Genomic DNA, 72,089 nt, shown 5'->3' on the forward strand with positions numbered 1-72,089 from the left:
GGGTGGAGCGGCATCGTGAGCACAATCCTACTCTCACGGGAGCTGCTGCCAAGAGGGCTCCCTGAAACCCGCCCCTTTCTCCTTAAAATGTAAATCTTTCTCCTAAAGTCATCCATTAAAGTCTCATTTGGTTCCTACTCTTAGAACACTCAACAAGAGGCCCAGTGACCATTTTATAGACACATGCAAGTTTAAAGCCGTAGGGCTCGGCGGCCTTCTCTGCCCTGGCTGCCTTCTGTGGGCGGACTGCCCTGCGACAGCCCAGCCACGCCTCAGCCCTCCCCACGACACTGCATGTCAGTGCCCGGAAGACGGACGTAGCTGTGCCCACGTGCAGAGAGTCCACAGCTCAGCTGTCACTTCGTGGAAGGCACTCATGGCGATCATGAGATGTGCTATTGTGAACAGCAGGTTACAGCTGTGGTTGCTTCAGAATGCTCTCCTCCGAAAGTCTGAGTAGACAATATCGAAGGACAGCTTCCCATCTGAAAGCTTCGGGCCGCCTGCAACGCCCGCTCAGCTGAGGCAGCCCACAGGCCGGGCCTTGCAGGAGGCGCTCTGACGGGCACTGAGGTGCTTGGAAAACATGGGATGCTGAGATGATCGAACGCTATGCAAAACTGGGTTGTTTCCTACTGAGGGCGGGGGGGGAATTTTCAGGCATAAATAATATAAAAGGGCACACATTTTGAGATACATTCATATGACATTACTGCTACAAAAATAAATAATGCTTTTTCTCTGATTTGAATTAATGTCCTTCACACAGCCCATTCCCAGGCCTGCTCTGTCAGTGACTGGCTGGATGGGAACCGGAGTCCCGGGCACATCCTCAGGTCTCCTGGGGCTGCTGAAGGACCCCCGCGGGGCTGTCTAAAGGAATGCCAGGAGGAGACCATGTTGTCTTTCCAGTACAGTCCTTGGAAGCAGGTGGCAAGATCAGAGGATTCCAACTTAAAACTGTGTTCTCTGTTTCTGAATGGACACAGCTGTCTCCTGAAAAACACCAAGATTTGGGAGCACCGTGAAATCATAAAGGCTGGTTTTCACAAAGCAGTCTCAACACGTTACTTTGAGCAATAAAGAAAGAATAATGAGCAAAAGCAGAGCCCAGGTATGTTTAGTTTGAATGTGAGGGAGACAAAAGGTATAAAAGGTTTAAAATTAGGTTGAGCTCTGACGAGCAGTCATACAGTTCACCTCAGGGTTAAAGCAAAAACCCTTAAAAGCCCCAAAATAACCACTGTACATAAAAGCTACAACTCCAGGATCAACTCAAATGAACCAGAGGTGCATGGCCACAAAAGGCATCCTTTGGTCCAGGTGCAAACAGAATCAAAGCCTATTTGGGTTTCTTTTCCAAGATGTAATGGGACTGACAGCCTGAGCTGAAGGAGGTGAATAATAACAAAACTTCAAAATCTACCTCGTCAGCTTTTTCTGGAAGTATCCAACACCCCCACCCAGTCTTTTAAGGAAGTTGTGAGTGATCACAGAGAGAACACATCTGCGTCACCTTCCCGTATCCATAGCTACATGAAGACCATCAGAAGCTTAGGTTGTATGCCTCCCTGTACCTCTGTGGCATCCCGCTGCATCCTCTGTGGACTCAGAGGTGACCTCGCTGCTGCTGTCCTGACAGCACGTCTGTGGAGCAGGTCTTGCTGCCACCTCGTCCCCGATGCTCCCTCCAGGTGACGGGCCACCATCGGGGGGTGTGGAAGCCTGACAGGCAGGCGTCTTCGTGTGACTGAGGGGCTTCATTTCCAAACCGTCCTGAGCACAAGGCGCTGCCACTGGGACCACAGAAAGGGGGCTGCTGCTGAAAGTGCCGTTCGTTTTGGTGAAACACCTACAAGGTATAAACCAAAAGGAACAATTTTGTCTGGAGGAATTGACAATTAAAATACATGGATTTTGAAATATCATGTGTATCCCAGATTCTTAAGAGGCTGGTGCTTAAAAATAACTAAAGTCTTTACTATGATCTGATACATCAAAAACTCAGAAATACAGTGAAAGTGGAATACAACAGGAGAATAAATCAAGAGGCAGACAAACCACTCAGGAATGGAACCTCATCTGATGCCTCCTGGGCCTCAGTCCAGTCAGAAGTTGCTTCCTAATTCATAACTGGCTCCTGAACACAGGGCACAGCAGGAAAAGGCCAGGAGCCACTGGGAGAATGGGGGGAGGGGACTTAAAGCTAAGCAACTGATGTCCCCATAAGAGAAATGACCTTATGCAAACCAAGGAAAATAGACTTCTTTAAAGTCTGGTAACAGGTTCCCTCTCACCCTTGGAAGAAACACTACTGAATCAAAGCCTATAAGGATTAGATATTCAAAATCTAGATTTTGTTTCTTTTTCAATTTTTTTCTTTGCAGAATTCACTTCAATTCTGCCACACTTTTATTTCTGGTCTTCATCTAAGACACATGTTTTGTGTTTCTTTCCATTCTTCAGACCGCCTAGTTTCTATTGATCTTCTAGTTCATGACTCTTTCTTCTGTTGTTTCTAATCTGATGACAAGCCCATTCCAGTTATTGTAGTTTTCTGCTTTGGAATTTCCATTTGGCCTTCTTTTTTACAGTTTCTATTTCACAGACAAAAATTCCCCATATGTGAATTCATGTGTGTACATCTTCCTTTAAATCCTCGGATGCATTTTTGATAGCTGCTTTAAAGTCACTGTCTGCTTATTGCGACATCTGAGTTACCTCAGGGTCTGTTTCTGTTGACATAAGATAATGAAGACTCGGCCATGTAGAGCTTGTACTTTTTTCCCAGATGGGATATATACATTTTTCCAAGCTGATCTTTACTTGGCTACTTCCTGTCCATTTCTAATCTCTCTAGGGCCCTTAATTTCTTGTTCCTTCCTGATGGGACCTCTCAGTTCATTCATCTGTGAATTTCATCAGTGTCCTCTCCCTACCAATTATCAAGACTGATGATAAACAGACCAGATTTAATGCCAATTCCTTCCCATTAAACTCGCCAAGCAGCTGACAAACCCCATTTGATTACATATCCAGAACTGCACTGATGCCATTCGAACTGAGGAGAGGAGAGAAGAAGGGTAGAAAGTTCTTATTTGACTGAAATCTGTTTAACTCTTGAAATGCCCATTTGCACAGGGTTTCTAACCAAGTCTTTAGTGTAGGGGACTGGAGCCTGGAAAAGCTTATTGGGTATGCTATTAGACAACATAGTAAACTACTTATTATATATGACTCTGAACACTGAAAAGGGTTCAAATGAACTGGACACAGTGAGGTAGTCATTCACAATGTGCCCCAAGCCCTAGAATCAAACTAAACTCCACAGATGGCTCCGCACACCCCCTCCTACCTGTTCTGGAAATTTCAAGTCAACACTCCAGTTTAGACAGTAAGGGCAGCATTTCCTAAGTTTATTATTCAAACAGAGGGATGATCAAGGGTCTGTGGGTGACAATGACTTTTTCTTACAAGTCCGCTCCAAGAATGCATTTAAGTGTCACCCTAAGAAGGCAGAGATGAGAGTATAGAGGGGCCGGTACAGAGCAGGAAAGACTCTGCATGGAAAAGGCCCACAGCGGGACCCCTCCAGACCTTAGGAGAGCTGCCCGGCTAACATGAGTGTGATGAGGCCTGACAGGCGTCTGACAGGATGATTCCCAAGTTATGCCGAGGGGCAAGCAGTCTCTCTCCATCTCCTACAGCGATTCCCAGCTCAGTGACGGCACCGCCACCTGGACACCATCCCTGACACCTCCTTCTCAGACTGCCACATCAACCAATTACTCATGTCTTTGTTTTCTCTAATCCTCACCCGGGGATATGCTTTTTTATTGATTTTTTTTTTTTTTTTTTTTTTTTTTTAGAGACGAGGGAGAGAGATAAAGAGAAACATCAATTTCAGTAATATAACTACGAAAAAGCATTACTATACACACAGCGGTTTTCCCTAATAATCAAGCATACTCTCATCATAACATAGAATAGAAACACCCCATAACACAGAGTTGAAAATAACAGGTGAGAAAAGATAAAGTCTGTACAAAGAGAATGACTCTAATTTAAAGATTTCAAAAACCTCAAACCTTTTAATACCTTAGAAACAAAGTCTTTAATATTGTCAGCATTGCTAAAGAAACCAAAGCACTGAAAGATAAAAATTGTAAAACAGGGGTAAAAAAAATTGTAACAGCCTCCCTTATGCAGAGTTTTATATCTTAGGTAAAATTTGAAGAACTCGTTTGCTAAAGGGAAAAAATAAAAGGAGTCATACGCCCACTCACAACAACCTGTGCAAATACATATCAACATACCTATTGTTATTCCAGCAATTTCGACAGGTGACGCACTCCACCGGCTCAGTCTGAGGAACTGCTGTGTACATTCCACCACCCTGGTCAGGACCAAGTACAGGGAAAAGAAAAGAAGAAACAGGGCTGAAGGAGCCACCGACCACTACCTCAGTCCTCACAAATACAAAAGCCAGGCCAGCAGTCCATGGATGCAGGGCCTATATTTTAACCGACTCCCTAAGCAATGCTACGCTTACCACTGCTCGCCTATATTCACAAAAGAGTTCTGCACAATATTAAAGCCACTCCGAAAACTTAGCTGCCATGCTTCCCATGTATTTTTGTACTGGAAGGAGGCAAATAAATGGAGGTTAGTCACTTCCCCTCAGCGTTTCAAACCTAATGAGCCCACAACGCACTGTACGTTCTAACCTTCGAGTCATTTTCACGTCCAGCAGCCGCGGAAGAGCTGCACGTGCTGCGAGCTGGAGAAACGGGGAAACGCCTGGGTGATGTCATAAGATAACCCATCCTCATTTTCCTGTAATTATTCTGAGTGGGTCTGTTCACTTGACTACACTACGGCTTAGAACATGTTATGTTTTTCCAGATGGAGCAGATTCTCAGCCAGCAATGACTTGGAGGGGACTATTAATATTTTGATGTTGCTTTTGGCCCAAACTGCCCAGCAATTAAGAAAAATGCCCAGATTAACACATACCTCATTGTCAAATGTTCACTTGACATGTACAATGGCAAGAGTTCCTAAAAACTGAGTTAAGAACTGAAGCAGCCTCACGGTCAGAGTCAGAATTCTGCTCGCAGAGGAGCAACAGCAGGAGGGAACTTGATAAGGGTGGGCGAGGCTGTTGCGGCACCAGGGCTCGGAGCAGGCCTTCAAGGTTAGGAAAAGTTCAGGCAATTGTTTTTCCCAGAATACTTTCCATTTCCACTCAGCTCATACCAACAGCCAGAATCCGAGCAAACCAAAAACACTGAAAATTTCTCTCAATATTCTTGATCCAACTAGCTACAGGAACTTTTAAGAAAACATTGAGAGAAAGAATGTTCCAAGGCCGTATTCAGCCCCTGGGCTTAAATTTAAAAGCTTCAGACAATCAAGTCAGCAATCTACAGGGGAAGGTGCTTAGTTGAATCACTGACCATATTAAAGTGAATTAATGATTTTATGATGACCATCATTTTTTAAATTTCCAGACTGCCTCCCACCCAGAAGAGCAGAACAAGAAAACAAATGAGTTAAAATCACAAGTGATAACCTCTAGTGGGGTGACAATTATTTAAATAGCAATTCATTGTTCAAAAAACCAAATGACTATGTTCAAATACTATGAAAACATCAGACTTATTTTTCCTCCTATGGAAATAGCATGTGCTGTTCAGACTTCAATGTTCTCTCCTTCGGTTTCTTGGACAATGTTCATAGTTTGGATTAGGAATGGTGACAAAAAAAGTTTAGGGAGTCTGAATATAGGCCATGTCTTTCCACACGAAATAATGAGATCATTGTTCTCTTTTGGTAATGAGATGCAGTAAAGCAAATAAAGTATTTTTTCTACAACATACTAAAACTAGGTCACACGACAGCCATGAGATTTCTAGCTTTAAGATAAAAATATATGTCATTGCTTTATCCTCCAAATATTTAATAAATCTTTATAAAAGTCGATGATAAAAAAAAATTCTTCAAATTTTAGCACATTGTGGGTTATGGCAAACTTATCTGTAATCAGAACAGTGACAAAAGCTTAAATTTGATAAACTAAAATTATCTATTTGGTTGAAAAATAATATGGATGCGTATCCAAACCATGTAGTAAGTCAACCGTCCTGGTGCAGAGACCCTCTGTAACCAAAATACATCTAAGATATTCTCTACTCATTCTGTTCCCATTTCAAAAGGTGAACTGTATCAGCTAGTTATTCCTGAATCACAGTGGTTTTAAAGCTTTATCCCCTCTTGTGGCTCAGAAGATTAACACTGTGAAATGCAGGCCTCAAGACTACCACACATTGGGCAAAAGAAACGAAGGAATCACAATGTGTTAGCAATCGGTCTGGTGGCCCTTAGACATGTTCCGCGTGGCCATGCAATGACTTTAAAAACTGGAATGAATTTCCAACATGTAAAAAGTCTGGCAATTATGCCCAACTGACGTGGCTCAGTGGTTGAGCATCAACTCATGAACCAAGAGTTTGCAGTTCGCTTCCCCATCAGGGTTGCAGCTCAATCCCCTATAAGGGACGTGCAGGAGGCAGCTGATCAATGATTCTCTTTAGTCACCGATGTTTCTGTCTCTCTCTCCCTCTTCCCTCCTCTCTCAGAAATCAATAAAAACATTTAAAAAACACCTGGCCATTTCACCTGTACTTACAGGTGCTTTGCAAAAGCAGGAAATCTGGCCACACTGGGTCCTGCGTGCCAACAGGAGGGGAGCTGCCGTGCCTCTAAGACAGCGCGTGTGCTGTGCCTTTGCTGGTGCCCGCAATGCCTGCCCCGCCCTGAACGTGCTTCACTCAGTGTCATGATCGGCCAGACTCCTCCAGGGATAGGAGTTCTCAGGCTTTGCTTTGAGTCAAATTTAAAGGGTCAGGACCAGCCTTCACCCAATGATTTTTCCATTTCATCTCAAGAATAACTTCCATTTATTTGCTACATGTTCTAGTTTCAGTGTGAAATCATTTAAAAATATAAACCAAATTGGCGAATATATCTATTACCTGATAATAGAAATCTTACAACAATTACGCTGTATTGAGGGGTTGCCAGGGATACATACTAGTTCCATTCCAAGGAACCAGTGAGGTTCCCACAGTGAAAAGAGCCAGCATGCCCACCCTGCTCTTGTACCTGGGCACCGGGGTGGGGGGAACAGGGACAGTGTCATTTCTAATTGGGTCTCTTACATTCACTAGATGACGAGGATGTTCAAAGTCCACACGTGTCCTGGCTAGAGAGCTCGTGTGCCCAGGGTAATGCCCTCCGTTTAAGCTCCCATTCACGAGCCCATGGACCCCGTTAGGGACCTTGTGGTGAAGATGGGAGCAGCCGTTGCTGAGACCCCCGCTGCTTAGGAAGCTCCCGTGCACATTTCCATTTATCCGGGTGGTGCCGGGCAGGGGGGCGTATTCCACCATCTGCCCATTGATGTCCGAGCCTTGGTACAGATATCCTGGTGGGTCGTATTCTGTCAAGAAAGAACAAAAAAGAAGAAAAAAAGATACTGAAAAGGATGACCTTCTTGCTTAGGAAGGTGTATTCACAAAACCATCAAGAAACTGCAGCCACACGAAAAGAAGACACTCTGCAAGTGCTCAGCGAGAGCCTGCTTGTGAGCTGTGCTCCAGTGAAGTCACTGCTGCCGGCCCCTTTACCTGTGCAAGGATCTAGGAACTGAGCTAATTATGACTCTGTTAATGAGAAGAGGAATTAACCAGGGAGCAGTTACACAAAAGAATAAAATAAGGAAGGAAAGAGGGAAGGAAGGAAGGGAGGGAGGGTGTGTACAGCCTGGAGGCGCTCCTGCAGCCACCACAGAGCTCCTGCTTCAAGCACTCGTCCCCTCTGCTGGTCTGACAAAGCCAGTGTCTCCCAGCGCAGAGTCAGCTCTTTGCTCAGAGCCCAGCTTAGCTTTGGCTTTGCTGTTGTATCTACCAGGCAATTTAATCTGATGCTCCACTTACTCTGTTGACAACTAACAGTTTTAAAGTCACCTCTGACTGAAGAGGAGCTAGTGGATTTTATGCCACGACACTAATACACAGAACTGTGAGAAGTCAGTATTCATTCTGACTGTATTCCCCCCCCCCCCCCCCATCTTCTTCAAACAAAGAGAAGAAACTACTGGATGCCTTACTCTGCGTGGTGTTCTGCTGGCGGTTCTTCCACAGGCACATGGCGATGAAGACCATGAGGATGAGGACCATGACGCCCAGCACACAGCCCACCACCAGGTACAGCATGTCGCTGCTCCTGGCGGGGCTGGCTGCAGGCCCCACGTTGCCTCCGCCTCCTAAGGAACTGGGAGGGGTGCTCAGGTCTCTGCCAGGATCCTCCGAAGCTCCGGGAACACGTTTCACTGGGTGAGATAGAAGGAAAACATGATGTCAGGGTGAATACAGACTATGACGGTTTACTCTCTGCAGGAGGTCTGGCTAGGAACGTAGCCAGTCTGTTTATACTTGTTACTGAGATGATCTGACCACCAATGAGTTATAAAGAGGACTTAAAAGTTTCAAAAATCTGGTGTGCCAAAGATTTAGTCCACACATTCTAGAGAAAACAGACATCAGAAAAACATACGCGCTTGGTCTAACCCAAACTCCTGGTTATCTGCCCAATTTACACTTTCAGAAGACTCCCGAAGAGTTGAAATAAAAGTATTTCAACTATGGATGGGATAACAACTCCTTTCTATCGGGTATACTTTGGGCTGAATTACATGTTTTATGCCTCTGCCATGTGATGAGTATTAGAAGATATGACTTTGGACTATAAGAACAATTACATACAATCCCAACAACCTCACACATAAATATAACACATTCCACACCAAAACCGTTTGGAGTCCACGTCAGTACAGTACTTTTACCTAGTTCACTGGTATAACCGTGAGAACGAAAGCTAACCACAGGTGGGACTCAAACCCCATTTTTCTGTCCCCAAACAACATGCTCTTAATGCCTTAAAGGTCGTGGAAAGGCAGTGGGCTCAGTGACTGGCAGTCGACTGGCTAGGTCTAGATCCCGCCCACCACTTGCCCTCAGCTGTCTGGCTTTAACCTCCTGCACGTGGAAAAAGGGGATAAGAAGAGCAGCTCCATCACCGGCTCTAATGGAGAGTGAGCGCGTCAGCCCACGTAAAGCACTTAGAACAGAGCCTTCCAGGTGGCACATGGTGCTCAATTCTGTATGAGTATTACTTATGGCACCACATGTCATGTTATGCCACCTAATGGCCCATATGAGCAGAGTGGTCTTTTAAAAAATTAACTTCCACCTTATATCAGAGTTCAATATTCTAGCAACGTTAACAGACAGAACAGAGCGGGGGATGGTAAAGGAGAGGCTCTTACGAAGGGGAGAGCTCTCCATCGCCGAGAGCTAGCTGAATGATTGGCAGAGACTCGAAAGGAAAATGGTATGTTGGATCAAACAATACTCAGGTCCCTGCAGATTCTAAAGAAAACAAACAAGTTTCTGAGGCAGAATGGATGTTACAGACTCTACAATAAAGATCAGGATTACTCATAGGGAAGTCCTTCCGGTTTATTCACTCTTTATTTGCCCTTAATTTATTCATAATTCTACCAAGCTTGATGATCTGGTTGCCAACCTCTTGTTAAAGTTAAAAACTTTGGCGGCAGAGGGTGAGTCAGACAGACCCACGGACATCACTAAGAGGCAGCTCAGAATGTGAAATAAGAAAGGCGGCATGAAACACATGAAGATCCTGGGACACAGTCACACACCAAAAACAGAGAGAAGCAAAGAGCCATGGACGAATCCTGCCAGCCGATGATCTCTGAGGGTGGGGAATGGGGGCCTTCAAGCACCTGTCATTCCTGAAAACCTTCCTGAATTACTGAGGATAAGACGACCAGTGTTCAGAACTTTGAGTCATTTCTTTAAAGGGTGCATTTGTATAGAACATGTTCTATTTAAACAGGCTAGGAACTGCAATACATTGTAGACAGTCATTCAACACGAACAGTTAACATTTTAAAGATGTTTTTTCAGCCCAGCCAGAGTGACTTGGTTGGTTAAAGTGCCATCCTGTGCACCAAAAGGCTGCCCAGTCAGGGCACATAAATGGGTTTGCGGGTTCGATTCCCAGTCAAGGAGTATGCAGAAGACAACCAATGTCTCTCTCTCTCTCTCTCTCTCTCTGTCTCTCTCTCTCTCTCTCTCTGTCTCTCTCTCTGTCTCAGCATGTCCTTAGGTGAGGATTAAAAAACAGCAACTTCACTTTAAAAAGAATTCTTTCATTTTGCAGTGATCTGAAAGTCTGCAGGGAGGACCTTTTACTCCCCAGTGAAGTCAATGACTGCGAGATGCTATTGCAGACACAGCTATACTATCATCCTATTTAAACAACAGTTATTACATTGCTGGCTATGTATTATGTTTTGTGTGGCTAGCTTCCTAAATGTCTGGGGGACTGAAATGATAAATTTCATTTTTAGGTAACTTCCCTCTGAGCATTACAGCATTTTGGAGGGGGATAAGAAGTGCCCAATAACACATCAGAGTGCCTCATACAAGAAGGCACTTAAATCTGTGCTCACCAAATAAAATTCAAGGTAAACCTAAAGGTCTATGCATATATATATGTTTAAACGTTGATTCAATATATGCGTTTTGCAGCAGGAAGATGTGATTTAGAATTAAAAGATGGAACTGAGTCAGTCTTTTTGACCCCTTTTATTATCTTCGTTTAAATTGGGGTAATAACATCACCTGTACAGATGCTAACGGCTGCCTAGCCTCCTGCTCCCATGGAGGCAGGCCCCCAACTCTGTTTAGGTGTCTGCTGAACACCCCAGAACTCTGGATGGAGTAGGTTCTGATCCATCAACCACCCCAGGAATGATAGGGGCATGTGACTGAGTTCTGGCCAATGAGACGTGAGGGGGAAGAATCAACTAGTTCAGTGGTTCTCAACCTTGGCTGCACATTAGAATCACCTGAGAATCTTTTTAAAATCCTGATTTCTGGGCCTCATCCTCCAGAAATTCTGTTTCTTTGTTACTAATGTTGTGGCCCCACCCCATAACAAAGAAACAGGATTTCTGGAGGATGAGGCCCAGAAATCAGGTTTTTAAAAAGATTCCCAGGTGATTCTAATGTGCAGCCAAGGTTGAGAACCACTGAACTAGAGGATTCTGGGAAGTTTCCCCTGGTTCTTAAAAATAGCACCAAGTCCTAGCTTGTTTGGCTCAGTGGATAGAGTGTTGGCTTATGGACTGAAGGGTCCTGGGTTTGATTCTGGTCAAGGGCACTTGCCCAGGTTCTGGGCTTGATCCCAAGTAGGGGGCGTGCAGGAGGCAACTGATCAATGATTCTCTCTCATTGATGTTTCTATCCCTCTCTCCCTAACTCTCTGAAATCAATAAAAATACATTGAAAAAAATAAAAATTGCACAAAGATGCCGGGAGGGTGGTTCAGTTGGTTGAGCACCATCCGGCACACCAAAAAGGTCTCGGGTTTGATTCTGGTCAGGGTACATACCTAGGCTGTGGGTTTGATCCTCAGTTGGGGCATGTCTGGAAGGCAACCCATTGATGTTTTTCTCTCCCCCCCCCCCTTTCCTCTTTCTCTAAAATCAATAGAAAATATCCTTGGGTGAGGATTGAAAAAAAAAATAGACAAGGAAAAATGTTTCTTTTTCTGTCAAATTGAGACTGAACACAAGTGTTTTTGATCTATAAATACCCACATTAACTGTTTCTATTATATCTTCCTTTTTAAAAGATGGTAATATTTCAGTTAATCTAGGTATGTAGGCATATTGAAGATTTCAATTTAGAATTAGTGACTGCTAATTCTGAAGTTAACTTCTATACTTAATTAAACAAGTATTGTTATGAACATCTGTCATTCCAGAAACTACTTTAAACATATGTTGCACTTAACCTTTAAATTCTTATACGTTCTGTTTAGTATTCTAGTTCTCACAGCAATCAGTAATAGTCAGCAAATATTTCTGTTCTCTTGATGGAGAAGAGAAAAGAAGTGGCTTAGAGTGACAGAGAAATTAATAAATGTGATGGATACTTACGTGAATTGTTTTTTAGACAAGTGCTCTAGCCAACATAGTATACCTTCTGTTTGGACAGTCTAACTGTATGCACCGAGAAAAAGGCCCAAAGCAGAAGCTTCCTTCCGTAAACATATCAATAGTCAGAAGGAATAACCCAGAGTTTGGAAAAAGCACAAATCCTCACCCCTCCCTTACCTTTGGTCTCACAGATCATCACATTACTAAACTCGCTTTCTCCTCCTTCGTTGAAGCACTGCATTTTAATATCATAGGAGGTTTCTGGCTGCAGATGCCCAATTGTGTGCCATTGCTTTGAACCTAGAAAGAAAGATAAGAGATAAGCTTTACATGTCATACAACCTCAGTGATACTGTCAACATAATTACTTAATAATTTCAAAATGAGGTGGGAGCAGCATCCATTACCATATAGTCAGTCTGTACGATAAAAGTGTACATGATATAAGTATTTTGGTAATATACCACAAATAAATTGTGTTTCTATTCCATGCATGGAGAAAAATGATAAAGAGATAAACTGAATTAAAGCTATACCTGTGTGTTGGTGGTAATACTTCATTTCATCACAAATAATTACTGGAGAGTCTTTGTAAAATACATGTGAATTTCACACACAGGTGGAAAACACCCTCAGCCCTTTGATCCACCTGTTGAGCCCAGCAAGTCAATCCACTCTGCCCACCCGTTAGGGAGCAACACTGCATGTGAGATCACAAGTGGTGCCTTTCCCAGAACAAGTGATCATTTACAAGACAGGCTTAGTTAGCAAAGCTCTCAACTCCACTGCAAGGAACTCAACATACACTGACATATAAACAGACGCCTGAATAAAAGGCTGAGGATAATCCGAAAGCAAACCCACCACGGGAAACCCTTGCCTACTGCTCCACTGTTTCTCCTCTTTTGGGGCAGGGTCTCCAAAACACATAAGTATCTCTAATAGACTGGTTCTGTTACCCGTGGCACACAGCCAGCACTTCCCTCAGGAACACTCCTAAACTGAACATTCCAGCATAAATCACTCTCCATTTTTACTTCCATGGACCTGTGACAAACTTTAATAAACAGGACGCTTCTACCAAAGTTAATTAACTCTTCAAGCACCTTTAATCCCTCTTCAAACTGGTGCCACTATTTCTGAGAAACTCAACTATACCACCAACTGATTTAAGAATTAATCGAAGGTGGAGGAAAAAACCAAACAAACCGTACAAGTCAGAGTGATTTGGCTGACAGACCGATAGCGCCAGGTTCCTCTCTAATTCAACACAGACAAAAATATTGCAATCTGAAAGCACAACCCCTCCCCCAGGACACTAATACAAAACCCCTCATTTATAAAGAACCCTGTTTTATAAGATGAAGAACCTGTTTGTTCTAGGATCAAGGGACCCTGAAGGGCTCAATAAGTGAGGAAATCTGTGACCTGATTATAAATGTAAAGAGAACCTTAAAAGAAACCAAATTCAAAATCTGGTTGAGATTAGATCAGACCTATTTCTAAATTCCAAAATCTTTCTCGTTTTAAAATCCTCGCCCAAGGATATGTTTTAATGATTTTAGAGAGAGGAGAAGGACGGGGGGGGGGGGGGGGGGGGGAAGGAGGGGGGGCCGACATGGAGAGGGAAAAGGCGAGGGAGAGGGAGAGAGAAACATCAATGCGAGATCAGTTGCCTCCCATACTCCCCAATCTGGGATCGAACCCGAAACCCAGACAAGGGCCCTGACCAGGAATCAAACCCACAACCTTTCAGTGCATGGGAAGATGCTCCAATCATACCAGCCAGGGTAAAATTCCAAAATCTTTCTAGAAAAATGTCTATTTTTTCTCTCTACCCTTAGGCCTTTCCTAGCCCAGCCCTGCACTCACCTAACTATACACATTCTCATGACTGTTTACTACACTAGATCTGAAGTTTTCCTTTCACAGCAGTAGCAAAAATGGAATTAAATTAAGCTCCTGATATGTTACTAATAAGAGGAAACCATTAAAATAACAGATTCATATCCCATTGTTACGGTAATTATCCCAATGGCTAAAATTACAGGAAACATCAGCAGAGAGAATGAGTTTTTACTGATCCCTGATGAATAAGACAACCAAGTGCATTATTAGGTTTAAAGTCAACGTGCAATTTTTTTTTTTCCTGAAAAGATATTTTACAAAAGATGAGAAACCAAAAGCACAGACTTAAAGATCAAATGACCAATTACTCTGATTTACTTGGAATGCAACTTAACCTGGTAAGATAAAAATATCCAGCAAAAAAGCAATGGTATGCTAGAAACGTTCATGGTTTATCTAAACGTGGAACTAATTCAGAAATAGGATCACTTAATATAACTGTCCTCGTACTGTATTCTTTAACAATGCGAGTTTCCATTTTTTCCCCAAAAGCCGGAATGACCTGAGTCGCTATGCATAAGTAACCTAAAACTTCACTTTGAAGACCGCTTTACGCACAGCGGGTAAACACTTGTGCTCCTCGGCTTGCCAGAGCTGGCCACTAGTTAACTGCCACAAAAGGAATTTCAAATGCATAAACTTGAAAATAAGAAATAAGCAAATTACACAGCACAGTGCAGCCCACTTAAACATCTAGCTGCTTCGTCTACCACGTTTATAAACACACTCTCTGTGAACCGTGAGGCAAAACGCACACTCACAGACTCTACTACTGGATACGAAAGCTCCTTTAAAGCGATTTCCCAGTTCCACACTCAATATTCACATCACACAAACTGGCAAGAGTTCAAAGATGTAACTACAGAATATAGTTTAAAACTGTTTTCCAGTAGATATTTCTAGAGAGGAGAACTAGGAAGGGGGGGGGGGTGGGGGGAGAGGGAGAGAGAGAGAGAGAGAGAGAGAGAGAGAGAGAGAGAGAGAAGAGGGACAGAGACAAAGAGACAGGGTGGGATGTTCATTTTATTTACATTTGCCTTGTTTAAAACTACTTTATAACAAATGTTTAACCTCTGTCAAAAGATTTTAAAAATAAATATCTGACAGCCTCACTCTCCTAACCCAGCTAACGTAAAATGAAGACCTAGCTAGGACTGAAATGTAGAACAGGCACTAATAATTCTTTCCATTTCTTTTTTAGTAGTCTTTTAATGTGTAAGGAACAGTGCCCATAACTGTGCAGCTCACTATGTTCATACCCTGAACAAGGTCAAGAGAGAATATTCCTGCCACGCAAAGGCCCTCCTCTGCTTTTCCCAGTCATTTCTCCCGCAAAGCTGCTACTACCTGGACTTCACAGGGCTGTTTCGCTACTCACAATTATCTTTCGACATTTCCCCAATTCTTTATTCTTAAAGCAAATTTTAGGAACTAATTTCTTTCCAGATTAAGAAAAGAGAAACAATTTCATTCAACAAATATTTACTGAGCACCTACTATGTGCCAGGTTTTAAAACTCAGATGATAAATTTTCCATTATATTATAAAAGTAATTCCATTGGACAACCATTAAGAGAAATGTTACAATATTTAAAGAAATGTGATTTCATAGCATATTTAAAGTATTTTATTGTAAGACTACATATAACAAAAACTATATGCAGTATTAGATGTCAAGAAGTCATATGAAAATAATCTTGGCGTAGGGCAATTTTCTGACATGGTCCATTAGGACATTAATATTTCAAAGAGTCAGAATCTTGGAGTGAAAAAAGACCCGAAAGAAGCCTTGCTCTCAAAGCAAGAATCCCTTCCAAGATATTACTGAGAGCACCTATGTTAGAAATGCTACGATAATGCTGACAGCACCTATGTTAGGAATGCTATGATAGTGCTGAGAGCACCTGTTAGAAATGCTACGATAGTGCTGAGAGCACCTATGTTAGGAATGCTATGATAGTGCTGAGAGCACCTGTTAGAAATGCTACGATAGTGCTGAGAGCACCTGTTAGGAATGCTATGATAGTGCTGAGAGCACCTATGTTAGGAATGCTATGATAGTGCTGAGAGCACCTGTTAGAAATGCTATGATAGTGCTGAGAGCACCTATGTTAGGAATGCTATGATAGTGCTGAGAGCACCTGTTAGAAATGCTACGATAGTGCTGAGAGCACCTGTTAGGAATGCTATGATAGTGCTGAGAGCACCTATGTTAGGAATGCTATGATAGTGCTGAGAGCACCTATGTTAGAAATGCTACGATAGTGCTGAGAGCACCTGTTAGGAATGCTATGATAGTGCTGAGAGCACCTATGTTAGAAATGCTATGATAGTGCTGAGAGCACCTATGTTAGAAATGCTATGATAGTGCTGAGAGCACCTATGTTAGGAATGCTATGATAGTGCTGAGAGCACCTATGTTAGGAATGCTATGATAGTGCTGAGAGCACCTATGTTAGGAATGCTATGATAGTGCTGAGAGCACCTATGTTAGGAATGCTATGATAGTGCTGAGAGCACCTATGTTAGAAATGCTATGATAGTGCTGAGAGCACCTATGTTAGGAATGCTATGATAGTGCTGAGAGCACCTATGTTAGGAATGCTATGATAGTGCTGAGAGCACCTATGTTAGGAATGCTATGATAGTGCTGAGAGCACCTATGTTAGAAATGCTACGATAGTGCTGAGAGCACCTGTTAGGAATGCTATGATAGTGCTGAGAGCACCTATGTTAGAAATGCTACGATAGTGCTGAGAGCACCTGTTAGGAATGCTATGATAGTGCTGAGAGCACCTATGTTAGAAATGCTATGATAGTGCTGAGAGCACCTATGTTAGAAATGCTATGATAGTACTGAGAGCACCTATGTTAGAAATGCTATGATAGTGCTGAGAGCACCTATGTTAGGAATGCTATGATAGTGCTGAGAGCACCTATGTTAGGAATGCTATGATAGTGCTGAGAGCACCTATGTTAGGAATGCTATGATAGTGCTGAGAGCACCTGTTAGAAATGCTACGATAGTGCTGACAACACCTATGTTAGGAATGCCATGTTAGAGAATGCTTCCTTTATGCTACTTCCTTTTAACTGCCCCTCCCCCAAATGACTGGGCTCTCTTCCACACAATCGTCTTTAATATCTGAAGACAACTATCATGTTGCTTGCTAGGCATTTTTTTCTCCTGTTAGTTGTGAAACAATTCTGTGATCATCCTAGACATTCTACTATTCTTTCTGGACTTCATTCATTCAATATGTAAATACTAGACACTTCACCATTGTATGGATGGACTGGGGAAACCGTATTGGAAAAAGGTCCCTTCTCCACAGGTGGTTAACATTTAGCGAGGGGACAAACTTAAAGCAAATAATTTCATGTATGTGCACACACACATACACCTATGATGAATTTCTATGAAATATACATAAAGGGTGTGATTATAAATTAAGGGGGAGGAGTTTATCTGAGGAAGACATACTTAAGCCCACAACAGAGAAGAGCACCTAGACAAAGCCTTTGGGAGGGGAGCACACAGGGGGCAGGAACTGGGCCGTGCCAAGGTCCTGAGGCAAGGAAGGGCTTGCTGCACACAAGGAAGCTGAAGGAAGGCCCGGGTGGGACAGAGGACACAGTGAGACAGCAAGAGGTGCCTGAGACATGGCTGCAGGTGCAGGCAGGGCCGGCTGATCCTGTGGTGCCTCCAGACCAGATGCGAAGTTCTGAGTTGTATTATAAATGCAGGAGAAAGGCAGTTTCAACACCCTTCACTATATATATATATATATATATATATATATATATATATATATTCACACATACATACATATATACACACATATATATATACATATATATATATATATTTTTTTTATTGATTTTAGAGAGGAGGGGAGAGGGAGAGAGATAGAAACATCAATGATGAGAGATAATCATTGATTGGCTGTCTCCTGCACATCCCCTACTGGGGATCGAGCCTGCAACCTGGGCATGCGCCCTTGGCCAAATCGAACCTGGGACCTTTCAGTCCGCAGGCCTACGCTCTATCCACTGAGCCAAACCGGTTAGGGCACCCTTCACCATCTTGGCTATTTGTTGTTGTTTTTTCTCTCTACGTATATTCCAATTTTTCAGCATCTCTAAAGTGGATAACATGCTCAAGATGTGATCTTTCTAGTGACATTATTTTTTAAAATATAGCTAGAAGTTGCAGTGTTTTATACACAGGCTACTATTCATTTAAATAAAACAGGAAACAAAAATTATTTTCAGATGAACTACTGATAAATCAGACCTCCCCCAAACTTTTGTAACTGACAGTTTTTACGACCAAAATGTAAGCTACGATATATATTAAGTTAAAAAAATTATCCTTCTCTGGGAAAAATTCAGAGTAATAGCACATATACCATTTCAATTTTTTACACTCTCTTAACCTGGGATTATGTTTTTTATAACATCCCTTCCAAAACTCTTTACTGGGACCCCCGCTTGCCATGGATCTTACCTTCTACGATGTCCCTCTTGTAATCGCTGTCATTGTCACTGTCAGTTGGCCGGTAATAGATATAAAATCCTTGAATGGGAGTGTTATTGTTAATTGATGGGATGTACTAAAAAACAGAAGCAGAAAACTTGTCAAAAACAAATTTAACTTCCAAATCCATTAAGACTTATTTATCTGCATAGCAGTATTTCTCTGGATTCATTTTGCAAGCATCCTTGACAACCATTTTAAATTTAATTCAAAGGTATTCAAAGGTATTAAGAGCGCTTAGCTTACTGCAGGGCTAACCAAAATTAAAGCAATATATTTCACAAGGTTCAAAGGCATAAAAGTACATTTGGTTCAAAATGAATAAATCATGAAATGGCAATTAAGTCAACACTTGGATTAGAGCTGAGGCAACAATAATTTTATTTTTAACCCTACCTCATTTATAATATGTGCTTTTAGACAAATACCTGTGCCCTTCAATTTCCTCACTTAAAAGTTCAGAAATCTGCCCGGCTGGCATGGCTCAGTGGTTGAGCATTGACCTATGAAAAGGTTCGATTCCCGGTTAGGGCACAGGAACTGGGATGTGCCATGGTCCTGAGGCAAGGAAGGTCTTGGGTTGCAGGCTCGATCCCAGTATCGGGCGTGCAGGAGGCAGCCAATCAATGATTCTCTCTCACCATTGATGTTTCTATCTCTCTCTCCCTCTCCCTTCCTCTCTGAAATCAATAAATAGATATTTTTTTAAAAGTTCAAACATTTACTGTTCACTGTATCACGTCATGAGGACATTAAACTATTAACATGGCCAAACCAGACAACCTCCTCATTAAAGAAGACGTGTTACTTACCGTCCACTTTAGCATGATCTGCGTATCGCTGACGGCTTCTGTGTACACAATGTGAGGCCCGGCTACTGGACGGTTAGAATAACGATTGGGGAACCCAGCCACCTGATAAGGACGAGACGCTGAACTCCGAAAACTCTCACCATGATGGTTGATAGCAATGACCCTAAATTTGTATGTTGAACCTTTTGAGGAGAGAGAAAAAAAACCCAGAATTTTTAAAAAGCTGTAATACGACAACTGAAGGTACAATACTCACACTATGACAACTGTGCTATAACAACAACACACTCTGGAGCCTGTGTGGTAAATAGATTTCTACCCACGTGACAATTTCTAGCAACTGGTAGTAGCTGCTCAGTGCAGTGTGTTCACAATCCCAAGATGTAAACACCCCGAGAGAGGAATGATCTGTCCCCGAAGGGGGCGGACTGAGAACAGGGAAGAGCACATGTGCTCCTTGCACCATCCAGTTCCAAAGTCACACCCATCACAGACAGTATTAGTGGGGGGGTCTGTGCTCAAGACCAGGTTCTTCTCCCTTGGAAAGAACAACTGAAGAGTTAGTATGGTGAATGCATTTATGAAGAGGCGCTGTGGGTTATGTCACTCTGATTCCACCTGTAACGGGGTAAGAGGGAGCAGATTTAGACTACAACAGAAGATACTCATTTGTATTAGATTTAAGAACTTAAAAAACAACAACACGAAGGGTGTGAGTTTCTGAAAATCTGGAATCTAAAGAATAAATTAGACCCCTAAAGCAAGGTTTCTACTAGCTCAAAAGTGCCCAGGGGGTTTCCGCAGACAGTGTTTTCCATCTGAAAAATGTCACGGAGCTTTACACACATTTACAACTGCCACCTTCTCAGTGGGCTTCCAGTCAAATGGCGGAGTAGGTAAGTGTGGTACTGGTATCTCCCACGACCACATCGAAATGACAGAAAAACAATCCCTGAGAGCCGACTGAAATCTAGCTGAACACAATGAAGGATGCGCAGAAGCCACACTGAGACCCATAGGAGGGGCAGACACAGAATGGGTGTGGCCGTTAAAAATCAGGATGGCTATCTCAGCTGCTGAGGTCCCCCGAGGAGGGAGGGGTCCCCTCCCAGGCCCCCAGCCCAGGTTTCCAGTGCAGGGAAGAGAAGTCCCCAGAGCTCCTGGCTGTAAAAACCAGCAGGAATGGTGGCAGACTGACACAAAGGGCTGCTGGAGTCCCAGGAGTCCCTCTTAAAGGGCCGGTGCACAGATTACTCGGACTCACTCACTCTTAGCTCCAGCATGAAAGGAACCAGGGACGTAGGAGGAGGAGCTCCATTGTCTGGCTCTGGGGAGAAGGGTAGAGGGGCAGCTTTCTTTCAAACGGAAGTGCTGGCAGAAGCCACTTTCCTTTGCTGAGCCCTCCCCTTGCAGGCACAGGCACCATATCTGAGTCTCCATCAACCCGGCTACCATGGTGATCCCTCAAGACCCCACCCAGCCAACTTGTAGGCCCTCCCAAGCTGCTTTCAGTGACTTTTCCATCCAAAGGCCTGTCTTGGCTCATGCAGCGAACTTTCCTAAAATCCCTCAAAGGTTCACAAACCCAAACAAACAGCATCTGGCCTTGGTGCGCCTGTACCTCTTGCTAAGCGGCCCCAGGCCTGGCGCTGGAGGCAGCTGGACTCAGTACACAGCTCGACCTCTTCTGGGCACCTCTAAGCCCATCACCCTGCAGCTCATGCCAGGTGGATCCAGGCAGGGCACAGGCAGTGGCTAACCTTGGCCTGCACCTCTCAGGAAGCCTCAGAGCCGACGCACCTGATGGCCAGCTGCAGACCGTGCTGGAGCACCACTCCACCACTTCCATGAGCGATACACTCAGAGGGCTCACTCGGCGCTCGCTGGAGCCCCTCTGAAGTCCGCTATGCTCCACGGGGAAAGGCCCCTGCACGGCAGCTCTTTCACTGCAGTCGTAGCCTCTTCTTGATTTTCACATTTTCATGCACTAAGCTTGCAATACTCTAATTCTAACTATATGGTTAATGAAACTATGCACCTATGGTTGGTCAGCATGGATGGCATAGAAAGGAAATGTTGGAATATTAATACCTGGCTCTAAACTACGAACTTCCACCGAGAGTCTGGAAGGAGGGATATCTTCAGCTGCCACCAGCCAATCACTACTCCTCATCCGTTTATATTCGACCTTGAAGGCAGTGATTGGAGAACCCCCATTGGCCCGAGGAATCCAAGTGACGTAGACGGATGTCTCTGATGCAGTGGAGATGGTGGGCCGATCGGGGGCCTCTGGAACTGAAAACGGAAACATTCGCTTCAGTAACCCTCAGTGTTAGAGACAAGAATAACTCAAACCAACTAAAAGGGATAACTGCCAAATATTTAATGAAAGATTCTTCCACCTTTGCCAGAGTTAATAATATATCTTCCTATTAAAAGGCAATGAAATAGCCAAATACAGGAAATAAAAGAAGGAAGTAAAATTAACCTACTAACTTGACAACTGTCTCTGAAAAACTGAACGGTAGTGTGATCATTGTGACCAGGCTCATTTGGATTCATGGCTAAAACAGTGTATGAGCAATTTTATCATTGGCTGCTTCAAGTCTGATTGTGCTTATAATTTACTAGAAGCCCGTTGTACGAAGAGATTCGTGCAATAGGCCTTCCCTTCCCCTGGCTGCCTGCACCGGTTTTCCTCCGGCACCTGGGACCCAGGCCTTTGCTGCTCCGGCTGGAGCCTTCAGTCTTCGCTCAGCTGCCTCATGCCTACGTATGCAAATTAACTGCCATCTTTGTTGGGTTAATTTGCATACTCTCCTGATTGGCTGGTAAGCATAGCGGAGGGAGGGTCAATGTACATGTTTGTCTATTATTAGGTAATATAGTAAATTTACAGTAAAATTATGTGTTACTGAATTTAGATGTTTTCTTTATCCATCCAAGCTACATAAAACACATTCAGCAAACAATCTACAGATTATTAAATTAGGTGTTACTATCCTATCTTACACACCTCAAGGCTATAGGACTGCTAGGCATGAATAGAGATAAAATTTGACTAATAAAATCAATACTGATAAAAACGGAAAGAGAGAATTTGCTTAGGATGAAAGTAGGAAGGGGAGGGAATGACCTAACCCACAGGTGAGACAGTCTAGATTCTATGGAAACATTAGCCATTGAAACTGTGTACCTAACTCCTCTTACTGACCATGCCATTGTGTAACCCTAACTGGCTCCCCACTTCGCTCCTACAAGGAAAGAATGCTGCTAGAAACAGCCTGGTAGGTATGACAGCTACATCACAAATTAGCCCACTGCCTTCCACTGTGAGTTCTGTCAAGTGAGCTAGTTCTGAGCGGACCAAGGAGGACCCACTCCGGCCAGGGTGACGTTGCTCAGGTGAGGTCACCAAGGGAGTCCGCCTCTGTGTAGTGGCACACCACTCAAGCAGCACCCTCGGTCTCAACACCCCTCAACCCAGACACCAGTACATGAGGACAAAACACTGTAGCATATGGAGCTTGTATGGAGAAAGCGTGGCATTTTACAAAACAAACTGATTCATGGGTAAAAAGGAATCTACTCAAAGCAGGCAACTCTGAGGGATACTTACTGTGTTCCTTTCAAGTAAGAAAGCAATGGAAACAGAATGAACAGAACTGTTAGTAAATCTCTTTAAATACTACATAACCAAACAACTTCCTTCTGTCGATTCATTTGGGGTTAAAACTCATCCTACTTACTGGTAGATATAGAGTTATTAAAAGTTCATCAAAGAACACCACAGTTTGAATAGAAAAAGAAAGCTATTAAGGGAAAAAATCTCCACAGAGAAGAATATCTTCAATATCTAAAAGAAACAGCATATGACAGTTAAAGGATAAAGGAAAGAATGCTGCACTTGGAGGTAAAAAATCTGAATTTGAATAGCAATTCTTCTGGTTTTTAGATGATCTCAAGCAAGCTGCATAGCTGCCTGAGTCTCAGTTTCCTATTTTGTACAATAGATATGCTACCTTCTTCATCAGGTTCCTGTGATGATTAAATACATTATCTAAAAACCGTAAGATTGACAAGATATAGCAATGAACCTGAGTGCGACTTGTAATCATTCAATTCAAAAAAGATCTAAATCTTACTACAGGTACCACCATATATTTTGATAAGTCATCAAAAATAAGTAAGACTTTTAGAGTTCAAAATATAAATGTGGTTTCCCTGCCAGAGAGGAGACAGGAAAATCCTTTTTGTGAGTTATATAATCTTAGTACCAGATGTTCTGAATCTGAGTGTATTACCTTAAACACTAATCATGGCACTAGGTCCCGAGATTTGAGTGCTACAGGGAATTTAAGAAGATGGTTGAAATAGGACCTAGAAGAGTACATGGTGGCTATAACCTGAATAAAAAACAAATACCCTGTCCCATTCTGCTCCCCAACAATCTGAAACAGATCAGCTACATTTATAAACGAACAGAGTAGGAATATTGGTCTCCTCACCGCCGCTGTGCCTGGAGGAGTCGGTCAGGACGACTCCAAAGTGGTCCGCAGCCTCCGAAACCATGGGGCGCTTCGGAATGCCCGCTGGAGGGGAGGGGGCCTGGGCATTTTTCGATGAGGGTGTTTTCTCTAGAAATATTAGAAAACATGCTGTAACATGAGCTTCTCTTTATAAGCAAAGTAAGAAAAGATACCATGACATTCAACTGGCACACAGATGCAAACATATGGACTAACCTGTCACAGGTCTAAATTTAAGCCCTACATTGTAAATACCTACCTCTCAGAGGCACTGACTTTTAAAATTATTTTTTCTAGTACCTTAAAGGGAAAACTAAAATGAGTCTTTCTGCACAAGCTAACTTTAATTTACACACAGAAAAAACACACACACAAAAACGTCAAATGACTAGGGTAAAGGTTTTCAAACTGTCCGTTTTTCTTTTTACTGTACATATTTCTTAACTCTAAAACACAAAATTCATTATTAAAGAGATTCTGTTAATTTTCTTCACAGAATAACTGTTGTACTAAGTTTTAAAATTTCAAGAGGCAAAAGGTGAAACGGGGTGATTATTTTAAAACTGAAAAACATGCTTATTCAATATTTATAGGTCAGACTCTGTAAACAACTGAGGACTAAGTATAAAAATTAACTCAAAATACATTTCAAGTAAGAAATACTCATTATTTTTCTGGCCTTCTCAGTAGTTAGATGAAAAGGTCTTTTTCAAAAGCCAATTGATAATTTCTTCTCAATCATCATACCTCCTTTCATTATTGTGCCCCAATAAACTCTGTCCCACCCAAACCCCATCTCCTCTCCTTGAAGTCTTCTTCACGATCATCTGTGGCTGAGCTATGACAGCATCTTTTCCATCAAGCCTCCCCTCCCAAGCTCCCTGCAGAAAGAATACTCTTCCTCTGCACATCCTGGCATTTTCTCTGCCAGACTTTCCTAGGACTTACCAAGTCTGGTCTCTGCCGACACCCTTGCCTTCCTCCTGATCCTACAGCTAGAACTGTCTGTTGAAACATACATCAGGTTGTGTCACAACTCTGCTCAGATCCCTACAAAGCTCCCAACTCACTCAGAGTCAGTGTCGACAAGGTGCTGTGTGATGTGGCCACTCGGTCACCTCCCTGCGTGTTCTCCTCACTTACTCTGTTCCCATCAGAGGCTCCCTCAGTGTTCCAAGGATACACCAAGCACACCCCACCCCAGGACCTTTGCACTTGCTATTCTCACTACTGGGATGTTCTTTCCCCAGATAGTCACATGGCTTTCCACTTCACCTCCTTAACATTCTGTTCTGCTATTGACTGAAGACTTCTCTGGCCACCTCCCTAAACTGTGACAACTGCTACTCCATACACTTCCCACATTCATCCCCTAATTTCTTTTTCTTGCTAACAGTCACCGCTTCTAACATATTTGTAACCTAGGTATAAATCTCTCCCAACTGGAATGTAAGCTCCATGAGAACAGGAGTTTTGTCTATTTTGTTTATTGCCGGGCACACAGAAGCATTCAGTAACTATTAGCTGACCTGAGCTGTTACCTTGTAGTTGGTATTTATGCTTCTGTCTCACCTTTCTTAGCAAAGTGGAAGCTCCAACAGGATGGATGTTGTCTTGATCACCTCTGTTCTCCCTGCATCGCCTACCCTACGGCCTTACCTATCATAAGCTCTCAAAAAAATCTGTGGAACATCGGGTGGAATGGAATAACATAACCATCCAATGTGGCCAAAAAGAGGTACCATAATAGGTGTATTTAATGAATTTATACATAAGACTCTCTACTAGCCAAAAGGATGCTTACTAATAAAGCGACACAAGACAGCCGGCCATTCCTCTTACAGCAGATTTGCTCACCTTTGCTGGTCCGGAAGGTCAGCATGGCAGGCTGTCCTTCGCCCGCTGCGCTTCTTGCTACCATCAGAACTTCATAGAGACTCGATGGCTCCAGTTCCGTTAAGTGGAGCTCATTCTCACTGCCTGGGACTCGCACTGTGTGCCAGCTGCCCACCACGCCAACGCCATCATCCAGCTACTCAAGAGAAAATGGGCCATTAGGAACAGGAGATAAAGGGTAGACAAAGTTTCCATTCAAATTTGATAAAAACTACAAGTTATTCAATTCCAGGTGAATTTTTGGGAAGTGGTGTACCACGTTAAATAAAAGAGACACAATATTTCTTCATATTAAGAAATATTAGGACTCTAAGGAGGCCTGCAGCAAGAACCCAGGAATTCTCACTGTAAAGACTCCTTGCTCTGCTACCTCCCACCAGCTACAGCCTCAAGCAAGTGATTTACCTCCCAAAGTCGGTTCCTTTTACTTGTAATGGAAACAATACTCGTTTCTTACTGGGCTAATGGGAGAATAAAGTAAGTATCTAATAATGTGTACTAATGATAACATACACTATACATAATAAATATGATAAAGTAGGATATGTATGCTTGTATATATATGGATTATATAATTATGGGCCATATATTTCTAGCATTCTTGCTTCATTCTTGACACTGTTCAATGTGTGCTGGATGAAATAAATGTAAGAGATCCAATCCATTATGTCTTCATTAATGGAAACAAGAGACAATCTCATATGGGAGTTTCCATGTGGCTAAGAACACTTCCTGCATCTAGAATCATCCAGTTAGGAAAGTAAAGAAATGCTCAAATCTCATGAAGCTAATTTTTCCAGATATTAAAAATATTACTATTAAAAGATGGATACCAAATATCTTGAACAAAGAAATGATTTTTAAGTATGAGGGTCTCTCTTCCCATTTCATTCATCTGCTAGTCTCACTAAACAGAAGAGACTTTTTAATTTTGCTTTAATATAAGCCTCTGGAGGGAAAACATCTAGAAAAACCAACAGTTTACTGTGATAAATAACCAAACAACATGAGATTCCAGTACAATGAAGAAGACAACTTGAGATGCAAATGCTCATCAGAGATTATGCCCGAGGACTTTGTTCAAAAAGTTGTTTTCAATAAGAAAATGCTTTATTTGATAAATAAACTGTATATGACTATGTTAGACAAGGGGGAATGACTTCTAAAAGTGGTTTATAGCGCTTTATCCCCAAGAGGTTAAAATGTTTGATAAAAACTGCTGAGAAGTCACGGGGTCCTGAGAATATCCATTTTTGGGGAAACTGTTCATACTTCGTTCTCACCCCTTTATAAGCTGGTAAGTGCAGCTGGGATGTGTCTCCGGGAGCATCTTTCCTGCCGCTCCCCCAAAGGAAAAGGCCATAAGCACATGCTACACACAGTGTGCGGGTGTGAGAAACGATGATACCCAAGGAGACAGTACCTTCCGATACTTCACAAAGTAGGCATTGATGGGCAGCCCGCCGTCCTTCCCCGGCCTCCAGAGCAGGTTGTATGTGTCTGCAGTGGGGGTCTGCGGGGGGCTCAGAATGATGGGGGCCTCGGGCACTGAGGCGCCGCTCGCACTTTTCTCTGACGGTGACTCCACTGCGCTGAGATGTTCCCTCACTGGAAGCGAGCTCGCGAGTCCAGTTTCTGAACCCTCTCTCTTCTCACTCTGAGCGGCATCAGAAGTGACGACTCCTGCTTTTGTATTTGTTTCCAAAGGAACTGCAGAGAAAGGGGGCAGGGAGAGAGGGAGGAAGAGGGGAGACGGCTTGAGTCTTCCACACAGTGGCTTTGCTGCCTGCCCACACTGATACAATGTGAGCCCTAAAAGGTAGAGCCGGTAACATGCAATGCAGAATTCATGGAAACCTCTGACCTCCAGTAGCTACCACTTATTCGTGAAGGAGCAAATTAATTGTCTGAAAAATCAATGATATGATGCAGTAGGTCAGTGGTTTAGAGGATGCTGAGCACATCTTATGCACCAACCATGGTGCCAGATATTAATAAACATAATCTTATTTAATTCTCAAAACAACATTCTTAGAAAGTAATACTCCCACTTTACAGATGAAGAAATCAGGGTTCTGAGGGATTAAGTGACAACAGCTGGCAGACGAATGTTAGTAGAGCTGCTAGGAAGAAGCGACAGGGCAATATATTAAAACAAATATATTGCCAGCACGAGAAAACTTAAGGATTGACAGTCAAGGTTCTCTAAAGCAGCAGTTGCCAACCTTTCGGACCTCACAGACCACCAGTGATCGGCGGACCACAGGTTGCTGACCACTGCTCTAAAGTGCTATTAATATTGATCCAAAAAAGTCTCTTTTTTTTTTTCCACAGGTTGCTGACCACTGCTCTAAAGTGCTATTAATATTGATCCAAAAAAGTCTCTTTTTTTTTTTTCCTTTACTACTTTTGTGGAGGAAGGGAGCACAGGAAACAACGCTGGAGTTTCTTTTCCACAGTGAAGTCAGATTTCTGGTAAAAGGAGGGTGTGTCTTTAGGAGAACTCCTGCAGTTTAGTAGAGAAGCAACAAAAAACAGGACTAACAGTGTAAGGTCAGTTCTCTGTTTGTTTAAAAGAGAGAAAAGGTGTCCCAGGAGCATCCTCCATCAAAGAACACAAGAAGCTAATGAGAAAATAATAGAGAAGAAAACTAATTAAGCTCACTGAGACTGCAAAATATTGCTCCTGGAACGGCCATGTTTACCTATGAGTCAGAACGTGGGCTGATGGGAAGGGTGGGATCTGGTGCCTGCTAATGCAGATTCGGACGCAAGCAAGTGGGGTGATTAGCTGTGGCTCACGGTATGGAGAAACCTTCTTAGCAATAGCAGTTTCACGGATCCTCTGGGCAGGTTACCACAGGGAAGTGGTGTTGGGCTGTAGGAGAGTTTCAATAGCGCATGCCTCAGTTTATACAGAGGCGTGAGAAAAAGTGCATGCTCCATCCGGCCTGTGTCTCAAAGTTCTACTCTGTTCCTCAGGATGCAATGCGACTGTCCATACCCTTCTATCCAGAGGATTCAACCAATCTTCATTTACTATCCCAGTCATATAACTTGAGCCCTCACCAGATACTAGATACAATTTATAAGCCTTAACAGTACTTTCAAAAAATGTTTCACATACGTTATTTCAACTTATCTTCAGAGCAACTCTGTGAAATGCCAGAGTAGGTATCTAGCACTTTGTAAGGTGGAATGGTTTTCTGCACTGGAAAACAGATGGATAAAACTGTGGTTTTCTAAATACTGTAACTATGGCAATGAATTTAATGACTGAGTTGAAACTAATCAAACAGGGACTATAACCATATCTGTCAAAGTTGTTCCTACTGTGACCACTCAGAGCAGCAACCCCACCCAACACTCTAGGAAACTCAGGCCAACTTTCATAGGGGTCTTGAAGAGCTACAACTCACTCTACAAATATCTGCACATCCACTACCCCAAAACTCAAGGTCTCTGGAGAGAAAAAAAACCAGGGATGTGTGTGTGGGGAGGGGGGTGGGGGAGACCGTCCTCTCTCTCTTTGACGTGGCCTACTCCCCTGTTCACAATAAACAATGTAAATTTCCCTGTCAGAACACTGACATTTAATAAGGCTCAGATTCCTGTGGAAAGAGGCGGACTGTGCTGTTCTGAGCATTAATGAACTCAGCTGCAGCTCAATAATTATTAGAGAGCGTGTAAAGGAGGCAATGCAGGCCCACTTAGGCAGGATGTAGGTGATGGGGTTACTATACATAAAAATGGTATTTATCAAGACGTTAAAATCGTGCAGAGGGCCATCTTAAAGGTCTAAGAAGATCTAATCTAAACAAGGCAGCTTATGTATCTTTTAAGGGCTTCAGGTCATATGTAAAGTGAGGCATTTAGAGGAAATATCTAGTTTCACAGCTATGGCTATGACCTCTACAGCTCCCTCTACCCTACATTTACATAAAGCCACCACTTCCGCTAAATGCTCCCCAAGCAGCACCTGCACTACACCTGTCTTACAGCTAACAATTCTGTGAAGAGACTCTCGTACTTTTGCTTAGCAGAATCGATACATAAACACACACATAGCATATTCATATATATTTATACACTTAGACAGCACTCAATACCTTCTTTACTTGAGGATTTGTAAAGGTACTAAAATCAGTGACTATTCCTTCCTTCCTTAATCACCACATGGGTGATTATAATTTAATAAAAAGTAGATGGTAATAGCCATACCCTAACACTCAGTATTTATTGGAGGATTTCTGTTGCTAGACACAATTCTTTGCACTTTACACCTATTAACTCCCTGAATGCTCACATGGACCCTAAGAGTGGGGCATGTCACTATACCTGTTCCGCAGGCGAGGAAACAAGCAGAGACGAGTTCAGTAACTTGCCCCAGGGACAAAGCTCCTGCGTGGCAGAGCCAGCCTCACACAGCCTGCGAGCTTACACTCACACCATCCCCGCCTCTGCATGCACGCAGAGAGGAGCACAGAGTGGCAATGGAGTCCCTGGCCTTCCCCTCTCTTTCCACCTCCAGCCTCACCCAGAGCTAGGGTCCTTGCGTACAAGCAAATGGAAAGACAGGGCGCATCCACCCTCTATCTACCTCACTATCATTCCTATGCAGACGACCAGCCCCTGGCCACTCCCCTGGTGCAAGGAACCTCACACCCCTGCCCACTCCCCTGCTGTAAGGGACCTCACACCCCTGGCCACTCCCCTGTTGTAAGGGACCTCACACCCCTGGCCACTCCCCTGGTGCAAGGGACCTCACACCCCTGGCCACTCCCCTGGTGCAAGGGACCTCACACCCCTGGCCACTCCCCTGGTGCAAGGGACCTCACACCCCTGGCCACTCCCCTGGTGCAAGGGACCTCACACCCCTGGCCACTCCCCTGTTGTAAGGGACCTCACACCCCTGGCCACTCCCCTGGTGCAAGGGACCTCACACCCCTGGCCACTTCCCTGGTGCAAGGGACCTCACACCCCGGGCCACTCCACTGGTGTACGGGACCGGCACACTGGTGGTGTGGCCTACACTCTGGTGGATGGAGCAGGGGAAAGACCTGCATGGAATCAGACTGTTCACTAATTAAAGCAGGAAATTCTGAAGCCCAGGCCTGTTGTACAGAAGGAGAAACAGGGCACCAATTTCTGGGTAAGCAGCCCCTTGACCCCATGGCCTCTGACCTGTGGGGCCTGAGGACCCGAGGACCCAGGCAGAAGAAAGACCACTAAAGCAGAGGCCCAGGGCAGGAACCTCGGGTCCAAGAGTCAGGGCAGCACTGCTCTGTGATCGTCTTACTCTCACATGAGAAATATGGTGACAATCTCCACTCAACTGAGTACCTGCTGGGAGTGCTGCTCTAAATATATACTGAGGACCCTGGCTGGGTAGCTCAGTTGGTTAGAGCGTTGTCCCAATACACCAAGGTTGTGGGTTCCATCTCCGGTCAGAGCCACATACAAGCAGCCAATGAATGGTCGCTCACTCTCCCCCTTCCTCTCTCTCTCTCTCAAATCAATAAATGAAATTTTAAAAATTTAAATACCTACTGGTGTAAGGTTTGAATTTGAATTTAGTCAAATTTGAATTTATTTTAATAATATTGATATTCTATTACCAGTACTTCAAAAACTAGATGTTAAGTCACCACCAAAAAAAAAATCAGTAAAATATACAGAATTAATATTATACACCCCATTAGGAAAAGAACAAGTAAGATGGGGAAACACACAGGTGGCATCGTTTGAGAGCACCAGGACTGCACCTGCTTCATGAAAGCCAACCCTTCAGACGGCGGGTGCTGCTCTGATCAAGGGCTCACCTTGAGAATGTCTGCAACGGCACTTTCAGTAGCTTAGAAAACCAGACGCGTTCATCACGAAAAGAGGTCTGTGGGGTCTAGAATGAGTCTCCCCACAATGTGCTCAGTGGCATGCAGACTGTTTTGAGCTAAAGGCAACGGTAGCTGCAGGCTCTCGAGAAACCTCTGCCCCTGCCTCACTACCTGGAAGAATTTTATCAGAGGCCTTGCCCAGGAGGGATGCGCAGAGACAGCCTCTTCTGACTACCTGGAGGGCAGGACAACCTTGGGTTTATTAAAGGTCTGCTCTTCTTGTCACCTGCCGTGTCCTATGTGCCTATGTTCCCTTTCTATCTCGGAACCTCCCCTGCACGCGGGGTCTCTGGCTCTCTCCTGTATGTGGGGTTCCCATACACATGTATGTATTAAATTTGGTTCTTTTCTCTTGCTAATCTGTCTCCTATCTATTTGATGATTAGACCAGCCTTGAGGATAGAAAGAAGTTTGTTCCTCCCCCACAGGTCATATCTGGAGCTTCCATATGACAACTACAAGCTTAGCAAACACATCAGAAATGGAAACCAAAGTTCAGCCAGTTCATGTTAAGGCCAAATATCAAAAATTACCATTCTACATATCACTGTCATCAGGGGAAAATCTATCTTTAGAGATTGCTGGATTCATTAAACTACCACTTTAAAGTACGTTATCTCCTATTATCAAAGGAAATTATTCACCTAGAAAAGAAAACACCAATGGCAACTCACCCACTGTGAGGACAGCTTCCGACTGCGTGGAGCCATGTTCATTCGTGGCTTCGCAGGTGTACTTCCCAGCATGCTCCTGAGCGACGGCCTGGATGTACAGTGAGCTGGAGCCACCTCGGGACATGATGAAGTAGACAGGCTCTGCATCAAAGCCCCCGGGTCTTAGCAAGTGCGACTTTCGGGATTTCGATTTAAGGACTTGAGACGGGTGGCTGGTTATCAATCCATGCCTGTCATACCAGCGCATGACCGGAACTGGCACTCCGGTGGCATTACAGGACAAAGTCACAAAGTCTCCAGCTGCCACCTTTGTGCTTGCTGGGGCTGTAATTATTACTGGCTTGAGTCCACTGTCTGTTAAAAAAGTCATTCACATACAAAAAATTAAGAACATTATAGTATCACAGTGCAAAATAATTCCATCCTATTGTGTAAAAGTTCTCAATGTCGTGAGCAAATGGCAGTCAGAAACATCTTCTTTTATACATGTTTCTAAACAGTGTTTTACATGCAGAACAGTGTGAAGAACACGATCATTCACTGAAATAGTGTTTGCAATGTCATACACAAGCAGTGATACAGTCAGGATAGTAATGATTGGAACAAAGACAATTCCCTGGTTAGTTCTCTTCTCAACCTGCATCAAGTAAAGCATCAATAAAAAGTAGGATTTTTCATAGTTGTCGGGTCCCACACATTTCCTACACATATTTCCTGTCCTTCAGAAAGAAAGGAATGTATATAATCTGCAGAGAGCTTTCCAATAGGTGTCCTGTACACACGTGACCACTAAAAATATAGACCGTGTGAAGCCAAAACCTCAGACTTTAACATGAAAAAGGTGTAAAGTGGTAAAAAAAACTATTCCTTCATAAAAATAGTCAATTTCTGGTGGTGGGAGATAGGATTAGGCAATCTATAATAATAAAAGTGTAATATGCTAATTAGACCGGACATCCTTCCAGACAACCTTCAGGACGAAGCCAGGGCTGTGAGGGAAGCCCGGGTCCCGGGTGCCAGAGGGAAGCCGGTGCTGGCAGCCGGAGGAAGGCAGGCCTACTCTTGCACAAATTTCCTGTATCGGGCTTCTAGTCTGATTATAAAAAGCCTGTGAACCCTGACCAGGTGGCTCAGTTGGTTGGAGCATTCTCCCATACACCGAAAGGTTGCAGGTTCTGTCCCTGGTCAGGGAAGTGCAGAAGGCAACTGCTTAATGTTTCTTTCTCACATCAATCTTTCTCTTTCTCTCTGACTCTCTCCCTTCTTCTCTCTAAAAAAAATCAATGAAAACATATCCTGGGGTGAGGATTTTAAAAACAAAAGCTTGGGAGAAAACTCTGTTCTGAGTACAAGTTGATAAACATACTTTCTACCATATCATGAACACTTTTGTTTTTTGTTTTTTTAATAATTTTTTTAAAATATATTTTATTGATTTTTTACAGAGAGGAAGGGAGAGGGCTAGAGAGCTAGAAACATCGATGAGAGAGAAACATTGATCAGCTGCCTCCTGCACACTGCCTACTGGGGATGTGCCCACAACCAAGGTACATCCCCTTGACCGGAATCGAACCTGGGACCCTTCAGTCCGCAGGCCGACGCTCTATCCACTGAGCCAAACCAGTTAGGGCAACATTTTTGTTTCTAAAAGTGGCACCAACTCTTTGCTTTTGGTCCCAGTATTCTCAGGACTATTTTTTTTTCTTTTTTAAAATATATTTTTATTGATTTCAGAGAGGAAGGGAGAGAGAGATAGAAACATCAATGATGAGAGAGAATCATTGATCAGCTGCCTCCTGCACAACCCCACTAGGGATCGAGCCAGCAACTCGGGCATGTGCCCTTGAACAGAATTGAATCCGGACCCTTCAGTGTGCAGGCCAACACTCTACCCACTGAGCCGAATCAGTTAGGGCCTTGGGACTATTTTTAAGTATGCCTACAATGGAATACTGGTGACAAATGACATTTTCTCCAGCATAGCTTTCTCTTTCTCTAGTCCAACTCCCTGCATTTGAGAAGCCAATCAACATTTGCCACTATCAGATCTCTGACTTGGGTACTATCAGATCTCTGAATCTCTTATGTGTTAAATGCTAGTCATCTCACTAGTCATAACCTGCATTTCCCTGAGCACTAGCGACGCTGAATATCTTTTCACGTGTTTATATGTCACATATTTATCCTTAGTGAAATGTCTTTTGTCCATTCTTCTACTAGACCATTTATCTTTTTTTGCAATGGTTCAGAGTTCTCTGCATATACCACATACTGTTCTTTTGTTAGTTACTATGTTACCAGTATCTTCTCCCAGCTTCTTTTCATTTTTCATGGTATCTTTTAATGACTAGGATATTTTAATTTCAATAGTCATCAATCTTTTTAAAAATTAGCCTAAAATATCTTGTTAAAAAGTTTTACTGAGATCATATAGATATTCTTCTATGATTTCTTCAAAAACTTTGCCATTTTGCCTTTCTACTAGTGTATAGATCTTTAACCCACTGGGAATTTCTTTGGATACAAGATGATTTAGAGATTTACTTCCTTCTTTTTCTCCACTTTGACAGCCAATTATTTCACATCAAAACTTGACCTGGAGGTGGTCCTCCCCCCCACTCCTACGGGTGCTCTGCAAAGCCACCTAAGTCAAGTCCTTAGTGCAAGTGTCTTTTTGAAGATCTCTGCCTCGTTCCAAGAGTCTATTTTTCTGTTCCTGCGTCAATACAACTGTCTTAATTGCCCCAGATTTTGGAATATGTTCTAAAATCTGGTGAGGCAAGGACCCCACATTTTTTTCTTTTTTAAGAATGCCTTATCTATTCTTGGGCCTTGGATCATCCATATAAATTTTAGGATCAGCTTGTCAAAGCCCTCAAAATATTCTGTTAGAATTTTAATTGAAATTGCAAGAATCTACAGAAAGACCTTGGAAAGATCTGTTGAAAAATATTTTTTTAAAAAATTGTTAATGAGCTGATTAAATAAGGCTGCTTCATGGACATGCCTATTTGCAACTAGGAAGGACCAGGGAACATGGAGTAGTTCTGTGATAGTGACGGGATCATTCCCTTTAGTTAAATTTCAACCATAACAAAAGCTTGTCTGAAAAGTAGAATTTCCTATAATTAATCACATGACGAAACACTACCTTTTTGAATGTCAAGTCTCCCAGTAGACTGCATAAATCCAATCCCATTATCTGCGACACACTGATACAGGCCAGAGTCTTCCATGGTAACACCACTGATTTTCAATCCATTTTCTGCAGTTAGATGTCGTGGGGAAGGAGGAATGGGCTGTGCATTATGAAACCAGGTACGGTTGGGGGATGGGTTCCCATGAACCTCACAGGTAAATTGCACTGTGGCCCCCAGAGACACAGTCTGATCCTGCAGTCCTTTAGAAATGGAAGCATGTTCTGAAAACAAAACATAAATTATCACACGAGTCAGATAAAATCTTCCCTACCAATAACTAGTTAAAACCAAACTGGATTGTTTATTCACATTCTCCCATCTGCTGTGGTCAAGAAAAAAATTAGAAATGTATTTTAACTTTCCTTTCATAGGGTAAACCATATGTTACTAATATGTTATAATCTCTTTTTATAGCTCTCTCCACCCACTTAACTCTCTCAACACACACACATACACATAAAGTTTCTAATTTGGGGCTTCTCTTAGCATTAGTTTCAGGTGATTTGTTTGAAATAAAGTAATAGTTTCCCTAGATTTCAAACAAGAGCCAAAACAGAAAAACTCTTATTCAGAAGTTAAATTCTTTTTATAGCCAATTCTTAGGTGTATACTGGCCAAAAAATTTCCTTTAATATCCATCAAGTGAGTTTTTACCTAAACAAAGTAAATCATGCACTGACATTTGTAATATATGCCCAAATTAAATGATTAGGCATATTAATCTAGTCCGAACGATCATTAAACCTTAAAGCCCATTCGCCATACACTTACATTAATTCCAGTGTAACCTACATCAGGCCACTGTTGCAATTACACTCGCACAGATTTACAAAAACTGTATTAAGTATGAAACCATTTACCATCTATTTTTTCTGGTTTTCATGAAAACCTGCTTTTATAAAGGAAAACCTTTCTGCTACTACACATGACAGAGAGACAGGTAGCTGAGAGAAAGGAACAGCTTTGAGATAAAGAGTAGATACAGAAATGTAGATGAAACTAATGCTAATTCTATGAGCCAGATACAGTGAAAGCATTGCAAAAGGGAAAATGAATGAAATAGATTCCTTTTTGAGATGATATTTTCCAGTCAGTTCTCTGCCTTAGTTACTATTACTGGACAGTACACCTGATAGTAGCCCAGAATATTCCATCCTGCTGAATTCCAGTCTCGTTCCTCCATGTCATTAAGAAAAACAAGCTCTGTGCTATGTAACCGGGCTGGGATGAGGTTCCTAAGAACGTCCAGGTGAAATGTCCTGCGACACCCAGAAATACTCCCTAATTCAGGAGTCCATTAAGAAAATGAAGTTCGTTCTGTCTACTGGTGTAGGTGTTTCCTGATAGGCCTCGTTTCATTTATAGTTCATGAAACGATCTTCCATTCAAACATCAGTTAGATCAGGAAAATAGCTTGACTTGAAAAAAGTTTACTAAGTAGCGTCTTACCAAGTACATTAACCATGTAAGTCACGTGCTTGACGTCTCCAGACTTGCTTCCCACCATACAGGAATAGTTTCCAGCATCCACTGGGTCAATGCTATCTGTGGCAAGATGAGAATACAACCTCCTCCAATTGCTTCCCGCCACCACGTCCTGACCGTCCTTCAGCCAGTGCACTTGAGGAGTTGGGACCCCACTCACCACACACTCCAGGGTTATAGGACTATGAGAAAGCACAGATAATGCCTGTGAAAGGCGGGGGTGAAGAATGTGAAAATCATCTGAAGAAGAGCCTGGAAAAAAGAGAAAACAAAAAATTATCACGTCCCGTCTCTTCCTTAGCAGTTCTGTGAGCCTTCCCACCTTCCCATTTATTCTTCTTTACACGACAAGGTCCTATCTGGTAGCTAAATCATTTGTAGTTGAGAATTAAAATGAAGAGAGTTTGTGATCCTCTCGGGCTACTTCTGAATTAGCAGTTTAGAAATGAAGGACAGGAACCACTACTTCACTAAGCTTTGGCTATTGGTGCTACCTCAACTGAAACACCTTATTGTAAAAATTAGGCATGAAAGCTAAAAATCAGGTAGGAAAAAGGACATATACCTATTTTTCATAATTTACAGCCACAAACTTGATCACCACTAATATCAAGTTATATTTTTTCTATAATTCATTTTTATTTGAGCAAAGGGCAAAGTTCTCTACATGTATTGCACTCTGTCATCTTAATCAAAATTCTCCTCTAATAATCATTAAAACATGTTCAATACTATTCTATTATGCATTTATGTATTTAACTTTTTATAAGATTTCCTTATGGTAAACAAACACGATCTGAAAGAAAAATGAACTCTCATTTCCCAATGAGGAATGCTCCCAAGGACTCTTCCTCATTACCAATATTCTCCCCAATACTTACGACTCACAAGGAGCTTTTGGCCAATGGGTTCGACTTTTAATTCATGTGTGACAGGATTAAAAGCTGCACATTTATATGATCCCTTGTCCTCTACGGATACATTCAAAATCTGAAGGTTTCCTGATGGAAGGATTAAGTAATTCTCTGAGGAAGGAAAGGAATGCAGTTAGGCCTCTCTTTACAAAGGATACCAGTGAAAACGAATCAATTTTGATAGTTCTGCTTTAAATTTAGACAGAAGACTAGCAGCAAATACACAAGTGAGGAGCATTCCTGAATGAAGGAACGGAAAGTCAAGGCAGAAAAGGAAAGGTCAGGAGTACTGCAGTAACCGAATCAAGCCCATTGGAAACACTGGACAACAGGTCACTGGTTGGGAGCACAGGCAGGAGAAGCAGTTAGACAAAGTCTCAGTGACCAGCTGCACCGCCACCCGGGGCAAACCTGCCCCTGTAGCACTGATCGCCGGTGTTCGGTCATGGCTATTCAGTCCTTGTTTTCCTCAACGAACAGGTATTGGTGCCTATTTCCTGCCAACGATGGCCCAGGCACAAGCGACAGAGCAACGAAGAAAGAGGATAAAGGTCCGAACTCATGCAGCTGACAGTCCAGTGCTGAGTGGAGGCGGCAGATAACCAACCAGCAAACAAAACATGGAGGACACAGGCTCTGGGGGAAATGAAGCTGAACAGAGAGGACAGAGCAGCAGGGCATACAACTTGAGGAAGGGCCCAGAGGGCGGTCTTCTCAGAGGAAGGTCTGTCTGGGCAGAGACCTGAAGGAGTGGAGGGGGTGAGCACAGGGAGTGCAGACTGTCATCATTTCTGTCAGGTAACCACTTCTTCTAGTCTCCTCCCTTGACTTCTGAGAACGCGTATGCAATGCATTTTTTTGTGCCCACGATCCCCAGCACGCAGAGCTTTATAGCAGGTTCTTTAATGAACATTTGACCTCTGGGTGCCACTGGCTTTTCATGAAAACTCTCACCTGTAGAGCGCCTCAGCCACTTCCCGCGGATTTTATAGCGCACCTCGGCTTTGGGGTTGCTATCTGGTACCTTGCAGCCAATGAGACCAGCACTTTTTTCTTCTGCTGTAATTACATGCTTTGTGGATGAGTCAAAATCACCAAGAACTAAAATAAATAAATACACAGAATAAATAAATGTAAATGTGAACTCTCTTTCCTAAAGGAAACTTAAAAACTAAAAACAGCATCTGCGGCATGGCTGATGGTGGCAGCGAACCCCAGGTCACAGGGTAGCAAGCTCTTTTTACCCCACAGAGCAGTTGGGGTAGAGGTGCATGGTTGAGGTGGGAGCTAGGCCATGGCACCCTTTCCTGAAGATATCGAGAAAAGCAAACCACTCTTAAAACATCAGGGAGAATTATAAAGCATAACTGTTCCCATTTTGTCAAGATAGACCAGGGGTGGGCAAACTTTTTGACTCGAGGGCCACAATGGGTTCTTAAACTGGACCGGAGGGCCGGAACAAAAGCATGGATGGAGTGTTTGTGTGAACTAATATAAATTCAAAGTAAACATCATTACATAAAAGGGTACGGTCTTTTTTGTTTGTTTGTTTTATTCATTTCAAACTGGCCCGTGGGCCGTAGTTTGCCCACGGCTGAGACAGACCCTTCTCAATCCAGTCCCTCATCAAAAACTGACTTCCCCCTGCCCAGCCAGCATAGTTCACTGATTGAGCATCAATCCCTGGTCAGGACACATACCCGGGTTGAGGGTTCGATCCCCAGTAGGGGGCGTGCAGGAGGCAGCCCATCAATGATTCTCTCTCATCACTGATGTGTTTTTTTTTTTTTCTCTCTCTCCCTTTCTCTTTCTCTCTGAAATCAATAAAAATATATTAAAAAGAAAACAAAACTGACTTTCCCTATGCATCAGTATTCTGTTTGCAGCTACTCATACTCAATGAAATGGGTTATGAGGAACCTAGGACGTGGAAAAACAACGCTGATGTCATGTGGATTATCTGCATATGCCGGCTGGGTCTCAGGCCCTCTCCGTGTCAGTTACCACTGACGCAGCCTGCAGGGAAGCCTGTTACCTCCAGTGCTGAGCGCAGTCGGCAGCCTGCCACTCGCCTGCTCTCAGTTGTGCGTCCTGGGGCGATCCACGGGTCACAGCTCTACACAAACATTTGCTCTTCTCAGTTATGACAAACTCACTACTCCTGGGGAATCCACATTTGCTCTGTAAATAGGGGTGCCCTTGCAAAGACGGTTTCCCTTGCTGGAAGCCATCGCCGTTTGAAAGGCAGATGGCTCAAACTTACTAAGAAAACTGCGAAGTCCAGATTTTCTCTAAGTTCAACACTCAACATTCCTTTCTTTACAGTCAGTTATTATTTTCCTGTTTCTTTAGCCTGGTTTCAATTAAATAAATTAAAATCACTCAGTGATCAGGCAAAAATAAAACAATTAGATGTGAAAGAAAGATAAAGAACTGCATAAAATAACTGAGTATCAAAGTAGACAATAGGTTTTTTGTTGTTGCTCAGATTAAGGACTTTTAAATATCAAGAAATTCAGAATCCACTTTAGAAAACTGTCCTATCTGTGTACAAATCCACTTCCATACCCTTGTTACAGATGAAGACAACCAGGCTAGGCTCACAGGTTCAAATGCATTTCCCCCACGTTAAACACAGCAAGCGCCAAGGCAGGGAGGAGAACTCGTGTGTGTCCTCCTCCAAAACCCATGCTTTCCCACAACTCCAAAGTGCAACCACTGACAGTAATTTCAGGAAAACCCATGTAAAACAGGGACACAATCAAACTCACCTGCAATGGATACTGCTGCAGGGCCGCTCACAACTGCACCGACGCTATTGTTGGCAATGCATTGGTAGTAACCCGAAAGGGAGGGGTTGAGAGAGAGAATAGTCAAAGTGCCCTGGTGAATCTTGATCTGCTCCAAGTTTCTGTCCAATCTTTTTCCATTATGCAACCACGTGATATGAGCGGTCACAGGTTTAGCAGAGCAATGTAGAACTACAGGTCCACCAGGTTTCTGGACAGCAGACAGTGGCTCAGAAATAAAATAAGGTGCCAGGTCTACAAAGAAACATTCCCCGTGTGCAAAGGAAGGGGAGAATGAGAAAGAAAGTACATTAAAGACATTTCCTCTCAGTCCACCTTGCTTTATCTATATATGTTATGGTTCTTAATGCTTGTAAACGTTTTAGGAAGTCTTAACAGCCCATTTTTGGAAGAAGTAAAGGCAACATGTTAACCTACAACTTAACAATCAGGGTACAATGGATAAGAATCCTTAAGCTATAAATGAGAAATGGCAAGTTGCTCATTTAAGGAAGTAGCTTTTAAGAAATGAAAGTTGATTGTCTGAAAAAGTGGCGATGACTTTCAAACTAAAAAGAAATCTCTACCATGTGACCAGCAGGGTTCGACTTTTAAGAGCAAGTTATTTTATAACTAAGGCTACAGTACTGCTCTACCACTTCCCTTCAATATAAAATAATGTTCAACTTTTAAGGAAGCGCAAGTAGAAAGTTAGGAAACCACAATGGACTACAAAGTCTATCCTTTTTTTTTTTTTTTTTGGATAGAAGTCTCAATAGGGCATCAACCTTACTATTTTTATTTGGTTTTGGAATAGTTTCACTTGTTATGTCTATTCTCCCAGAAATTGGGGGGGAGAGAGGGTGTTCACACACTTAAGTATCAAAACAGAGCTCTCTCTTCTACCCGCCCCCCCCCCCAAAAAAAAAAAGAGGGAAGAGGGCAGGAATGCTATTACTCTGGCAGAATAAAATACTTAAAAAAAAAAACCACACCAATATATTATTGAATCTATTTTTACAGGATATTTTATCAGAAATGACGATTAAGTGGCTCTCTACTAAATCTGAAGTTGTTGTTTAGCAAAAAAAAAAAAAAAATGTAATAAAATCATTAATTCAATTTTCCCTTACTAAATCTAATATAGTTGTACAGTGTATTTAACAGAGGAAAAGAAATATTATTTAATGAGTAAACATCAATGTATATCATAACACATCTTTACACAAATCTAAAGTAAAAAGAAATGCCTGTGGGCCATTGTTAGGCTCAGGCTTACTATACACACTTAACAACAAACACATTTAAGCTTTTCAGTAGCACGCAGAGTTAGGTAACAAATTAGACAAGGTCATGAGAGCTGGGTTTTTAACCAAATTCTCTTACTCCAAACTGAATGCTATTACATGCTGATACTAAAATTTCTTTTTGGTGGTATGTAGTCAGCATTTTGTTCCTGTTATAATTTCCAAATTCAGAAATCTGAAACATATCTTTTTACTGAAAAAGGCACAATTGCAAAATATTTATTTTTAAGGCAATAAAAGGCATACATTACAAGGACAATGATGGGAAGGCCTGCTAATGCCCAAGAAGCACTACTAAAAGATTCTTAAATTGCGAAGTTAATCAAAGTTTTAAAATTTGGTCAAACAAATTTTATAAATGTCTTTAGACTCCATCACCACCAGCAAAATACTGAAGTCAAGGTTGTTGTTTTAAGATTAAGAAGAGGAGACGCCTCGGTTAAAACACCACGGTTCTTCTGTTCTTACCTGAACTCACAGCGGAGCACAGAAAGGGAAGAGTGACATACAGCAGTGTCTGTAAGGGTCCAGGATCCGGATGCATAGCGCCAGATTATGGACGCGGCAGGACAGGTTTCCAGAGCAAAATCCAGGCCTTGGCTCACTGAAACACATTCCAAGAAAAGAAAATCTAAACCACAAAAACAGTTGGCCTCATTGATCCGAGTCGTCAATAGAGTTGTGAGCATGATTCATACCTTCACAACTGACAAGCTAATCCCTGGGTTCTAGATTACAGTTAGAAGGTTTGCTCATTCTTCCAAAGTATTGGGAATACCTCTTACTATGCAGAATCCATCATTCCAGATGAACACATTCACCGCCTGTAGTGAGTTTGTCTTATGTCTCACACGCATCTACAACTCAACACAATCAAAATGCACGCCTCCTCTACTGTCCTTAAAAGCGGAAATAACAACCAACAAAATAATAGCAAACATTGATATAGTGCTTAGCATGTGTCAGACACCATTTCAGTGCTTTTTGCTACATTAACTTCATCTTCACAACCACCCTATGAGATTGGAACCAGTGGTTTTCTTCCCTTCTTTCACATGGGGACTCGGGCTCGTGGATTGTTCAAATTGAACACCAAGTGCAGGCCTTGGGGACGCAGTTTACTTAGCAAATGTGCAGAACATCCAATGACCGCTATGGTGAGAGTGGATGAGCCAGGCGAAGAGCACAGGGCGAAGCTGGTCTAGGTCCCATCCAGCTTTGAAAGCCATGGGACGGACTTTGGAATTGAGTGCAAAAGGAGAAAGGGAGTAAGAAGAATCAACTGCTCGTTCTAAAAAGTTCTGAGGATGTAATGAACAGCAATACACATTACATATATTATAGGAAAATACAGTAATAAATATAGTGTAAATAACTATATGCTGTCAGATGGGTACTAGACTTAATAGGGTAATCAGTTTGTAGGTGTATGAGTCTAATCACTATGCTGTATACCTAAAACTAATATAATATGACATGTCAACTGTAATGAAAATATGAATTTTAAAATGATTTTGGGATTTATTCCCAATGTGACGGCAAGCCCTTAGAGGACTTAGAGAAGGGGAATGATGAGCTCTCATTTAAACTTTAGAAAGATCACTGGCTGGCAGGGGCGAGGCTGAAGTGGGCAGACATGGAAGAGGGCGACCGAGTAGAGTAATGTAATCACTCAGGAGAGAGGGGAGAACATGGTGGGTAGAACAGTGAGTCAGCTGTGGAGGTGGTGAAAAGTACGTGGATTCAGAACATATCCTAAAGACAGAACCAACAGGATTTGCTGAAGGCCTGGATATAGAGCGTGAGATAAAGAGATGTGCCAAGAATAACTTAGTTGTGGTTTAACAGAATAAATAATAGCTCTCTGTTTACTGAAATGGAGAAGACCGGAGAGAGGGTGATGACAAAGAGGGGTACGGTCAACAGTGCTGTTGTAGCCCATTAGGCATCTCAGTACTACCGTCAATCGACAATCACACGTAGGAGTCTGGAGCTGCGGAGCGAGTCAGAGCTGGAAATGTAGGTGTTAGACCTGTAAACCCATGGCACTGCATGAGCTCTCAAAGGAAAATGAGAAAAGAGGTGACGAGGTAGGAGCCTTGGGACATTCCAACCGCTTAGACTGACAAGGGGAAAGAAAGGAGCAATGGGGATTGAAGAGAAGTCACCAGTGAGCCTGGGAGAAATCGAGGAGAATATTATATCCAGGGGAAAAAATGGGGAAAATAATTATTTCTAGAAGAGTCATTAACTCTCTCAATTACTCTGAGAAGTAGAGTAAGTGGGATACCACCAGAAAGCCTTCATGGAAATACTGGTGATACTGACAAGAGTGGTTTCAATAAAGAAGGAACTAAAGACTGATGGTGGGTTCACAACAGAATGGGAAGGGAGGAAACGAAGCAAGCAGGCACAGGAAACTTCGTAAGAGCTTTGCTATAAACGGGCAGCAGAATAACAGGGAGAACTGATGGAGATGAATGGCAGTCAAGGGAAGGTTTGTTTTTGTGGGGGTCCTCTAATAGACAGAGGATACAGCAATTCAGCAAAGCTAAAAATGCCTACTTCTCTGTGCCAGATACTCTAAAATCTACAAGTAGCAATTTCAACTTTATCCCAATCAAGGACTATCAGTTCATGGGCTGCCTTTCCAATTTTTTCTTGCCGACCTCTTTTGACAAACGGGAGAGGATATTTTGGTACCACTCCTGGGAAGAAGGGGCCATCTGTGTGAAAACATTTTTGGTTTATTTGAACTCTCACTTGGTTCAAGGGTAAGAACTGACACACTGCTGCTCAGCAGTCAAGGCCAAGTAAACACTCAAATAACTTGTTAACAGGAGCCACTTTCCTGAGAGAATGAGGACAAGGAGGGGTGTTTTCTTCCTTTTGCCAAATCTTTCCTCAACTATTTATTTATTGAAAAGTAGTAAAAAAAATTCCTGAGTCAACTTTAACCCCAGCCCATGATCTACTGAGTTTTACAGCTGTCCTTTAAAATTTCACAGCTCATTATTGCTGCCTAAATATTAGCACACAGGAATACCCTTTATTGACTCTATCTTTCTATTAGGTTACTCATAACATGCTGTTTTTAATTATTTTTTTTAATTTTTCAATAACAGTTGATGTGTATTCATTTCAGGTCTACAACATAGTAACTAGATATTATAGAACTTACTAGGTGATCACCCTGATAAATCTAGTACCCATCTGACACCATACATAGCTATCACAACATTATTGATTATATTCTCTATGCTGTACTTTTCCATCCCCAGGACTATGCTGTAACTATCAATTTGTACTTCTGAATCCCGTCACCTTTTCACCTATTCCCCCAGCCCTCTGCCATCTGGCAACTGTCAAAATGTTCTCTGTATCTCTGAATCTGTTTCTGTTCTGCTTGTTGGTTTATTTTGTTGCATAGATTCCACATATAAGTAAAAATCATCTGGCATTTGTCTTTCTCTGTCTTATTTCACTCAGCACAAACCACCTATGTACATCCATGTTGTTGCAGAGGCAAGATTTCATTCTTTTCTATGGCTGAGTCATATTCCACTGTATAAACTCACCAAGGCCAGACACTGCTTATCTGGGGTTTTTGAACCTTTGAGAGATTTTAGGAAACCATGAGCCAAGACAGGCTGTTTGTATGGAAAAGCCAAAAGTTGGGTGGGTTCAGGCCTCCAGGAATCACCAGGGCAGAGTGAAAAATGTTTGCCAGGTTGATAGAGACTCAGATATGGTGCCTGCCTGCCGGCTTTCTGGGGAGAGGGCTCGGCAAAGTAACAACAGCCTCTGGCAGCACTTGTCGGAGAAGAAGCTAGCCCTTCAGCCCTCACCAGAAGCCAGATAATTCAGTTCTTCCCCATATGTCCCTGATGCACCTTTCGAGCTGCTATTTTTGCGCTGGAGCTCAGAGCAAGTGAGTCGGAGTAAGTCCACGCATGGGCTCTTTAAGAGGAACACTTGGGACCCCAGAAGCCCTCTATCTCACTCAGCCATAATCTCTGCTGGTCTTCAGAGCCAGAAGTTAGGGGGACTTCCCTTCCCAACACTGGAACCCTAGGCGGGGGCCCCGGTGTGGGGCTGGGACCACTGCCCACAGGAGGACCACCACAGTCAGTATATCCCTTCCCATTTTTAACCACCACACATGGGTTTGGGACCAGGCCGTTCACGTCCCTGCCCCTCCAACTAGTTTTGATGTGGCCTCTTCTTTATATCTTTAGTTGCAGGGTTTCTGTTCAGCTAGATTTCAGGTGGTTCTCAATGATGATTGTTCTATAATTTTGATGTGGTTGGGATAGATTCCAAGTACCACGTTTACCCATCCGTCATCTTGACCAGAACTACAACACACTATGTGTTGATTCTGGAAGTTGGAAAGAACTTATGACCATAACAATCACTTACTAAATATTTATTAACTTGGTTTATGTTTATGAATGGCAACCTTGCTCAGTTTGTTAAAGAATTATGATAATGAGAGGAAGGCCCTGAGTTCTATTGCACTACTGGAAAATTGCTCAATGATATGTCATTTTTAAAAGTATTCTTTGTCAAAAAAGGAAATTCGATATTAGTATAAATGCTATTTGACTAGCAAGTTTATATATATATATCACTTATATGTAATATATAACTACATAAAATGTACATATTTACGTTTTATATATTTATAATTTATACATAAGTATATATGTCTTGCACTGCCCTACTAAATGAACAATTTGTTTGGCCAGTTTACCACAACTGAGCAAGGTCCCTGCCATTTCACATAGATCTGTGGCTTTAACATGCATGTCACCTTTCTTACCCATAAAAATTTACCTTAGCAAGGAAAACAACAATCCTAATTCTCCCTGCATAAAAGCTGTCCCATCCTTCTCTTGTCCTCTTTTCTGACTAGGAAACAGCCATGGTAATTGCACCTCAGCCCACCGCACCACTCACCACTTTAGCACATAACTTGCTGTTTGACCTCTGTTCTAGTGCATTTAACATTCCAATATTCTCAGCACAAATTAAAAACAGAATTCTGATTTCAATCAACCAGATAGAATAGAATTCTGATTTAATCACACTTTCATTGTTTCAGTCTTCAGGGTTTTTCCCACTTAGAATTTTTTTTAAAGCACCCAATGTGGTTAACATAATGCCAGGTACATAACATAATATTCAAACAAAATATTCAAGTTTTTTCACATATTCTATAATGAATATGTTACTTTTACAAGCAAAAAGTTGTTAACATGTTACTACAAATACTCATTGACAAAAAATCACATTCAGCATAGAAAATGTGGACTACATAAATATACAAAAAAAATTAAACATGACATTTTCATCACCCAAAGATAACACATCAACATTTTGTTGCTTTTCCTTCTAATCCTTTCCATATGTGTATATTTACATAACTGAGATCATAACATATATACAAGTTTTAAATCCTGCTTTATTCATTTACCTAATGATTTTTACTTATTAAAATTATTCTTAAACATAATTTGTAATAGCTATATTTTATTGAATGTAGTTTAATTTACTTTTGAACAGTTAGCCTACACTTTTTAATATATCTGTATTTTTTTTTATTTTTTTTTTGCTAATACAGATAATGTCACTATGGATATCTTTGTCCATAAATCTTTAACCACTTTTTTTTTTTTAAGTGGCATTACTGGGTCAAGAAGCACAAACATTTTTAAGACTTTTTTTATATAGTCAAATTTTTTTTCCAAAAATAAAAAGACAGCAACAATGTACAACCCTATCCCCAACAACCACCATCAACACAGTGTGAAGGGACTCCCACTCACCAGCATATAGTTTAGATCCCTACACTGTGGTAAGCAAAGAGTGAATATAAAATATGAATTTGAGCAATTAATTAAAATACTTGATTGGTCATAAAGCAACATTCACTGTCAAATCTAACAATATTCTAAGTTTACATACAAGTAATTCAAGGCTCTGGCCAGGTAGCTCAGCTGGTTGGAGCACTGTCCCAATATGCCAAGGTTGGGGATTCAATCCCCTATTGGGGCACATACAGGAATCAACCAATGAATGCTTGGACAGGTGGAACAGCAAGTCCCTTCTTCTCTAAAATCAATAAATAAACTTTTAAAAATGTAAAACAGTAATACAAAAAGAATCAGCACTGTCCGTGCCACATTTATCAAACCCTGTCAATCTGAACATTCAATTACAAAAAATATCATGGATAACAAAAATCTCTGCTTTTTACCCCAGATTTATTTTAAAGTAGGATAGAAGATTACTGTTATATTGTGTGACTTTAATTTATAACATGTATTTCTCTAAAAAAAAAAATTTGTATGTAAAAACTGCTGACACTTTTGGCAATATTTGCTAGCATTCAAAATAGTAAATTGCCATTCATTTCAAAACTTAGACCCTTCATTAATGCTTTTGTCTATGAAGCACATGTATACTTCTACTTCCCTAAACTACTGGAGGTAGTAAAATAACTCATGGGGTTGGATTTAAATTGGTTCAGTCTTGCCTTGCTGTTGCACTTCGGCAAAGACCCGATCAATTTCCCATGTGAAAACAGAACTGTTAAGACTTATCCAATTCACTGGTCTCAAAGGAAATGAACATGACCATGGGAAGTTCTGCTGCCTCCTTCATATCTGCAGAGGAAGTTAATAGCCAACATAATTCTATTATTTCACTGCAATTCTTTTTTTATGTTTTTATTGGTTTTAGAAAGAGAGAGAGGACAGGAGAGGGAGGGAGAGGGAGGGAGAGAAACATCGATGAGAGGGAACCATCCACTGGCTGCCTCCTGCATGCCCCCTACTGGGAGTCATGCCCAAAAGCCAGGCATATGCCCTGAAGGGGAATCTCGAAGTGCACTGATGATGCTCAACCACCCAAGCCACACTGGCCAGGGCTCACTGTAGTTCTGAGGAGCTGATGTAAGCGTCTGAGAAGAAAGTATATGGTAGTCCAGTCTCTCCAGAAAAGAGAGTAGGGAACCAAAAAATCAAAACAAAATGAAACAGCTAAGTGTAGTGCCCATTAAACCTACAGATCAGGGGACAACTCTCTCTGCATGCTGGAAAACATTTCTGGAGAGCTCCCCACCTTCACACGCCCCAAGCATTGCTCCTTGAGTCCTGGCCTGAAGTTTCTCGAGAATAGCGGGCATTTCCTAAATTATGGGCCTGTAAGTCTCCCCCTCACACCCACATAGAAGGCAATTTGTCTTCTACAACAAACTATACTCTTATGCCATCCCAGGCTCTGAGGCATTTCTGTTGGCAAAGGGAAGCTAAAGGTAATAAGAAAGGAAACACTTCCCTAACATTTACTTAACTTATTGTTCAGCGGTGAACTTAATGCTTTTATAACCCTTCAACACGCTGCCAGAATAATCCTCTGGGAAAACTCTTTCCTGAATTTCTAGATTTGATTCCTTTGTTTTTGAAGCAGTGCCTTGGCTTTCCTAAGGACAATCAAAGCTGTCTCTGAATTTTCCCCTCCCTCTACTCCTATATCAAACTTTCCTAGTTTTCTTTCAGGCTTTGGAACAACTATGATTAACTTGTGAACAATAACTTGGATTTGGGATTGGGATTGTTCTTCAAAATAGAGACTTTAAGTTAGTTTCCTTTCATAAAGGCATCCCATTCTGTATAAAACAGTAATTTCCTTCTTTAAAAGAACTGATCCTTATTTTCAGACCGTATTTCAAACCAGGCTACTTCTTAACTGTTGAGAAAATATGAGTTTTCTGTACCAACTACAAAGGAAAAAAGAAAACATGTCTACTTAAATTTTTTTATTAAGTACTGATTAATTCAGCACAAGTTCAATTAGGGAAGTCAAACATGCCATACATTTCTTAACCCACTGAACAACCTTGATCTTAATCACATCCAACTTTACATCTCCTGTCGACGTTTTCTTCATTCTGAGTATTTGAACAAATTAGCGAGGAAGCTAGTATTTCCTGCAGGCTTCTCCAAGAACCCCAATTTTTCCCAGGAAATATTCACTCAATCAATTAATTCCATACATAGGTGATCAACTTTGGCCGAGAGCCTGTGAGGGGTACAGAGAGAAGATGAAGAAGTCACAATGCCTGAACTCGAGGCTACCGCAGACTTAATTGAGAAAAGAGGGTGTGAACATAACTTTGGAATAAAGAAAAGCGCCACACGTGCAATGAGAGGGTAAAAAGTATTAAAAGAGTTCAAAGCAGATGAATTCACCTTTTATTCCACACACTGTACTTGGTACGGGCCTATTATGTGTCAGGCACTGTGCTGTGCTGGGAACTCGGCCATGAACAAATCAGACGGGACCTCCATCTCCCTGAGGATCAGTCGTTTGTATGGCTCCTTTGGGAGAAGATACACCCACCAGTTTACATGACACCGTGGTATTCGGTCAGAAACCACAGAAGGATTGGAGTGGCCTGCTATGTGTGGATGGATCCAAAACACGGTGCTTCGTGTACAGATGCCAAGTGAGGGGCACAGTGAGCATGTTCTCTCATGTCCCATGTGACGTGCGTGTGAACATTTCCACCAGCTGGGGAGCACTCCCAATGTTCAGCCTTTATTTTGTCATAAAGGTATTTTTCTGTACTGTAACTTTGTGTGTTTTTGTTTGTCTGTTTTTAATATGTTTTTATTGATTTTTTAGAAAGAGAGGAAGGGAGAGGGACAGATAGAAACATTGATGAGAAAAAAAACATTGATCCGCTGTCTCCCCCAGGCATGTGCCCTGACTGGAATCAAACTGGTGACCTCCTGGTTCATGGGCCAATGCTCAATCACTGAGTCACACCGGCTGGGCTGTAACTTTGTTTTTAGGAGCATGTGAATGCACGAAAGCTATGTGCCTTAAAAGGACTTCCTGTCTGCAAGTCAGGAAGATTTCCTGCCTTTCCGCCCCCTGGGAAGGACTTCCTCACCAGCCCTCCTTCACCAGTCATCACCCTCAAGTCCTCTTTCTCCTTCCTGAGCACAATAAATTCACTGCAATGTGTTTAGAACAAGCTGTATTTATTTACTTTCAAAACACTGTTTACCACCGATACAAAATTGGTTTTATTGCTTAGTTGATTTCTTTTTCTATCTGGGAAACTGTTTCACGTTCTTGGGTTGGAACGGACCACTTCATGACTTTTTCCATCAAAATCAAAGGAAATGGTTTTTGCTAAGAGGCAATGCTTTTAGGAAATAAAGGTGTTCAGGAATTAAAGTAGTTACCTGAGGGAGAGATAGGGGAGCAGAATAAGGGAAGTACAGGTGCTGTAGGAAAAACAGAAGGGTCATTTAACCTCGGCTGAGAGGGCTGGAGACTTCTCAGAGGACAGCAGCGAGGTGAATCAATGGATAAGGTCAGGGCAGGGTAGAGGGGATGAAAAGCAAGGGGAGGGGAGCATTCCAAGCAGAAGGAATCGAGTGTGTGCAGAATTAGAGGTAGAAGCAAGGAAATGTGGGCTGGAAAGTAGAGTAAGAACAGGAGGATAGGAAGCAGTGAGAGTTAAGGTCACAGAGGTGAGTGAAAGCTTGAGTATAAAAAAAAACACAACATTATAAATTAGGTTACGGTTTGGTTTTTATCCTCAGGGGAGTAGTGACGGCTTGTAGGCAGGCAAGGGACCAGACTGGACTTGTGGCTTTCCACAATCGTTTACGCTGCAAGGTGAAGAGTGGCCGAAGAGGGGAAGACAGGTTCAAAGGCTGTGGGGAAAGAGGATGGGGACCTGTGCTAGAGAATTATCAGGGGATCCATTTAAAAAATTAAAAATTACTTTTTAAGACATGGGTATATTTAAAGATGTTTAAGAGGTAGAACTGACAGAACTTGGATAGTGAATGAGTTGGACTGGGACAGAATATAATCTCTTACACATCTTTGGAATCCATTATCTGCCCACTTCTCTGTTTCCCCAGTGCCTCTGCCATAAATAAAGGAGGGAAGGCTGCTGTCCAGATCTGTGACTTGTACAAGCGAGGAAGTGACGTTTCCGACGACAGAAATACATGAGGAGCAGCAGGGCTTTCCGTGGTTTGCTGTTGCTAGTTTTTTGTTGTAGTCGTTTGGTTTATTTTTTAATCCTCACCCGAGGATCCTTTTTCCATTGATTTTAGAGAGAGTGAAGGAGAGGGAGGAGGGAAGAGAGAAAGAATCATCACAGTGAGAGAGACATGGATTGGTTGCCTCCCCGCATGTGCCCCAATGGGGGCGGGGATAGAACCTGCAATTGAGGTACATGTCCTTGACCGGGAATCGAACCCTCGACCCTTCTGCCCGTGGGCCAGCACTCTAACCAGTAAGCAAACTGGCCAGCGCTGCTGTTGCTGTTTTGAGGGTGGCAAGGGATGGAGGGAGGGTATCCTAAGGTGTGGAGCTAATGAGCTGGGGTGGACATAAGTGGAACTCGAAGAAAGACATCTAGTAGGCAAGCAGCAAGAAGGCCAGATTGCTTAAGAGCGACTTGGGAGACAACAGCAGAACTGACTCGAACAGACTGTCAAACTACAGCAGGAAGGCCGGGAAGGGTTGGGGGGGGGGGGGGGGGCTGGTAAGAGATCAACCAAAGAACTTGTATGCATGCATATAAGCATAACCAATGGACACAAGACACTGGGGGGTAGGGGAGGCCGGGGGAAGATAAAAGGGGGGGGGGGGGAGACATATGCACTACTCTTTGTAATATTTTAAGCAATAAAACCAAATTAAAAAAAAAAAAGAACTGACTCGCTATTGAGAAGGGGGCCTCAGGCTGAACCCTAAAAACACCACATTTGAAGGGGTAGCAATTCCTCATTCAAAATCATTCACATTATCAATACTACTAAAATATAAAAAGCAAAGTTTAAACACAAAAAGAAAAGACCGAAATTGATATTCCAGGGATGGAATCGAACAGATTTGTTTTAAATGAGTTTCAGAATGTCCCTGTGTTTCACACACATCTATCTTTCAACTGCAGTTTAGGGCAATCAGACACATTCCTCAACTGCCGACTCCTTCGTGATCACGAAGCCTTTGATCAGTGACAGTCTTCATGCTGTCCACATGGGGTCCTGAAAAATGAGAGGAGCAGCTGGCATCCATCCTTCAGTGATTTTACCAGAATGGGCAGGGGCAGGAGGAGGGTGAAAGGAGGGGCAAAGAAAGTGCTACCATAAATCTAGTTCCAACAAATACACCATCCAAAGTTAGCGTATTCATCTTGGGGTTCTTCCCAGTTCTTTCGGCAACTGAAGAACCCCTTCAAGCAGCCATGTGCAACTGACAGCTCAGAGGGGTAGGAGGTACATACAGAAGTCGAGCTGCAGGACACCAGACTCCCAGGCCCAGGTCAGTAACCTGCGGAGCTCTCTTCTTCCAGAATTCAGAGCCCTCGGGATGAAATGCAGCTCTCCGCAGCACCCACGTTTTAGCACTTAATGACGGTGCAATCATTCAGATCAACTTAAAGAACGTTGACACCTACAGGTTTCACAACCCTCCCCCACTCCTGGAGTCTCAATCGGGTCAGTCAGGCATACAAACCGATCCTGCTGCCGGCAAAGCGCTTCCCTTCACTGCGGAGCCTCAAATGTAGAGAGGAAAATGGAAGTGACTGGGAGTTATGGCACCAAAAAGGCCAAATGAGCAGAGAAATAATCAACTCCACATGAGCCACTTCAGCCCCAACACAATGAAGGGCCTAGGACTAACCCCAGGAAAGGTCGCTGAGATCAAAGGTCACAAGCAGAAAAAGGCAGCCGGGAAGGGCTGCTGGCTGCAATAGGAGTCAATGTGGTCCCAATTACACACCAAAGAGGAGGTCTGGGCGAGCGTGGAGTTAGGGCCAGTCACAGTATTTGTATGTTTCACAAAAAAAGTCAAGTGTTCCTGTTCCACTCTCTTTCAAGGAGATATTTCCTCCTGCTTCCAGAGCACAGGAAACCAAGAACTGTGAAGATAAGATAATTCTGGAATCCTCAGTGAGTCGTACAGGAGCCTTACAAATATTTACAAGCACAGCTGCACACAACCGGTGAAATTCTACAAAGTGCTGTGGGAGCAATTATCAAAAAGACAAAATGCAGCAAGTTGCAAGGGGATTACTTTGAAAGCATCACAGAGTCAACACTTGCCACAAATCCAGCACTCAGCAGATTTTCCAGTTTGTCATTGGAATTGGTTTCCTGGGGAAAAACAAGAGTTATGGTAACCACAAAACAAATGCTAAAAGCAACATTTTTAAGTTTGCTAAGAACTAGCTTAACCTGAACAGACAGCTAAAGAGCCAGGCAGACACTTGGCTAAACTTCTCTGATGAAGAATGAAAAGAAGGAATATGCAGACACGTGAAAAGAGCTCCCGGTAAGTGTTAGGTTATAAAATTAATACAGCTGTTAGTAAGTCCAGTGCTTTGTTTAGAACTCACCAAATGAAACACATTTTCCCCGGGCAGTTATGAAAGGGGTTTGGTTTTAATAACAAGGAAATAAAACCTCAAGGAGAAACTCATTTCCATGAAGTATATTCTAATACACACAAATATTTTGGAAAAAGCAAAATGAGAAGAATTAGAAATTTCTAATAAACTTGAGTCAATGCTGGTTGAGCAGTGGACCCGTCACAACTGTTATGCTACCTGCTGAGTTACAAGGTCCCTAGAGACCTGAAACATGGCGATATGAGTTTCCTAGCTTCTTCCATCTTTTAACCTGGCTGCATAAAAATAACTGAAAGCGTCTAGATTTCATTGGGGCCCCTGCTTTGCTCAAACTGGTGATGGGTATTAATTAGGTCAGACACACTTCGTCGCGGCTGCTGGAGCACCATGAAGAGTGGGCCTGCATTGATAATGGGACTCCATGCCCCTTTATGAGCTGACATACAAATCAACCACAGATGACTAGATAGTCAGTACATAATCACCACAAATGGATTCATAAGTCTAAAGGTAAGTAAAAACACACACTGGCCTGTGTGAAGAAAATTTGCATCCCAGAAAACTTTGATAGGAAGTTAAAAATCAAAGAAATGATCAAGATACAATGTCTTGATGAACTAGGAAGTAGAAAAACAAATCAATTAAGATCACAGGATCTCTGCAAACAGCACAATACAGCATGAAGGTTTAGTCCAACTGGGGGAGCCTGAGAAGCAGTTTCGGCCTTAGTTCTAGCCAGGAGTGGGCAAACTTTTTGACTCAGGGCCACAATGGGCTCTTAAACTGGACCGGAGGGCCGGAATAAAAGCATGGATGGAGTGTTTGTGTGAACTAATATAAATTCAAAGTAAACATCATTACATAAAAGGGTACGGTCTTTTTTTTTTTTTTAGTTTTATTCATTTCAAACGGCCCGGATGCGGCCCGCGGGCCATAGTTTGCCCACAGCTAGCCTGTCTCCCAGAAATGAAGCAAAGCTCGCTGGAACAGCTCTGCTGGGCTGCACGTTGCTACGCTGTGACATTACTCTGGACCACAGTAAACAGGATGGCCGAAGGAAGAATTCAACGACACACTCATCCAGGAGACGCACAGGTACACTAGTACACACCACACATACACACACCATGGGAAAAAACACAGCAGCAGAGGGAACCAACCTAGAAGAGGCGCATTATTCCACAGTTGCTCCTCTGTGCAAAACTTTTCTGAAAATCCTTCGTTAATTATTTTCAGTGTCAACGTATAAACCAGGTATAAAAGCCATTCTCATTATGTTATGGTAGCACCTGATTTTTAACCCCATATACAGTGGGGCCTTGACTTACGAGTGTCCCGACTAACGAGTTTTTCGAGATACAAGCCGTCTCTCGGCCAATTTTTTGCTTTGAGTTACGAGCTAAAATTCGGGTTACCAGCCAGCTTCAGATACCCCACCGCTAGTTGGCCCAGCGAACGTCACAGTGAACGCCACAACATCACGTGTCTCACTCGTTCACTTTTGAATTGACATACGAGTAATTTGAGTTACGAGCTCCATCATGGAACGAATTAAACTCGTAAGTCAAGGCCCCACTGTAGTTAGTCTTAACTCCAACATTATTACCTGATATATTCATTAATGGCTATTTCCAAAAACAAACAAAAAATCAAGAACACCAAAGGAAAAGTGTTAAGTGCCATAAAATAATCCCAAAAGAACTCCAAATTTCTAGGTACAATAATAGCAATGTGAGATTAACCATACAGCTTCGAAGGTGACAGACTTCCTGAAATATACAATGCTCATTTAGATATATGTCTTTATATATTTCTTAAATTATTCACATTGCACTATACTCATGTTTCCTATGTACACAACACTAGCCATACCTTAGTCTGTAAAATCCATTTCCATACGCTGATACATCCTTACCTCCTTGTGGCCAGACTCTTCCCTTAAGACTTGTCAACATTGGCTTCCATGAACAACAAGAGGGGGTTGTTTTGGGGTTTTTTTGGTGAGATTTAGAAGAGAGTTTTAACTTTATTCTTTATATAATGTCATAAAACTTGGGTCTTAGACTTTAAGAATGCCATGGGTTGGATCCTTTGCTTAATTTTCTAACATCTCTTTTTCCAACTCATTTTCTGAGATAGATGATGAGCAGAGTTGGAATCTGCAGCCTACTAATACAAAAAGCAGTTTCTCATGCACTTACACAACAAAAATGCATTGAGTGGAGACAAAGTAAAATACGAAAATAGAGACTGTGATTTCATTTCCTAAATCTCTGACATCTTAACTCTTGGAGTATCTACATCTATATCGATATAGATACATATATTTGAATTTTAAACTTTTCTGAGATATAAAAATGTTTCACACAGGGACAGGGGTCCCAATTTTTAAAAATATTATTTTAAAATATATAGTTAATAATTAAATATATTTAAAATATTTTTTAAAAATTTATAGTTGGTGGTTTAAAGTTTTTGTTTTGATAGTTTAAATTGATATATTTCTTTTTCCTGGAGAATGTCATGTAGAACATTTGCTAATTTAGTACGGCTTACGTTCTGCCTACAAGCCGGGGGGGTTGGGGGAGGGGGGATGCTATAATTTTTTTCAACTTTAGAATTCCATAACAAACATCTTAAAAGTGCTATGCTTAAATGAAACACACACACACACACACACACACACACACACACAAACACTTAAAAGCTTGTATGCTTCTCTTATCCTAGTTTTGCCTCATCTTTGGTAAACTCCAAAAAATGACTGCACTAATGAAAGAGGAAAGGGGAAAGGACCCAGCAAAGGCATCCAAAATTAACAAAATTTCAGCTCTTGAAATTAAATCAAAAGCAACTAGTTCAGCACTTCAGTTTGCAAGCAATAAAGAAGTGTTCACTCAAAAGAAAAAAAAAAAAGCACCCTAGCTGGTTTTGCTCAGTAGTTAGAGCACCGGCCTGCAGACTGAAGGGCCTCGGGTTCGATTCCAGTCTACAGTCATAGGACCAATAGTGGGTAAATGGAAATCTCTACTTTTAGGATTATTATAAGGAATTGTAGCTAAAACAAATAATATAGACTCCCTTCAGACATTTATGACAAGAGATTAGCATTACAGACTAAAATGTCAGGGTTGTTTTTTTTATAAGGGGTTCAGTATACTGAAATACTACTCAGCCAAAATTTATAAAGAACTTATAAAACTCAACACCAAAAACAACAACAATCCAATTAAAAATTGGACAAAGGACCTGAACGAACACTTCTCCAAAGAGGACATATAGATGGCCATAGACATATGAAAAGATGCTCAATGTCACCAATGATCAGAGAGATGCAAATTAAAACCACAATCAGATATCACCTCACACGTGTTAGTACAGCTGTCATCAATAAATCAACAAACAAGTGTTGGTGAGGATGTGGAGCAAAGGGAACCTCGTGCACTGCCGGTGGGAATGCAGATCGGTGCAGCCACTGTGGAGAACAGTATGGAGTTACCTCAAAAAATTTAAAATGGAACTGCCTTATGACCCAGCAATTCCACTTCTGGGAATATGTTTGAAGAAATCCGAAACACTAATTCAAAAGAATATAAGCGCCCCAATATTCATTGCAGCGTTACTTACAATAGCCAAGATTATTTGGAAATAGCCCAAATGCCCATCAGATGATGAATAGATAAAAAAAAAAAGTTATTGTACATTTATACAATGGAATACTACTCAGCCATAAAAAAGGAGATGTCACCCTTTGCGACAGCATGGATGGACCTGGAGAGTATTATGCTAAATGAAATAAGCCAGTCAGGGAAAGACAAATACTATATGATTTCACTTATAGGTGGAATCTAATGAACAAAATAAACTAACAAACAAAACAGAAACAGACTTATAGATACAGAGAACAGACTGACAACTGTCAGAGGGGAGGAGGACGGGGTCTGGGTAAAAAAAGTGAAGGGATTAAGCACCCAGCACCCACCCACACAAAAACTTATAGACAACAGTATGGTGATCACCAGAGGGGAAGGGGGGGGGGGTGTGAGAGGAGGTAGGAGAAGATAAAAGGGGGATAAATGGTGATGGAAGGAAGACTTGACTTGGGATGGTGAACACACAATATACAGATGATGTATTGTAAGACTGTACCCCTGAAACTACATAATTTTATTAACCAATGTTACCCCAACAAATTCAATTAAAAAAAAAAACACAGAAATATCAGGTTTTTTATGGTCCATAGTCATGTTTCCTGCTACATGACATGAACTTTTGTGTAGTCAAAATCATGGAGTAGGGCCGAAACCGGTTTGGCTCAATGGATAGAGCGTCGGCCTGCGGACTGAAGGGTCCCAGGTTCGATTCCGGTCAAGGGCATGTACCTGGGTTGCGGGCATATCCCCAGTAGGAGATGTGCAGGAGGCAGCTGATCGATGTTTCTCTCTCGTCAATGTTTCTAACTCTCTATCTCTCTCCCTTCCTCTCTGTAAAAAATCAATAAAATATATTAAAAAAAAAATCATGGAGTAGCAAGCTGTGTTAAAACAAAATTCTACCACCTAATGCTATTACTGAGTGGGAAGATAACTCTCGAGGAGGGGTTTTAAATAGCCATGAAGAGAATTGGTTAAATTAACTGGTAAATAGTTTTATAGATGTCCTTAAAACCACTAAGTCATCTGTCCCACCTCTTGCCAACACTTTTTTTTGAAGTCCTGAATTTGGTATATAAATATCTAAGAAAAATCAAGCACATTTTTAAAGCAATCTGCCACAAGGCTAATTTAATTTATACATACATGTGAAGTAAATCCGTCATTCCCTGTCAATCTCAGGCAATATAAATGTGCTCATTACTTGGATAAATAACTAAGTTCATCTTTATGGTAAGTAGATATGAAGCAAAATGTTATGCAAGTATTTAAATCAGAGCTCCCAGAGAAAGACTCAGTGTTTCAGTCAGTAGGCCTCCACACAAGACAGTAATGACACATCCCCAGTGGTAACGTTGGATCACATGGGATTGACTGGGGGAGGCAGGACTCTACATGCAGCATGGAAACCCCGGCCAGTTAATTCCGACACTCGACTCCACCCTTGCCTCCTGCTTCCACTGAGAGAATAATTGGTTTGTTTGGAAATATATGTATATTTATGCATCTTACCAAACATCTGTCATGAGATTAAATATTCAAAGAACAACAATAGCTACCAAGTAATAAGTTTATGAGTGAAAGATTTTACATATATTGCTACCAATCCTCACAATCTTAAAGACATATTATTTCCATTTTACAAATGAAGAAACGGAAATGCAGAAAGCTCCGATGGCCTCTCCAAGACTACACAGCTAATAAATGACAGGGGTGAAATCTGAACACGCAGTAATCCCCCTACTACACATGGCTTTCTAAATAAAAGTCCTCTTCTGGGCTTTTACAGGTTTGTTCTTATGTCCATTGATTTCAGTGTGAATCCTCAGCCACTTCTCATACTGAAAAGATTCTCAACCCTATCAGGTTTTTGGTTTTTTTTTCTCTATTTCAGTCCACAGATGGATTTTTAGAGGCACGAAAATCGGGGTTTTTTAAATGTCATTGTTTCTGCACTGCTGAAACTCAAATTAGTGTCAGTTTACTCTGAATCATCAGGCAAACAGTGAAGACACGCCATGAAATTTCAGTGCCCAATCTCATCTGTGTTTTGGGATCATATATATGATATGTGAAGGTCTAATGATGTTACAGAATACGGTACAAATAAAGTTTTGAAACAGGTAAAAAGAAAAGTAGGAGACGTGAATTACCCGAGCTCATGGCAGCACAAAGTGCCAAATTGGAAAAGCACGTGACACCGCAGATGGTTATGCAACACTAGGATCACATGTACTGCGACGATCCCACAGTACGATGGTTCAGTGACAATTAGTAAAGATTAATACACACATACATTTCATTGCATGGTTTTAGTTTTTCAGCATTATATATCTGGGTAGATTTCTAAAGGGATTGGCCCACAAAGTATTGGTCCAGTAGTTAAAAACAAGTTCATTATTAAAAGGAAAAATGTTAATCATACTTAAAATTAAAATACTCAAAACAAATAGACAAGTGAAATATAAGATAAGCAAAGTATCTTCCTACTATTAAACTCAGCATTTAAAATCTTAAAAAATTTTAAGATTATTAAAAGTTTGCATCTAGTTCATTTTGTACATAATTAAATGAGATTGTAATAAAACTTATTTAATAGATACTAGGAATTTACAAGAAGTTTTCCCTTTGAAAAAGTTAGCAAAGGGTTACAACGACAGTTATCCCTTGCTTTTAAGAACATGTTAATAAGGTGAGTTAGAAAATACATCTCTTATAAATGAAATTTTATTTTCCTGGTATTAAACTGAAGTATGTTTATATTGAGTTTGAGGAGATGAGACAGAGACAGTAACAAAATTGAAATCTAGGGCAAGAAAGTTTAAGATGGTGTTTAGTTGTTTGGGGATCCAAGAGTTTATCCAAAAGTTCACCATTAGCTATGACATACAGCACTCAACCTAACTGCTCTCTGTGCTGGGAGCCACATGCTGGCCAACCCAAGAGCACAAACATAATCCTAGCTTACTCCCACATTTATAGCTCCCCCAAAGTTTAATCCATACTCATTTTGACTCGACAGTCTCTAATTCAGCTATATCACATTTTGTCAATACCAGCCATCTTGTAGATAGCAATAGCAACAATAGGAACAGCAGCTGCTCATCTTCAAGAAGCACCTACCAAGAGCCAATCACTATTTGTGGGACTAAATGAGATGACCCACCAGCCCGATCAGTTACTATCCCCATTATACAGATGTGGAAACTAAGGCAGAGAGGTTGTATCACTAAGATATGACGGGGTTGGAATTTGACCCCAGGCACTCTAACTCTAGAGCTTACTCTCATCTAACTCCTTAGGATACACTACCTGAAAATTCCCAGGTTAACAAAATTCCACTTACAGGAAACTAATTCATTCTCCATTCGATCTCTTCATTAATCAGGAAATCCCATATGCTAAATTTATTTCAAATGGGGGAGTGGTCTTCCAGTCCTATACTCATTTCTACTAAACAGCATATGAATAATAAAGAAGAAATGGTCTTCTTTCGTTGGACTCAGTCCTGTATGTAGACTGATTTAAAGTGTTGCCAAGGTGATGGCCCCTGTGAGGTTGAGACGGCCCCTGTGAGGTTGAGACGGCCCCTGTGAGGCTGGGACGGCCCCTATAAGGCTGGGATGGCCCCTGTGAGGCTCAGACGGCCCCTGGGAAGCCGAGAAAAATACCACATGATCTCACTCATTTATGGATAATAAGGACCATTATAAACTGATGAACAAAAATGGATACAGAGGCAGAGCAGCATTGAACAAACTGTCAAACTACAGTGGGAAGCCTGGGGAGGTTTGCGGGGGTAGGAGATCAACCGAAGGACTTGTATGCATGCGTATAAGAATAACCAATGGACACAAGACTCTGGGGGGTGGGGGAGGCCGGGGGAATGTCAAGGGGGGTTGGGGGGGGGGGGAAGGAGACATGTGTAATACTCTTTGTAATACTTTAAGAAATAAAACAAAATTAAATTTAAAAAAATAAAATAAAGTGTTGCCAAGAACAGCTGGCATATTCCAGTCACACACTCAGTGGCGCAGATATGCCATTACAAATATGCAAATCAGTCATATAGTTAGAAAGCAAGGGGTTAAAAATGCCTTAAATTAAAGGCAAGGATTTCAAAGAACTCAGAGAATGAAGAGAAAAATTATTTATAGGATAAAAATTCTACTATACTAAATATAGAACATCAAAGAAAACCAAGTTCAGAAATATGTTAAAACATGAATCAAAATCTCTAAAATTTCAAATTTTAATCATGTAAAGGCTGCTGACACAGAAATATTATTTAAAAACCATTTAATTATAACCTAAGAAAACAGCATACAAATGGATACGTATCAGTCACTATAGATAAAACTACATTACAGACTTGGTTTATATTTGGCAATTAGAGATCTGAACAAGTTTTCATTCTTGTCCAGTTTTTCTCCTTTCAGATAAAAAAAAAAAAAATCCACAAAACTTACTGACAAGGCTCATCAATCAGTAAGAGGGCCTGGTTCTGATATTATACGAGCTCTGTCAACCTTAATCAAATCGCCTGCCAGGTCGCAGATAAGTAATGATTTGCTTGGGCTTAGCGAGGCCAGAGTTTCCCTTCTGTAGTATATACATCTCCAGAGTGAAAATAAACAGCCTCACACCTCGTACTGGGAGCTGGGCTCTGTTGCTATTACAACTCAGTCTTCACTCCAACAAAAGAGGAGGAGCAAAACGTGCCTTTAAGAATATCTACTTTTCTTTCTTTCCTTCTCAAGCCGGCCATCAAACTGGTCACGAAACCATTTTTAAACTATTTCACTGAACAGTTAACAACAGTTCTAATCTACACTGAAACACAAATTAGCTATCATTAAATGCTTTAGAATTGGCATTTATTTTATTCAACATATAGAGTGATATAAAACAAAAGAGAAATAGTTAACAGTTGCCAAAAGTAATACTAAAAGAATCACTTAAAAATGCAAATCTTGTCTTCCTTTTCTAGCACCTCTGGGAAATGAAAAACAGACTGTGCTTCAGCGTCACCTGTGATGTCTGGGATACAGGGGTACCATGGAGCAACTGTTAAGACAAAGAGCATATCAATGTTGATTTTATATTCATCCCACAACTAAAGACACAAATGGAATATGAGATTTATTTCTAAAAAGCCATCTTTGCTATTTTCCTTACTCTACATATAACTGGAAAGAAATTTCAAACTTCATTTCAGCTGGAATATACTGTTAAAGAATTTCTAAGCATCCAAGTACCTGCTATAAAGAAAGGTGTTAGAAAGGATTCCCGTAGCTAGGAAAAAATAAGGAAATGACCTCTTCAGACGAAAGAGAATTAAAATACAAGACATCGTGGCTCAATTGTACCTTAGGCAAAATTCACTTCAATATTGCCCATTAGGTCAATAGAATCCAGAATGCAGTTGTGGTTTACAAATGGCAAAGACAAATGTGCAATTTCGAAGCACAAATGTGCAATTATAGCCTAAATTAAGTTCTAGAAAACTACCATTTCAAATAGCCTGCTTTTCCAATCATAGAGAGACTTTAAAGTCGACCTCACTTTGAGCTGCATTAAAACTCTTGCATCTGATACCAATGCTCAATCATTTATCTTGTCTTCCTTTTCTAGCACCTCTGGGAAATGAAAAACAGACAAATTGCACATTTGTCTTTGCCATTTTCATGAAAATTTTACTATCTCATGCATTTACGGTAAATAGCAAAAGGGGGGGGGGAGAAAAATGCATGTAAAACACTCTGCAACATACAATGGGCTCTATAAAAGTTATTTAAGAAATGATCAATATCAGAAACAGAGAGAAGGAGGTTCTATCTATCACCTAATATGTGATAAATAGAATCATGAGACAGGAAGTGCAATTGGACTCATAACTGCTCTCCAAGAAACTAAGTGAGCACAGGGAATGTCATGGTCCCTCGGGTGCCTGACTGTGCATGCCACACAGACCAGGGCAGTGTGCTCCTTTCCCAGGCCTCTGGGTGCAACACCTGGTAAGTCTGAAGGGCACCCAAATAGGCATGGGCCCTGCTTTGCAAAAATTATAAATATGTCCCTCCTTTGTCACCATATTATTTCTTTATTAAATTGCCCAAGGATACCTGCAGCACAGTCACTCCGGTACTAGCAACTGACACAAAAGATGCTAGTATTGCTCAGGGAATTAAAAAGAACTTTTACAAGTGGACGGGGACTTTGCCTACTAAATGTCACGTGAAAGGATGTTTTTCCCAGAAAAATCACATTTCGACACAAATGGGAGGAAAACCCTAACTTGCACAAGTAAAAAGATTCAACACTCGGGGCCTCTTTCTTGGCTGTTAAAAGCCTCAGGAGTTGGATGTGTGGTGCCTGTTAATTTGATTCCATGCTCAGCTGACATCTGTAACCACAACTAAGTATTCTGTACATGGTCTAACTAGCTAAGAAAACATGGATCTGATCAAGCGTTCAAAGGCTTGTTTACAGATCTGATCATGTCCTTACTTTCCCCCTAATAATCTACCGATCTGGAAGAGAAATCCCCAAATAAGTAAACCACTGACAATTTTTCTTTAAAAGAATTTCTACTGGTGTTTGCACGTGGGGTGAAATGCAGCCTGGACTTACAAGGCTCACATTTAGAAACCCACTCTGGGAGTTAGCTGCAAGACTCCTGCTAACAGTAGTAAGATGTATGTAGTCAAATCCCTGAGCTAAACTTTACTTGATGCCACAAAGCATTGCTATCGAATGCCTGTACACGCTGTATTGTATGATTAAAAACCCCAGTGTGGCTGCTGTCATAGTAACAAATGTGAAATTATTTTAAGGCCTAACCACTATGACAATAGCTCTTTTAAAATGCATCCTCGAACACAAAAGAAATACCAAATAATGACAAGTGTGTTTGCTAGCTTAATAACGGGGAGACCACAGTTAACAACCCATCTTGTAATAACTCAAAATCGCCTTGAGTTAGCCATGAGATGAAAAACACTTAATCTAAAATGCATGATAAAAACTCTATGAAAGTCCTATATAGGCTACAGTCAAAAAATGAGAACTGCAATTTCCTTTAAAAGACAAATCCAACTAAAATACAAAATAACCGAAAACATGAAGATTAGAGCTTAGAATTGGGAGCTCTGGATAGAAGTTTGATGTGTTTTTGTTTTAATTTCAAAAAGGACTTGACCATAAAAAAGAAAGTATGCCCAATTTTCAATAAATAGGAAACAATAACTGATTAAGAGATCGGGAACTTTCTAATCAGATTATGACTTGACAATATGTTCTTAAACAGAAGTATATATTTAAAATTAGGTTTAAAATAATCCTCTTCACTGCAGAACAAAACCTGTAATTTCATTTTAGATGAATATCCAAGATTTAATGGGAGAAACAATCAAACGACCTTGTTCAAGAAGGCGATCACAGCAAGATGAACCACTGAGGTAAATTATGGAGACAACGTAATAGTAAGAATTTACTGTGTTTCTACTCAAGAGTGTAGTAATCTATTGAGAATTATAAAAATAACTTCTCAGTACTCAGCAGTCCCAGGATCTGCTATACTGCTCAGATACTTGGACACCAAATTGAAATCCTGATATATGAGTTGTCATTAAAACATGCTAACATCTAAAAATCTAATTTCACGGCAAGGGTGAACAGTGATTTAGATTGGTAATATGATGTTATTTTCCTGGTGCTTAAAAAGAGTCAAGAGCACCTTTTCTACAAAACTGTACTGTCACATTCATAGTTTCATTCAGACATTCAGCCTCACCTGGCCATCTTATAACCCAAACTTCAAACTTTTTCCCATATATTGCAAGCTATGTAATATCCAGGCAAATAATGAAGTTTAACTCCATTTTACAGGTAAGGATTCTTCATACCCACTCTTCTACTCCTAGTCAACAATCTGAGAGGAACCGTTTACATGACTGGAACAGAGGTACGTGCTGAACAGCACGCCCACCCCAGCTGAAACTGTTCTCTAATGCTTACTGCCTCTTATTCCCTGTGCTGTTATTTTGTTATACACCCGCCCTGAGGCCAAAACCATGAAAAGAAGCCAAAATAAATGGGCAGGAAAAATGTCTTATCCCTAGCTTATGATGCTATTTTTCTTTTTATTGGAATAAAAGAGGCTGCCAAGTTCTGATGTCACTGCAGTAATTTTATGGCCTGATAAAAGCAGTATTTTATCCATTTGAACATTCGTCTCTGTTGCCAACTTTACCTCCAACCAGACAGTGTGTAGGATTACTCAACTGAACAGATATCAAATTATAGTAAAAAAGAGAATAATAATTACTTTTACTCTGATACCATAAAAAGCCAATAACTGTCAGACGTTTCCCTGGCAAGAGACAGAAGCCAGAATGTACTTTTCAGTCCCTATATATCCAGGAGAACTCCTGTAATTCTGAGTGTTTGAAGACAAACACACGAAACATGACATCAGCTCTCTGGAGACATTTAATGTTGCACAGAACAAAAATGCACATTTTAAATATATAAAATTGTTGCAACATCGGTCAAGCGTTCCGGTAATAATGGCACAGATGTCCTGGTAGCTGCAACAGTTAACTACTTTCCCTTCATCTCTAGTTTTCTTTTAATCTTTGTTATTTGCAGCTGTGGTATACCTGAACTTGGCATGGAGAATCACCGATTTCACTGGATTTTTTAAGAACAAAAGTGTGTGTTGAAATCATCCATGGATCTAGAGGAGACAGTTTAGCACCTTGCTACTCAGTGTGGGCTGCCCAGTGTCATTCGCATCATCAGAAACTTGTCAGAAAGGGAGAATCTTGGGATTCATCCTAAACCGACCAAATCAGCAGTAGAGAAAGCAGGGTCTGGTCACGGGAGGAATGCACTGTAGCTGCGGACTGCAGAAGCACCAGGTAGTAAGGAACCATGTACGCCTAGCGAAGACCTGGGCTTTCATCAATGAGTGATTCGGGGTCTTTGAAGAAATCGGTTTTAAGAGCAGTCACATGATCAGATTTATGCTTTAGGAAGGTCATTGCTCTGGCAAAATGTAGAATGGATGATTTGGAAAAGAGAAAACCAAGACTGGAGACAGGGAGATGAGGCAGCAGCAGGTTAAGCAGGAGTTATGACTATCGTTTTGTCTCACATTCTGAATCGCCTCTCAGCCCTCTCAAATTTTGAAAAGAAGGCTGGAGGGGTAGGATAATGGAAACAGAAGAAAGAGAGATCTTAGAGGTTACAGGGAGGGTACAGAAGGCTTTATGTGTAAACAGAAGTATAAAACAGTGAAAACACAGTCTATTTTTCTACTTTATAGAGAAATTATTATTTTGATTTGGGATTCTATACTCCTTTCAATCACTCTAAATATCAATTATTAACATAAATAATTTAACATATATTTACAGACACAAAATGTGTACATGGTTAGATTAGATAACTATGATTAGATTATATCCTCAGAATATAGTTTCATTGCTTGGATAAGTCACTGACATAGGCTTTCTCTTCCCATATGAATTATTTCTCGCTCTTGAAATTCAAGTGTAGAAAAGTTTGGATGGAGGAAAAAACAGAGACAAGAGGTACATTTATTAATTTTTACTTTATATATAACTTGTTGTAGGGGAGAATAAATAACTAGGTCAACAGAGGGCTTGAAATAAATTCTCAGATGTACCTATATACAAAGGGGGCAAATACCAAACTTGTCAGTATCATCATTTCTGATACCAGTATACTTAGAATGCTGGGGGGAAAAAGAATCTCCGACATTTACTTATGAATGAAAAAATAAAGAATTAAATTAAAGTGAAAGAGCCGGCAAGTAGAAGCAGTCCTTAACTTTATACCAGGGTTGGTTTGAGAAAATGTATTGACCTAATGGCTATTTGAAACATGTTAAGACATTTTCTCCCCCCTTATGTATCCGGTGGCTACGTAGACTCCCATAAAGCCTATTTCAGGGAGTCTTAGCACTGCAAAGGCCCTACAGGTCGCGAGATCCAATCCGTCACCGAAGGAAGCGATGCTTTCCACAGTCTCTTTGGCAAATGCCACTAGAACATGTCTAGTTATAAGGAGCTCATGCCACTTCCAGCGTGCAATTTCTGTCATGAGGCAGCTCTATTTGACAGACAGTTAGTTCTTCCCTCTTTTGAAACAAAATCTGCACCTTTTGAGCGCCCTATGGAACAAAAGATGCATCATATATCACCATTTCAACTCTCCCCACCCCCACTGAAGTCTTGGCCACTGGTGGTCTGATGTAAGAAGAAAGGGGGACAACTCGCCCCACTGGAACGCAGGGGAACCCATCCCTGCACATGGCTGGAAGTGAGGAATGGCCTCGTGTCAAGGACCTATGAATAATAGATTTAATAAAATTACAAATGCTGAGGATACAGTGTCTCCTGAGAGAGAAAGTGGCTTGTGTTCAAGCAGACCATCCAGAAAGTCCTTCAACATTTCCAAGAACAGAAATATTATTCATCTCAACCACGGCTCCCTCCAAAATTTCAGTGAAAACAAAAACTTCTGATTCGTCAACAGCATCCTGTATTCTTGTTTCGCTGTTTGGGGAAATAAACGGTATTTGGCATATTAGGGAATTCCAACAGTGCAAACAGAAATTTCTAAACACAAAGGCACAACCTGACAGTAACTGTGAAGGTCATACAGCCAGTTGGTATAAGTGGGGAGTCCCTGTCTTCACACTCTTCCCGTAGTATAGCATACTAGCTCCATTTGGGGGGGATTTTTTTCAAAATAACATTGTGTTTTTCATTTTCTTCTAAAAGATATTACACTAATGCTAGGGTGATGGTCACGTCTGTGCAATTCTAACTATTGATTATTGCATTAAATCATAGAAATGAAGGACATAAGATGACGTAGATAGTCCTCTATTTTGAGGCTCCCTCCATCCCCTTCTAAAAACTAAAAATAAAATAAATGCAGTTATCAAAAAATCTGATTTATGGAATTGTAACCGTAGGTAATGATATTACCTTCAACCCGTTTTTATGTATAAAAATAAGGCCGTGGGTATTTTTCTAAGCTAGCCACTGGGATCTGATTTTCTAATACTTTAGGCAGAAGTATTGTTATTTTCCCCCCACTGACCATGTGCCAATAAAATGAACTGCTATGGATTTCAAAACACAAAAGATGCTACAACAATGTGAAAGGCACGTCTCACCACCATACATGATGACAGATGCATCCCTCAGACACAATGAGCACTGCAAGGAACCAGCTATAAGAGAACACATACTGTCTGCATCCACTTGTATCAAGTTCAAGAACAGGCTACACTAACCTCTGGTAAAATCTCATCTGCAGAGAGAACAGTTGTTGCTCGCAGGGGACAGTGGCGTTGTCTGGGAAGGGACCCAGGGAGCCTTCTGAGGCAAAGGAAGGGCTCTGTATCTACCTGGGCACCGGTTACACAGGGGTGCGCGTATGTAAAGCCTCGCCTAGCTGTTCACTTAGTGTACATTAAACGGATGCTGTGTACATCTCGGTATCACACCTCGATTGGAAAAAAATGCAACACATTGCTTCCAGGTGTCTTTTAAGTTTCAACTGCAAAATTAAGAAAACTGTAGCACACGAAAACTTACAGCAGTTACGTATGTCCACGCAATCACTAACTTCTGAGAACTCCTCATTAGTTAGTACTTCCAAGAAATCACTTCTGGATCGAAATAATAGACTCCTGTACTGGAGGAATTACTAGAAATACCAGCAGCTCCCATTCACGGAGGTTTTACCATATGCCAAGCGCTTTACTTTCATTATCTCTTGTAATCCCCCAACAGTGGTTAGAGATACTATTGTTATTATCCCCATTTTGTAGAACAGAAAACCAAAGCTTAGGTCAAGATCACTGTGCAAGCTCACATAAATAAAGAGGTGAGCCAGCCTGTAACAAGAATAGCTGAGCAGCAAGCTAAATGTCAACTTAATTCTCTTGTTTGTATTAGGGTACTATAAAAAAACCAAGCACACAGTTACAAGCAACAAAACATGAGCAGAATATAAAACCTTAAGTTTAATAACATAATCTGTATTTTTTTTTTGTCTTCTCAAATAAGGTGTAAGGAATTTTACAGTTCCTTAAATTCTAGGGTTAAAGATACATCACTGGCTCTCACGAATTGAAGTCCCTACTCACATTCCAACTGATATGTAGAAAAAAAAATATTCTTTGGGGTAGCTTTGTATTATCTGTGGCGATCAAAATACATCACACAGCAAAGAAACTGAACAACTTGTGAACCAAGACAGGCACAATGCTAACCACAGTATTTACTCCAATTCATTGAAGAGTCCTTTCAATTTGGCCATACTAGTAGAAGGCATGCCCTGGATTAAGATGGGAAAACATTTTTAAACATATTCTCTAAAAGGCTTCTTTATTTTCTAAACAGTGTATTGTGAGGAGAATTTGGTAGGACTACATAGTAATAGGACGGTAATACATGATATACAACATGATGTTAAGCAGGAACAAAATATCAAATTAACCATCAAATAAGCTACTGCACTCTCTGCATTCCATGAAATGTACAAGCAGTGGAATTCAGATTCATGTTTATTCTCAAAAGATGAAAATCAATTAACTATGGCATCCAAGATTCAGAACTACTCTTCCTGGAAAAGTACACAAGAAACAAACTGGGCTAACATTTTGAAAAGTGTATCCAAAAATTATATTGGGGGTGAAGGGGGGCGAGGGAGGAAGATCCACTAATATTTCCAAAAAACTTTACCCCAAAAATGTTTACAGAATATTTTAATAGATATATTTTCATTTACTTGTGGACGCTAGCAAATCTGCAAAGCAATTCCTTAAAAAAAAAATACTAGAAATCAGAAAGGATTCTTAAAAGACAACAGAAAAGAGCTACACCCTAAATGAATTTAAACTCTATAACAGAACAGAAACACAACAAAATCATATAAAAACAAAAGAGCAAACTAAAATATGCCTATTCAAACAAGCATTTCACCTCTGCAAAAAAAACGATTTGCTTCCCATAAAAGTCAGATTTAGCTCTCACTTCAAAAAGCTATTGAAACAATACATCCACCCTGGCAGGCAAGACCAAACTGTAGTAATACAATTTTACATGTTTATCAATAGATCATTCAGAGAAAACTTACCAAATCTGCAACGTGTGTATGCTTGTGCTTTGGAGGGAAAGCAGAAAAATGACTTTCTGTACTTAACAGTGACGTTCACTTCAGGGCTAAGAGACACACCGCCACAGTCCTGCTTGCAGGAAAGTCCTGACTAGCAATCTGCCTTTGGGTTGGGCTCTTCTCTTATGAGATAAGCTGTTAAGTCATGCCTTGATTTTAGATCTGCTAACATATGGAGTCTTCTAATGTAGCCTCTCTCCGCCCCCTCCCTCCGCTCCCCCCTCACCGCTGCTCCACTCCCTCTGCACACACACACACACACACACACACATACAAAAAAGGCACTGCAGGGCAGAAATTCCTCAGGTGCTCGCTAATGGAATTCCCAGGGTCTTGGAGCCGCTTCGGGGATCAAGAGATCTCATAGCCCCTGCTGGGGTAAGGAGCAGCGAGTCTGTTCCATTTAATCAAATACAGAATGAATTTTCAGCTCTATTCACTAGCTTGTCTCCAGGGCTCTCAAAAGGCACCAGGCAGCTAGAATCACACACATGTGGCTCTTTTAGGCAAGTATAATTAGTTTGATTTTAAAAAGCCACATTAATAATATCACCTCAGGACCATTATTCAGGGGACAGATGACAATGATACTGTATGTTTTAAGCCTGACAATGGGGGAAAGAGCACAAACAATGAGGGAAAACTTGGAGGATTAAAAAAAAAACACAAAAAACACGCCAGTTTCTCATTGAATTGTAATCCAATATTTT

At 41.5% G+C, this 72,089-nt stretch overlaps 1 protein-coding gene across 1 annotated transcript; it reads right to left on the bottom strand.

Annotated features, from left to right (window-relative positions):
- Window positions 1–682: 682 nt before the first annotated feature.
- On the bottom strand, window positions 683–42,604 carry CDON (cell adhesion associated, oncogene regulated). Its single transcript, XM_081114041.1, has 19 exons — window positions 42,514–42,604; window positions 40,721–40,993; window positions 38,904–39,050; window positions 37,917–38,060; window positions 37,000–37,287; window positions 35,502–35,771; window positions 32,351–32,704; window positions 27,206–27,492; window positions 25,744–25,918; window positions 23,866–23,994; window positions 21,449–21,652; window positions 19,358–19,539; window positions 18,516–18,621; window positions 12,275–12,397; window positions 8,174–8,395; window positions 7,224–7,504; window positions 4,317–4,396; window positions 1,578–1,852; window positions 683–996 (listed from the first exon to the last, which is right to left on the bottom strand). The coding sequence occupies exons 1-19, from the start codon at window positions 42,587–42,589 to the stop codon at window positions 833–835; spliced, it is 3,780 nt and encodes a 1,259-aa protein (XP_080970167.1). The 5' UTR covers window positions 42,590–42,604; the 3' UTR covers window positions 683–832.
- Between the last annotated feature and the right edge of the window lie 29,485 nt (window positions 42,605–72,089).

Source organism: Myotis nattereri (genome assembly GCF_964212035.1).
Source record: "Myotis nattereri genome assembly, chromosome: 19".
Lineage (NCBI taxonomy): Eukaryota > Metazoa > Chordata > Mammalia > Chiroptera > Vespertilionidae > Myotis > Myotis nattereri.

Coding starts and splice junctions, on each gene's coding strand:
- CDON (XM_081114041.1), bottom strand. CDS start 42,589: ATGCATCCGGATCCTGGACCCTTACAGACACTGCTGTATGTCACTCTT. Junction 7,505..8,173: donor CCAGCAGAACACCACGCAGA/GTAAGGCATCCA, acceptor CTTTCTTGACAG/AATACGACCCACCAGGATAT. Junction 1,853..4,316: donor AATTGCTGGAATAACAATAG/GTATGTTGATAT, acceptor TATACCTTGTAG/GTGTTTCACCAAAACGAACG.